The sequence below is a fragment of the Gymnoscopelus braueri genome (assembly GCF_963280865.1).
Source record: "Gymnoscopelus braueri genome assembly, chromosome: 6".
Lineage (NCBI taxonomy): Eukaryota > Metazoa > Chordata > Actinopteri > Myctophiformes > Myctophidae > Gymnoscopelus > Gymnoscopelus braueri.
In genome coordinates, this window is record NC_137607.1 from 47,549,966 (window position 1) to 47,622,054 (window position 72,089).

A 72,089-nucleotide genomic window follows, 5' to 3' on the forward strand; every position below is an offset into this window, starting at 1 on the left:
GATTGGCTGACTCTATTGGCTGACTCTATTCAGCACTGTGATTGGCTAGCGAAATAGGATTATGCACTTCAAAAAATCTATTTTTTTTAAGTGAGCTTCCATCACTATGATGACCACTGTGATGACCACACCGCCCACTTCACACTGGGTGTGATTTTTTTATTGTCTCCGCCAGGCCGAAAGGCATGGCGAGAGAGTATGTTTTACACCTTGTCCGTCCGTGTGTGTGTGCGTGTGTGTCCGTGTGTCCGTGTGTCCGTGTGTCCATCTGTCTGTGAACAGCTAATCTCCGGCACCGTTGGCCCGCTCGCTGCGAAACTGTGCACACACACTCCCTGGATGCCAATTCAGAACCTCTGTTTCTGAAAAGTTTGCAGGATTGGTTTGTTTTGAACAAAATGCCTCAAATCATCTACGCAGCATGCGATTTCCGTGAAATTGTGCACGCACACATTCCCACTCGGCTGAGGAAGAAATGCCACTTGAAAATGTTCAAATCAGCCACAGGCCGATTTGCGTTTTTACCTATAACTGCACCGATCTGTGTGAAACTTTGCACGCAATCTCCCTAGAGGCCAAGGAAAAACCTTTGCCATGCATTTTTCACATCTGCCTTTTAGAGCGCCACCAGGAGGCTGACTTTTGTAAAACAAATGTTTTGCTATTACTCCTTCAGAATCTGTCCAAAAATCACGCAAATCGGTACACAGTATCTCTATAGTTATGTGATCAAGATGGAAGTGTCCGATATTTCATATTCCATCCTAATTGGCTAACATTGGCTTCCAAAGTTTGCTGGATAGGTCCGTTTGAACAAAATGCCTCAAATCATGAACGCAACGTGCGATTTCTGTGAAATTTTGCACACATATTCCCACTAGGCCGAGGAAAAAATGCCACCCTTTTCACATTGGCCTGTTATAGCGCCACCAGCAGGTCTAATTTAGCAAAACACATTTTTGGAACAAAATGCCTCAAATCATGAATGCAGTGTCCTTATTATAGAGCCACCTGGAGGCCACAATAACCTACCTGACCTGGCGGAGACCTGTGCTCCGAGGAGCACTTTTTCTAGTTTATAAAGTAAAAAAAAATTTGCAGACCTACAAGCTCACAATTCGTCGCATCCACGACGCATTGTCAGCTTGTAGGTCTGCTATTTTAGGCGCGCGACACCGTCGTGTCTACCTCTTCTGATGTTCCCCTCAGAATATAGCGATATTAGGGTTCATGTGGTTAATGTAAATAAAAGAAAAAGTTCCTATCACACAAAGATTTGGAGACCCCCCTATAGTAACTCTGAGAACCCCCTAGGGGTCCCCGACCCCCTGTTGAAGACCCCTGCTCTACAGTGAATTACTTGATATACATTCAGTTGGATATTAAACACACACACACACACACACACACACACACACACACACACACACACGCACACACACACCACGCACGCGCACACACACACACACACACACACACACACACACACACACACACACACACACACACACGCACACGCACACGCACACACACACACACGACAGACAAGACACAGCTGACATTAATTAGTGCTGTTGATTGCTATGTGGTCAAACATCGTTAACCTGCTAGTGTTACACAGCTGACTGGCAATAATGTGCGCATTTGTGTTGAAAACGCACACATCTGATCACTCTGATCTAATCCAAGGAAGTTGGAGCAACTCTCTAAAGCAAAGGCTAGTAGTAGACCTATATTTGAGATGTATGATGATCAGTTATTATTCCAGTCCTCTAACCAAGATGTTTTACAACGTTGACGACCAGTGTGTGTGTGTGTGTGTGTGTGAGTGAGTGTAAAGGGGGAGAGGGTGAGAGGTGGATTTAGGCGCTGCAGCCTGTAGAAACAGCCAGCGCGTTACAGAGAGAGAGCATTACTTTTGGTAGTTTATAAGTAGGCTGTATTTAATTTACTTAAACACTAATAGTTATATAGCGCCACTAATACAACACATTGCATGTCTCTCTCTGTCTCTCTGCTGGGAGCGACGAGCACACAACCGACTGTCTGTCTGTCTCTGGCTCAAATGGGGCTGTGACGTTGAATTGTGGGCGTTCACTCCTTCTCATATAAATAGGGGGCGGGGCTAAAGCTGCATACCTTTGAAACGATCTGAAGCACATGAACGTGCATTCATTCTGGCTTTACCGTCCTGGCTCAACACAGTCTGGTTTGACAAAGTCTAGCTCGACAAAGTCGCTCCTTCTCAGCCTGGCTTGGCGTTCGTGGAACGTAATAAACCAGGCTGTACGGAGCACTTTGTCAAACCTTGATTTGGCTTAAATCCAGGCTTATTTAATTCTGCTTTGTTCAAAAAGGTCAATGCTAAGGAAGTAAAAATACCTAAAACTTTTACTTGAGTACAGTACTTAATTACTTTATACCACCGGATTTCACCCCCACCCCTTCGTGGTAGGGGTGACATCTGATGGCCTCATAAAAAAACAAATGAACGATTAAAAAAAGTTACTACTTTGTTTTCTACAAAAGGATTAAAAACAGACAGACAGACAGACAGACAGACAGACATTGATGCATTTCTCAAAGATGAAAATGGACTGAAAACTGTCTGTCTTCATGTTTCACTACTGGGTTGCTTTCAACTGTTTTACTTTTGTGTACACTTTAACCCTTGTTTCCTTATATTGGATATGGAAAAACTATTCAAAAACAACCAAAATAGCAGATCTACAAGCTCATAATGCGACCAGGGGCCTGTTTCACGAAAGCATTAAATAAGCCTGGATTTAAGCCAAATCAAGGTTTGACAAAGTGCTCCGTGCAGCCTGGTTTATTACGTTCCACGAACGCCAAGCCAGGCTGAGAAGGAGCGACTTTGTCGAGCTAGACTTTGTCAAACCAGACTGTGTTGAGCCAGGACGGTAAAGCCAGAATGAATGCACGTTCATGTATTCCTATAAAAGACCATGAACTCGATTGCAGATTCCTGCAATCGACTTGACCAATCTTGGAGCCCAAAACCAGAGCAGAGTTCTTCTCTGTGGCTGAACAGCAGCACCACTACTTACAAGTAAAATGTATAATAAGCAAGAAAGGAAACATGGCCGCAATAAATAGATCCAGGGAGAAAGGTGGCAAAGTATTGCTGACAAATAAAATGCACAAGTCGTCCACAAATATATAATTTACAATTTATATACAAGTCCATAAATATATAATTCCGTATAGGCTTAAACATGAGGAGTTTAAGTGAGTATTGGAATTATCGCCTACTAATGTACAATGCTATATTATATGCGCCATGCAATGTTGACATTACATGGAATCCATCTATCTATATATCTAAAGTGCCGTCCGTCCACGGGGGTCCCCGGACCACAGGGGTCAACGGGGGTCCACGGGGACCCGCATGGATCCCCGGCTGCCAAAAGGCAAGTTTTTTCGGGCTTGTAGATCTTCTATTAAATTGATTATATCTTATTGTATTTATTTCATTTTATTTGAAGGCAGGGTAATTAAAATGAGTCCATATACAAACATAGGTGTTGAATTAACTGTCGAAAAAGTCATTGGTTTACGATTGGAGTCATTAGACTAACAGCTCACAAAACTTGAAGAACAAGGCACTGGATTAATAAAGCTTGACTGTTAGCCTGGTCCGGACCAGGCTAACTTCACAGCTAAATTTCCATGGTAAACTAATGTAGGATTGCTTTCATGAAGCCGAGTCATGGATAAATTTATCCAGGGTTAACTGGCTAAATTAATCTGGCAAAATAATTCAGCTTTCATGAAACCGATTCATGGCTAATCCTGGATAGATTAAGCCAGGATAGCTGACTTAATCTCTATTTCTGCTTTCGTGTAACAGGGCCCTGTTGTATTGGGCCTAAGTGATTAATCTTGTTTGATATTTGATTGTGTTGTTGTTTTGTTTCACGCAAAACACTTAAAACATTTCGAACCATTTCAAAATAGTTCAACCTGTGAAACGTGTTGCTGATGTTGGTAGAAAGCCGCAGTGTGATGAGCAGCGAATGCAAATGGCTTTCTCTTGTGGTCCCAGTTGTCTGGGTTTATTTGCATTTCATGCAAAGTGTCATGGAGTGCTGCCACTGTGGTCTCACCGCTCTATCAAAACAAAATAAGACTTCATGTCACGAAACAAGGTGTGACAAGGAGGAGACATACCCATATCAATCATATTCATAAAAGTTGTAATTTATTTATTTAATTTGAATGGAGAATATAGGCCACAGTGCACAGTAAAAACAATATATATATAGTATAACTAGGCCTAACATTCATATGCATACAGTATGACAAATGAGAAGGCAAGCACAAGAGTGGATTCATAAAAGAGATGAATCTTGAAAATAGATTTGTATGTTCAAATCGAAAATTCTGAAAACATGGTGGTCAAGTCCTTGGTAACGTTACAGATGCCCTGCCTGCAGGCTTCACAGTAGGCAGGCTCGTGGGGTCCTCTAACTTCAGTGTTATGAAAGGTCCTGTTCCTTTCGCCCACATATTCACCGTAGCACTTTTCCCTGATCTTCTCCATCAGCTTCTCCAAAAAAACGAAATAGTTCAACCTGTGAAAAGTGTTGCTGATGTTTGTGTGGTAGAAAGCAAGTGTGATTTTCAGCGAATGCAAATGGCTTGCTCTTGTGGTTCCAGTTGTCTGGGCTTATTTGCATTTCATGCAAAGTATCATGGAGTGCTGTCTCTGTGGTCTCACGCTCTATCAAAACAAAAGACTTCATGTCACGAAGCAAGGTGTGACAAGAAGGAGACAGACCCATATTAATAATATTCATAAAAGTTGTAATTTATTTATTTAATTCGAATGGAGAATATAGGCCACATGCACAGTTTAAAAAATATATCTAAAGTATAACTAGGCCTAACATTCATATGCATACAGCATGACAAATGAGAAGGCTAGCACAAGAGCAGATTTATAAATAGGGTTAGATTTTTGAATGACTCGAAAGAGATGACTTCTTGAAAATAGATGTGTACGTTCAAATAGAAAATTCTGAAAACATGGTGGTCAAGTCCTGGGTAACGTTACAGATGGACAGGCTTGTGTGGTCCTCTAACTTCGGGGTTATGAAAGGTCCCGTTCCTTTCGCCCACATTTTCACCGTAGCACTTTTCCCTGATCTTCTCCATCAGCTTCTCCAGGACGACTTCAATGTTCTCTGAGGGGAACCTGGGGTCCTCCATATAGGGGCTTCAGTGCACCACTTGCATTTCTGACGAAAGCATCTGACCTTAGTGTACAAGGTATTTTAAATGTAACTGTGCTGTTTTACATTTCTGCCTACTAATTCAATCAATAGATCGCTGGGGATGGATGCTTTGTAGTTTGGAGATCATTTTGACTGGCATGCTACATTTTGACGACTTCAGTCATGTCATTGACACCGCGGCCATCACTACACATACCCCCCCTCCCACCTTATTATTTTTTGCAGATCTAAAGAGATCTCATAAATAGCCCCTATAGAATCCTCACAAAGGAAATCCGTCGCCACAAAGGAGTTACGGAGAACTTTAATCCATGGATCCTTCAGCACAGTTTTAGAAACGTTTTAAAATTCTGCCCTCGTTTCTCTCTGAAGAATTGATTAATATGAATAAATTGAATACATTAAAAAAACTATGATCCAGTAATTTACGTAAATTACTAAAGTAAGTTACTTTACTTTATTTGGACAGGACCAATGAACATTCAGTACATGAACGTGTATTCAATAAGATGAAAATTATCGCATGTAAATACCGGATTTAGCTGGAAGCTCATTTCCATTCGCAGTCCTCATCAAGATTGATTGTTTATGTAAACTACCTTTGCTTTGGTTATAAACTAATCTGTGATCTGCAGCCATTTGGAAGCTGAAGAAACCATTACACTCTGACAGCGTTGAAATCACAGTGTGATGGATGACAAGAATCCTAAACTGAAGGTAAATATTTTTTTCATGGTGCATACTGTAGGCCTACATGTGTCTCATTTGTAGGTTAAAAAAATGGATTAAGCTCTGATTGTGATAAACACTTCTAGTTCTGTGATATTTAACTGTTGATTATATTACTTAATCTTGCTAATGTCAATTTTAGCTGCTTCAGCCATCAGTCCAGCCCTTTGTGATTTTGTGCATCATTACCATCAGTGTCATGAAGGGTAAGGAGTGGTCTTTTAATATTGATGCTTAATTTTTGTTGTTATCTCGCTCCAAACACCACCCCAGCATCCCGCCTGTGGACTCTAATTATGTATGAAAATGTTCCGAAATAATAGAATATCTACAAGAATCAAGGTGGTTTTATTTGTCACTAACTTATAGTTAGTACTTATAGTAGAAGCAGTGGAATGTTGTTGGGACCGGTTCCGCACATTACAATCACAATGGGCTCGGCAACCTTTTTGACATGAAGTGCCATGTTTTTATTTCCTTGATAGTCAGTGTGCCATATCAACATTAAGAATGATGACACCACATCAACATAAAATATTTCTGATTTTGATTGTCCATATACATAGCAACCTTTATTTATTTTTCTTCTTTTGAAATATTTTCAGGATTAGACTCCAACCCCAGGCATCTCTCTCCCAGACTCCCTCCCCAGTCAGAGTTCAGAGTTTGAATGAATGTAAAATTATGTGCAGGATGTAATTTGCATACAGATGTGAGGGGACTTGGTTTAATTGACTACATTTCCTTTAATATTTAACTTTAAAAGAAAATCCTCTCACACTTGTGGCAGTGTGCCAGTCTCCAGTGACTATACTGCCCTGGGCCAATGTTGGTGTCGTATATTATGAGGCATTAAACTGCAACAATAGCCGCTGGTTCGCCAAATGTCGTATATTATGAGGCATTAAACTGCAGGTTAGCAGGCTTGTGGTTGTATTAAGAAGTGGAGGAGAAGAGAGAGTCGGGACCAGGTTTCCAACTCATTCATTTATTCCATAAAGACCACAATAAGCAGCATAGAACCAGGGGCAGAGCCCTGAGCTCCACACAGCCTAACGGCCTGGCAGTACTAGTCTAATCATTTTAGAGACACTGTTTTATACACATTAGAATGCATGTGGGGTGGGGGTCAATGAGAGCCCCCAACAGCGAAGATCAAGGAACGGCTGTTGATTTCATTTGCAAGTGCCTGGAGGAAGGGAGTGAAGTCTCTCAGTTTAACAATAGAAGATGTAAATCACCCTTCACACCTAGCCAGGCTAGGCTCCCTCCTAAACAACAGGTCACTTGAATAGGCCAAAATGCAGACAGTCTGTCTACAACACATTATTATTACTAGGTTACTTTAGTATCATTTCTTTATATGTTTTGACTTGCACACTGTTCAGATACCACATTGGCACCCATGCCTAAGGTTGCCCACCCCTGAAATAATAACATGACATATAAAAGCGAGCAAGTCTGTAAGAGAACAAAAAACCATAACATGACCAGAGTCGTCCCACAGCTCCATGTGATGGTGCCATTGTATTGAACTGTACGCGTCCGGATCCCCCTGCTCTCCTGGAGGCTCTGGGACCTGTCTTCAAGCTGAGCGCCATACGGCCCGTCATGAACATGTCGACACCCACCTATGTCAACACATCCTTCCTCCTGTACGGTATTCTCGGCGTGGTACGTCCTCTTGTAGAATCAGTGAACGTTCTGTTCTCCACAACATAGTTATTACAGTGTGGACCAGAGGTCAGCAACCTTTTTGACATGAAGTGCCATGTTTTTATTTTCTTGATAGTCAGTGTGCCATATCAACATTAGCACCACATCAAATTAAAATATTTCCAGCAGACTTTGATTATCCATAATACCTATTTTTTTGTATTTATTATTTTCTTTCACATCAGGACATTTTGTCATTAGACCCCAACCTATCTCCCAGACTCACTCCCCAGTCAGAGTTCAGAGTTTGAATGAATGTAGAATTATGTGCAGGATGTAATCTGCATACAAATGTGAGGGGACTTAATTTAATTGACTAAATGTTTTTAAATATTTTATTTTAAACCAGAAATCCTCTGTCTCACACTTATGCCAGCATGTAACAGTGATCACCTCTCCCTGTGCCAACAGCACCCGTGCCTATAAGGTTGCCTACCTCTGATTCACCATTCATTCCAGTATTTCATTTAGCTCAAGTATTGTTATGCAGTCTGGACTTTCAATTGTCTATGGTAGTTTGTCTTTAATTGTATTGTGATACATAAGCCTTCTAAAAGCAAAATAATAGGTCGTTATGTAAAGAATTATATATTTCTTAATTATTATTATTTTCTCTTTTATAAAAAAAAAAACAGGATGAAAAAGCTCAGCTTCTGACTACATACATCTGGCTCGGTTTTGTGAGTATTTTATCTTAAACAATGTAAAACAATTATTTAATTTCTTTCACTATTCTACATTCTGACAACAATGCAACAGTCCAAAACTCAGTAATGACAATACAAATATTCTGCATTGTCTATGACTTCATTATTAAAGGAGTTCACCCCCAAAAAAAGTGCTTATTTTAGATCAATTACACACCCCATGAAGCCTTAAATTCATGGAGATTTTAAAGTTGTTGTCGCATTCCTGAGCCAAAAATTTCATGGGGTGTGAAATTGATAGAAAATAAGTATTTTGTTGGGTGAACAACTCCTTTAACCCAGCATCCATATAACCTACTGCAGGCCTGCTTTGTGTACAGCACAGTAACACTGGTTTGTTGTTTTAGTCCTGGATGAATGAGTTCTTCAGCTGGGACCCGGTCCAGTGTGGCACCCACAGCATTACTCTACCCAGAACAAAGTTTTGGGTTCCAGATTTAGTGATCAACGAATTGTGAGTTCTGTTACATGTACTACATGATTGTCTCTTAACAAGTAGAGTCGTTCCAATACCCATACCAGTATCGGAAAAGCTGCCGATACTGCCCAAAAATGCTGGTATCAATATCAGCGAGTATGCCAGTCTATGCCAATCCGATACTACGTAATTAATAATATGGCATTTTCATTTGCACTGAACAATTGTGGGATCGCTAAGCAATCACACTATGTCTTTATTATTATTTTGGAATCGCTAAGGCGATATTTTGGGAGATATTTCACTTTTAATTGCTTAAAATTTCAATGGGGAAATACCATTTAGCTACAGTGGAGCCTTGCAACTGCTTATTAGACCCTAGCAACACCATATTGGAGCCTAGAAACCACCTATTATACCCTAGCAACCGCCTATTATACCCCAGCAACCACCGTTTTACCCTAGCAATCACCAGTTATACCCTAGCAACCGCATATTAGACCATATAAACTGCATATTAGACCTTAGCAACCCTCTTTTAGACCCTGGCAACCGCTTATTAGACCCTACCAACCACCTGTTTTACCCTGGCAACCACCTGTTTTACCAGGTGGTACTCTGTCGGATCAGTACTCGGCATGATAGCCTGGCATTGGCCAGTGAACCCACGTGATAAGTCTAGCTAATGTCAGGCTAATGTCCTGAGAATGGGTTAAACATGAGGAATTACTTTAAAATACTTTACAAAAAGGTCATTCTAGAGCAGTCTGCTGTTCTGCTTTGTTCCCGTCTTGCAGCATGGAGAAGAACGACGCTCCGTCTGTCCCCTACGTGATCACCTTTCACAACGGCTTGATATTAGACTTTCTGCCCATGAGGGTAGTCAGCTCTTGCAACCTTGACATCTATACCTTCCCCTTTGACGTCCAGAACTGCACTTCTCACCTTCAATTCCTACATGTACCTCGGTGAGGTGCACCGCTTTGCTCAAGAAGGGCTCCTCCTCAGCACCCAAATGTCACATTTAGTTTTGTTTCAGATACAAATAGTTTTTGGTTGTTCCCTCACATGTGCTTTGAATACTACTAATAATGGATAATAATGAATAATAATAATAATAATAATAATAAACTTTATTTGTATAGCACCTTTCATGACATGAAATGCAGCTCAAAGTGCTTTACATAGCAAGAATACAATTACAGTTAGAACCAATTTAACAATAAAGCAAACAAAAATAAAATAAAATAAAAGCAAAGGCAAAAGCAAAGGCATAGAACAACATTAAAATAGGGAATACAGTGAGGAATTAAAAATCAACCAAAGAATCAGCTAAAAGCAAGAGTGAAGTAATAGGTCTTGAGCTGTGCTTTAAAGCTATCGACAGAGGCTGCCTGTCTTAAGTGTAATGGGAGTTTATTCCACACTGTCGGTCCGTAAAAGCAGAATGCTGCTTCACCGTATTTTTTATATGTCATTGTAGGCACCTCGAGCAGGTCAGCACTTGAAGACCTGAGGGCCCGGTTTGGAACATATCTCTCTAGGCAGTCAGAGAGGTAGGAGGGTGCCAGACCATTTAGAGCTTTATAAACTAATAAAAGAATTTTAAAATCAATCCTAAAAACAACCGGGAGCCAGTGTAGTGAAGCTAGAACTGGAGTGATATGTTCTCTCATCCTGGTTTTAGTTAAAATTCTGGCTGCCGCATTTTGAACAAGTTGTAATCTGTCAGTTGTTTTCTTTGGCAGGCCAGAGTAGAGTGCGTTGCAGTAATCAAGCCAAGAGAAAACAAAAGCGTGGATCAGCGTTTTTGCATCGTCTAACGACAGATAGTCTCTAATTCGCGCAATATTTCTAAGATGAAAGAAAGCAATCTTGGTGACATGATTAATGTGTGTATTGAAATTCAATTCAGAATCGATAATCACCCCCAGGTTCTTTACTGTGGTGTTACTTTCTACAGCCAGGTTACCAAGTCTACTTGTTATTGATTCTCTCTGCTCACTGGAACCAATTATGAGAACTTCTGTTTTATCCTCATTTAGCTTAAGAAAGTTCTCACTCATCCAGCATTTTATACTGGACAGACAGGTCAACAATGGGTCTAGAGCGCAGGGGTCGTCTGGAGCTACTGAAAGATACAGCTGGGTATCATCAGCATAGAAATGGAAGTTCACTCCGTGATCGGCGATGAGTTCTCCCAGCGGTAGTATATACAGGGAGAACAATAAGGGACCCAGAATTGAGCCCTGTGGAATACCAGAACAGATGTTGTGTTTGTCTGAGTCAAAGTTAGCTAGACTGACAAAATAGCTTCTGCCTGTTAGGTAAGAGTGAAACCAAGACAAGGCTGTGCCTGACAAACCAATCCAGTACTCCAAACGCTGTAGTAGAATTGTGTGATCAATCGTATCAAAAGCAGCGGTTAAGTCAAGGAGTAGGAGAACAGATACATTTTTGTCGTCAGCGGACACCCTAAGATCATTAATTACTTTTACAAGTGCTGTTTCTGTACTATGACCTTTCCTGAAGCCAGATTGGAATTTGTTATGAACCTTATTGTTCTGTAGGAACACATCCAGTTGATGAAAGATAGTTTTTTCTAAGACCTTGCCCAAAAATGGCAGATTTGAGATTGGTCTATAATGACCCAGCACCAATGGATCAAGGTTGTGTTTCTTGAGTAGCGGCCTGACTACAGCCGTTTTCAGTGAGTCTGGAAAGACGCCTGAAAGTAGAGAGCTGTTTACAATTCTTAGGATATCTCCAATAACACTGTCTAAAACCTCTTTGAGAAACGGGGTGGGTACTACATCCAGTGAGCAAGATGATGATGTCATCTGTGATATAGTTTTACGGAGTTCCTCTTCATTAATTGCGCAGAATGATATTAGGCTTCCTCTGGAGGGATCTACATTTTTGCACCATGCACCATTTGCCGCATTTGCAGTGCTAGCAGCAGCATTCATAATACCAGCTCGAATGCTAGAAATTTTGTTTTCAAAAAAGGATGCGAACTCATCACACTTAGCTTTAGAAGCAGGGAGCGACTCCTTGTAAGCCTGGGGGGGGTTTAAGAGATGTTCAATGGTAGAGAATAAGACTCTGGCATTTTGCTTGTTGTCATTGATAATGCGTGAAAAATATGCCTGCCTTGCCAAGCGCAGTGCTTTGTTATAGGCCACTGTTGACTTCTTAAAGATCTCTAGGTGGACAGTGAGTTTGTTTTTTCTCCAAATTCGCTCAGCTTTACGACATTCTTTCTTGAATGGACATTAGGTATGTTTAGGTAAACTTTGACTTTTCAGAATTCAAATTCAAAAGCATCAAAAGTAGCAGATCTACAAGCTCAAAACACTTTGTGCCGTGCTTTGAGCTTGTGGATCTGCTACTTTTGATTATTTTGTGTGACGCTGTAGTATGATCAAGTAGGGCGTTAATTTGCAAAAAAAGACAAACAGTTAAAACATGGAGATGAGAGGATTCTGCCCGACAGGAACAAATCATAATTTATCTTTTTTCTTCTTATTTCCTTGTATAATCTCTCCTTTGGTCCCTCTGCTCCTCTCAGAGAATGAGGTGAGATTGACACTTGGGAAATCACTAGAGGCTATTCTGAAGCGTTCCAAGGAGGTGATGTCAGCCAACGGAGAGTGGGAGCTGATGGACATCACATACACTAAAAACATTGCGATGTATACTGACGGAGCCATCGATAAGCTTGCATTCCATGTACGTTTGAATCTTAAATCTTTTTCTTTGTTGCTTTTTTCCCCTCCAATTTAGTCGTTATGCCAATTAATTCCTCCCCACGGACAATTGTGTGCTGTCACTGCTGTTGTATTACTGACTCACCTGCCAGCGGGGAGCCCCAACCGGGAGGACGTAGGGCCTTCATTCTACTCCTCCCGCCAAGCACTCCCTCCCGACAGGTGCTGCCCCCAGCCCGTAGGAATACGTGCAGTGACAAATATCATCTTCCCCGCCCCGGCTTCCCTCCCCGAACACGGGCCAATTGTGTTCGTGTAGACGCTCGACAAAGCCGGATGTACCACGGTGAATTTGAACTCAAAACCTTCGCGGCAGTGGTACTTTACCACTGCGCCACCCGAGCACTTTAAATCTAAAATCTTAAACATATTCTATGGAATATACTGATAGCAGATATTTTATGATTTGTAGTAATAATACCCTTAACCCATAAGCAGTGAACCTAGGAATGGTTTGTTCTTGTCCCTTGTAGATCAGAATAAGACGCAGGCCTACTCTCTATGTGGTGAACCTCATCCTTCCCAGCTGTTTCCTCATCATAGTGGACCTCTTCAGCTTCCTGCTTCCTCCCCAGAGCGTCGACCGCTCCTCCTTCAAGATGACCCTCATCCTGGGCTACACCGTCTTCCTCCTCATGATGAACGACCTGCTGCCGGTCACTGGAAGCAGCATACCTCTCATAAGTCAGTAGTACAAGCTGTCCAGGCGTAATGGCCAGAGGACTAGCTAGCCTTCTGTACGGCTTAACTAGAATGTCATGTTTCTGAAGGACCATGGATTGTCATTGTGTGCGTGCGTGCGTGCGTGTGTGCGTGCGTGTGTGCGTGCGTGCGTGCGTGCGTTAGGGTTGCCAACCTCCCCTTGAGATACAGAATCGTCCCTTATTTGTACACTAAAAGACGTGTCCCCTTATTGAACTGATAAGGAACCCACTTTGTTCCTTATTTGTGGGAATCAATCAATGACACACATGTTACAAGTTCAAACAGCTCATATACATACGTACAGTATACTATAATCCAGGTTGTTAACCACTAAACCCTATAGACTTAGTAAACTGGACCTGAGTTGTCTCTGTACTTGGACAGTTTTTTTTCCAGTCTACACCAAATCACTTTGCCAAAAATAATCAATCTACAAGATCGGCTTCTGTTCCCCCCAGAATTATGGATGCTGGGTTTCAAGTGGATAATACACAAAAACTATATATACAGTGAGATTATATTTTTTTCCTGGGCGTCCCTTATTCTTTCTTAAAAATACCCTTGGCAACCCTAGTGTGCGTGCGTGTGATTATTACGACTATAGACGGCACAAGGACTTCATGTAATGTCCTCCTGGAGAATGACTCCCACAAATCACACAGGTGATTAGGGAAAGTTCTTAAATCACTTTGTTAACAATGCTCTCTAGTCTGTTATCACAGTGTGTGTGAAATATAACCTTTCAGATGTGCTGCATGAGAACAATAACATGTTGACTTCCATCACTCCTTCTGCTCTCCTTCTCTCCCTTTTATCTCTCTCTTCCCAGATGTGTTCTTCTGTCTCTGCCTGGCTCTGATGGTGGCCAGCCTACTAGAGACCATCCTCATCACCAATATCCTGTGTGACTCCAGTTGGAACATCACTCCGGTCCCCCGATGGGTCCAAGTGTTGGTCCTACATATTCTGGGCCCTCTTGTAGGCCTTCCTCCAAAGCCCAAAGAAAAAACTAACTCAGGTATGGGAATAATATAGTACGAGTTATATAATTTAAAAAAATAGTTTTATTCCACTATAGCACCCTGACCAAGACCACATTTCTATATACATCTGATTATGTTACATCCTCAATGGGGCAACGTTAACAAACTCTTCTCATAAAAACAACACAATGCATAGCACCCAATGAAAGGAAATAGCCAAGTACATTTCGCTGGGCACACATGCACTGAATTAGGAGGTCTAATGCACCTGCATGTGCCAGAAGGGCCAGATGATATCAGTTCAGAACTTTGCCGTTTTTATACACCCCGTTCACTCAAAGCCATTGATATTTACCTCCCATGCCCAGCTATTTTACACTAATGTCATGTGCATACCTGTTTCCTAGAAGTGAATGCCTGCCCTCTGGTGGCAGTGGAGGACAAGGCTGATGAGAAAGCTCCAGAGGAGAGGGGGCCAGAGGTGGAGGATAAGGCCCTGGAGGAGATGAGGAGGCTGGGTAAAGACCTCCAGGCCATCCGCCTCCAGGTGGACCAGCAGCTGACAGGGAACCAGAGCTCTGAGGAGTGGGTCCAGGTGGGTTTCATCGTTGACCGCCTGCTCTTCATCTTCTACATCATCTTCTTATCAGTCAGCTTCATTACCATCATCGGTATCTGGGCCAGCACATATGCAGCTGATAATATGTAGATGACTGTTTGTTACAAGGCCCATTATTGTAGACCAGGTTTTTTCAGGCCAAAGGACCCCATAGCTAAGAGAGAGATGAAACAGGGATCCCCACTACATATTGGATTCATGTTAAATTTGAGTTTTTAGCGAGAATTTAACGACTTAAACCCTCAATACTTTTTAAACTTGACCTTTGGCTCTATACTTGGTCTGCTTTTTTCCCCCTGTACAACAAACCTCTTTGCAGTATCTCTGAGGACCCCTTAGGGGTCCTGGACCCCTTGTTGAAGACCCATGTTGTGACATAAATAAATTGTTGAAATTGCTCAAGATTTAGTTGACCTTGTATTTTGAACTGTACTTCCATGTGTTTTTTTCTTTGCAAACTTCTAAATAAAGTATTCAAGTATTCAATCATAGTTTTGCGTTTCTTTATGTGAAGGCTTTGTTGGTTGGAATTTGAGTTAACACTAATGGACACACAAAGTCCCATACAATTTGCTTGAGTCATTATATGTGGTTGATGTGGATATGCTTTTGAAGAATCTAGGAAAACAAGTGAACACTAAAAAAGTCCTTGAAAACAATTGACTAGTTCTTCATGTGAGAAGAACATCCCTAGCCTGGTAAAGCCCCTCCCTCCGGAAAATCTCATTGTCTCCGCCAGGCCGAAAGGCATGGCGAGAGAGTATGTTTTACCCTCCGTCCGTCCGTCCTTCCGTGTGTCCTGTCTGTGTGTTAGCAGCTAATCTCTGTTACCGTTGGCCCGGTCGCTGCGAAACTGTGCACACACACTCCCTGGATACCAATTCAGAACCTCTGCCTCAAATATTTCACTTGGGCCTGTTATAGCGCCACCTGAAGGCCGATTTGTGCAAAACCAATTTTTTTACATTACTCCTACAGATTTTATCCAAACGTCATGCAAATCGGTACACAGTATCTCTATAGTCATGTGATCAACATGGATCTGTCCGATTTCCCATATTCCATCCTCATTGGCTAAGGTTCGCTTCCAAAATGTGCAGGATTGATCCGTTCTGAACAAAATGCCTCAAATCATGAACACATTCCCACTAGGCCAAGGAAGAAATGCCACCCTTTTTCACATTGTCCTATTATAGTGCCACCAGCAGGTCTAATTTAGCTAAACAAATTTTTGGAACAAAATGCCTCAAATCATGAATGCAGTGTCCGATTGCCGTGAACAACCTAAGAATAAATGGCACCTTTTTCACATTGGCCTGTTATAGCGCCACCAGGAGGCCCAATAACCTACCTGACCTGGTGGAGACCTGTGCTCCGAGGAGCACTTTTTCTAGTTTCCATTTGATTTCGGGAAGGAGTCTGGCATGAGGGCTTATTTGGCTTTTTGTCGCCGTCCACCAAGTGGACGAGCCTATCAGCGTCCTTAGCCTGGTAAATCCCATCGTTCTGTGATTGACAGCGAAAGTTGGCCAATCAGGTGGCGAGTTCGACTGAACCCGAATGGATCCGAGTCAGATCCGAGTGCAGCCGACGGCAGCCATTGTTTTCTATCCGCTGTTTTTGGTTTTCGTTTGAAAACTTGAAAACGCTCTCAAACTTCTTTTTTGATGCACGGTATTTACTTTTAAGATATTATTCGGATAGAATTTAGTTGTTTAACTTCATATATGTGGTCAATTAATCATGACAGAGCCTATTTAAAAATTCAGAGAACCGACAGGGGCGGGCAGTGACACGCATGTATCCGAATAAGGCAACCTATTTTGGGAATGGCCCTTTCAAAAGTCCCGTTGCGTCACATTGGTCTGGAGGTGGTAAAAACGGACTGCTTCACTATCTTAAATTCCAACCCCAGTGATATTTGCTTAAAGGTTTCATGACGTTCAGTTTTACCACACATTAAAAGTCTTTGTCATGGTCCTTCAAACGTGTATAGAAAGTTTTAACAAAAAAATCCACTCCATTGATCCATGGCAGGTGTTTTTCTCTCACATTTCTAAAGCCTTTTCAACTGCAATGAAAAAATAAATCTTTGCCTGCGGGTGTCGCTGGTGAGGGATTTTGCCTGTCAATCATCGCCTCTGCTCCGCCCCCCCCCCCAAAGGAAAGGATAGGGGAGGGGAGGGGCGAGGAGGAGAGTGGGCGGGATTAATCGACTGTGACCTCACTGCCGAAGGGCCAAACTCAGATTACTTTTCAGGCTAATTATTCAGAAAACCCCAGACCACAGAAAATCCACTGAATGTTCAAAGTTCAGATTTTTGGGGTGTAATTGAGGTCATAAAACCCCCCAAAAAACATAAAAAAATTAAAAAGTGAAAATGAATGTCATAGAACCTTTAACCCTGTCTTCAAGGTGAGGTCTTTACGCCAAAACTGCAAACAGTTTAGCGAAGCCCTGATGGAGGAGGCCCGCTTCTCCTCCACCGAGATCAACATCCTCCTGGATCATCTGATGGAGAAGATCTGGGTCAAGTCTTACAATGAAATGCCGGCCAAAAAGAGTACAAAAAGTATTTTAAAAAAGAGCTTGATGGCCCCCATGACGCGTCCCACTGTGAGGCTTGTAAGCAGGGTGTGTGTACGTGGTGGAAGAGGCTTCTTCGGAAGAGATTCTGAATGTCATAAGATAAGCAGCCGTAGCTTTAAAGCTGGGTCCCAAAATTGTTCCACTGTGTGGGACCCATGTGTGGCCCCTCATCTGCTAAATGCCTAAATTGTGGGCTAAATTGAACTAGGACTTTTGAACTAGGACCTGATGCCTGATATCTTAAAGCTGCACTATGTAACCTTTCTGTTCTACCCCAGATTTGAACAGAAAATTTGATGAAAACAGATAATTTGAACAGGAAAGTGCTGTTTTGTTTTACCATTGAGCTAATAGAGCCTGCCTGCTTGATCAGGGGACAAATTGAATCTCGACAGGTCAGAATTGGTGTCAAACCAGAAACAGGATCAGGTCAAAGGTCATGTCTAACCTAGACACAGGATCTAAATGTCTCAATAGAAGAGCAGGGAGACCAAATACAACCACCCCAATTGTATAAGTTATATTATACTAGACCATACCCGGTGAAGTGCGCAGGCAAAAGTAGTTGCAAACGTGGGATTATTGCGTGTCCTGTCGTGATTAAGTGATCTCTCGTTGTTTTTTTAAACGCTAATAAACAGCTGAGATTTGATGAAATTGAGATCAATTGCTCCAGCCAGTGAGGAGAAGTGAGGGGCACACAGTTTTGCTGACACGACGGTTACAAAGGTTTGTCAAATTATAGGAGGATTAACATACTCTACCATACAGATTGGACAAAAAAAATCTCCATGACAAATAACTGAATCGAAAACCACAAAAAAACTGTTCGCTGATGAAGGCCCAAGATCACAATATTTGCTCCCCTTAATGATTTTCACCAACATTGTGAGTACTTGTTACGCTACCTTTGCATTTGTGAATATCTGTTACATGACAGTATCTTTTCAATGTGTCATTACCTACTTATGTTCTACACCAGGGGTGGGCAGCATTTATTTCCTGACTTCGATAAACTGAGTGAAGGGCCACACATTGTACAATTGAATTGACACTTGAAACACTGAATTATGATAAAACTGCATGGATTTGGTAGAGAGGCCAGGCTACTTTACAACAAGGTCCTTGCTTTCACAACAAGAATTTTTGTGAAAGCTTTTTTTTTTTTTTTTTTTTTTTTACAGCTGTAGTGTACTGTATCACTCTGATGTACTCTGTACAAGGTTACAATGAAAAGATTACTTACATAAAACAATCCACGTCATTGCCGTATCAACTTTTAAATGAGCATATAAATGTATACAGCATCTTATCTTATCTGATATGCACCACTCCATAGTTCACTGATAAAACACATTGCATTATATGTTATAAATATGGACTCAAGGCAGACTGTTTCACTGTTACATTATAGACAAAATATTTTAGTACGGATGGAGGAATGCAGGTATGCACTTAAATGGTAAATATTAATTACTATTAATTGGAGTTGAGTTAAATTAATTTGTCTCAAAACCATTGACATATTGCAGCCTTTTAGAATGTAGATTTCTTTGTGGTGGTAATTTTTTATATATTTCTTTGGACTTGGCAGCCCAGATTGAGATGGACAAAGGGCCATGTTCGGCCCCCGGGCCGTATGTTGCCCAAGTGTGTTCTACACTGTACCGAATTACCTTGCACTTTATAAGCCTGCTTACTATTTCTATTGTTCCTTATTATTTATTTATTTTATAAGAAAGCTTAAGTATTTGTTTGAATTATTGTGGCTATCTAGTTTAATGCTGTACAATATAATAAGAAGTTAAAAGATATTATGTGCATGAGCTGACTTGCTGTTATTCATTTTCATATTCACTGTCTTATGTGCATAGTAATGTGATATAAATACATCCACATTCAACAGATAAACAGATGTGTCTAATTCATTTTCTTCTGCCTTTAAACAAAGTAATTTAAAAAATAAATATGAATATGAAATGAACACCAAATAAAACAAATAGACAACACTTAAGTAGGTGTGCATCATTGAGCCACCATACTGTAGATAGTTATGAAGTTGTGTGTTGTGTTAATCAATAATTGACTGTCTCAACCTTTTACCACCAAATTGCATCATCCCTGTATGTCAGTTATAGAGTTAAAGATCTCAATCAAATATGATCTTTTAAGGCCTTCTGATGTGATTTGCTGACAGTGCATTGAGTCATTGCTGGCAGAATGCAGTGGCATACATACATACAGTACAGACTGCCTCATCATCATTTCACAAGCTCTCAAATAATGGAGTCATGTTGCTTGTTTTGTCAGCTGTTCATCTGGCAACAAAACAACTCAACCCATCCCATACACACAGAAACTGAAACTTACGTTAGAGGGGCTTCTAGGCAGAGGGGCACGGTGGCACAGTCGGTAGTGCTGTCGCCTCACAGCTAGAAGGTCCTGGGTTCGATTCCCGCAGGGGACGCTGTGGGCGCTGGGGGCGTGTTCTCTCCTCCGCGTCATCAGTGCCCATACCCTAGGTGGGGTTGGCGAAAGGGCCTTTCTGTGTGGAGTTTGTATGTTCTCCCCGTGTCTCCTAGGGTAGGTACCCTCACAAAAACATGCAGTAATCCTGGTCACTATACTGCCTCCCCCTGGCCAGCCGGGGCGCCTGATGGAGGGGAAGGGAACTGGTTGGAATAACGTGTTCCTTCCACGCGCTACGTCCAACCAGGGAAACTCTCCCCTGTCAGGTGACAAGAAGGTCAGTTGGCTCTCATGCATTGAAGGAGGCATGAGCTTGGCCCTGGCCTCCCTAGGTTGGCAGAGGGAAGGTAGTGCCCAGGATTACATAGACAATTAGCACTGGGTGTAAAAAATAGGGTTACAAAATCGTGGGATAAAAATTTAAGTAAAAAAAAAAAAAGAGGGGCTTCTAGGCAGTGTTGCCAAGTCTGCTTGTTCTAAGCGACTTTGGGCTTGTTTTCCTGTAAATTTGCTTGTGGATATTGGTATTTGTGGGTTGTTTTTTGGGGGGGCTTGTTTCTGAGTTGCTTATTTGGGCTTCCTTTCTAATGTTGTTTCAGATGGTTTTCAAACATTTTCATGTCAAGGACGCCCTAAATGAATATGTATTTTTCTGCGGACCCTCATCTGAAAATATGTTGTGCCATGGATACAAGATCTGTGTAGTTAAAATCCAATTTATTTTCCAATACTTTTTCTTTTTAATAGCAGGTGATTTTTAAGCTACATTAAGTAATTTCTTGCTGGGGATCCCCCTGTGTGTGTGTGTGTGTGTGTGTGTGTGTGTGTGTGTGTGTGATCATGCAGCCTTCTTTTGGGCTAGTTTTCGTAGACCTGCTTTTTAAATATTTTTACAGTTTTATTATTATTGTTATTACTACCTATGCTGCTGTATTGTCTGAAGGAGGCTTAACACAAATATGTTTTACTCTTGTGTACCTGTACACAATATGTAACAATAAAGCACAACCTTGAACCTTGTTTCTCTTGCAAAATCTGGCAACACTGCTTCTAGAGAAGGTTCTATCTTAAGTTTCATTTCCTCCAAAACAGAAGCAGGTTGATATAAAAGGCTTCTGTGTGAACAATTAAGTCACTTGTACTCTGCATTCATCAGTTGAAGGGATTCTTCTGTATCTCTGTCAGACATCACCGATGGCACTGGAGGAGTGGACGAGTATTTTTAATTTAAAAATCGAGGAATTGAATCGACCCGATGATTCTTGGCATTTGGCGTTTAGTAATTCTATTGTGCAAGCTACTCAGAGGGATGGCTGGAAACAGTACATCAAAAGTGCAATGGCAAGGTTAGTCTGCTTTGTTGTTGAAGGGATGTTTGTGTGTGTGTGTGTGTGTGTGTGTGTGTGTGTGTGTGTGTGTGTGTGTGTGTGTGTGTGTGTGTGTGTGTGTGTGTGTGTGTGTGAGTGAGTGAGTGAGTGAGTGAGAGAGTGCACAGTTTGTTCTAGCTTTGTACTAATTAGCTTTGATCCTTGTGAAAAGCAAGTGTCTTCACAAACAACCACCGATGTCCGTCCTTGATTTTCAGTTATAGTTCAAAGGGACATCTCACCCCCAAAATAACGTTTTTTCTATCGATTATTCACCCCATGGAGACTTGATATTTTTTAGTTTTTGTCGCATTCCTAAACCAATAATTTGATGACCGGCAGCGGTTCCGGTAGGAGACACAGAGAGTCTCCTTTGTGTCTCCTACCGGAACCGCTGCCTACCGTACATAAAATTATTGGCTGAATTTGGGTGAACTATCCTATGGAGTTACATTTGTGTCTTTATGTAACTCCATACTATCCCTTTAAGGAAAATAGTATTAAGCATTAAGGCTAGTTTTAGAATTACAGTGAGGTTAGACTAATGTTAAATTACGGCTTAAAGGGAATGCATGCAGGATTTAGTCATCCAAATCAGTAGAGTGTCTGTGTATGGCATGTAAATATGTTGAGACCGGATTATGTATTGTATAAAGACCTTTATACAATGCACTTAGACCTTTTGTCTTTTATGCTATTTTTTTTTCCATTGACTTTAAGGGTGAATTTAAAGGACAACTTCACCCATTTTCATAAAACTGGTCCTCACTAAAGCTAATGATAATATGATAGAATCTTTGTCTACTGGGTCTGTGTCTCAGGGGAGGGCTGTGGACACTTCAGAAACCCGCCCACCAGTGACATCATCGATGGGGAATCTAAGCTAATTAATAGAAATGGTAGGCTTTCTCTTCCTGGAAAGTTAGTATGCTATAATGGAGGCCATTCAAAAGGCGATAACAAAAATAAAACATTTGGGTAAAGAATCCTGCCTACGATGAATGTCACTGATCAGCGGCTTTCTGAAGTGTCCACAGCTCTCCTATAAGACACTGACAGAGTAGGAAAAAATAGCACAATTTTATCATGAGCATTATATGCTCATGATATGAACATAGGTTGAAAATGGGTGAAGTCGTCTTTTAACACTCCAGGTTTTACTGTGTATATAAAATTGTAATAATAATAATAATAATAATAATAACTGTCTTCATTATTCAGTTTCACGTGTTCCAAGTGTAGGAGAGGCTGGTCTTCTAACAGGGTGATGGTGCTCTTCCACATGCGCCTAGAGGCGGGGAAAGGAACCGTTAAGGTCAGACGCTTTTGTCAGGAATGCAAGCGGTGCACTGAAGCTCCTATGGAGGCCCCCAGGTTCCCCTCAGAGAACATTGAAGTCCTCCTGGAGAAGCTGATGGAGAAGATCAGGGAAAAGTGCTACGGTGAATATGTGGGCGAAAGGAACAGGACCTTTCGTAATGCCGAAGTTAGAGGACCCCACGAGCCTGCCCACTGTGAAGCCTGCAAGCACGGCCTCTGTAACCAGGACTTGACCACCAGGTTATCAGTCTTGAACTTAGGAAGATGAATCTATTTTCAAGAAGTCATCCCTTGAGTCATTCAGAAATCTAATCCTATTTATAAATCTGCTCTTGTGATTGCCTTCTCATTCGTCATACTGTATGCATATGAATGTTAGGCCTAGTTATACTATATATATATATATTGTTTTTACTGTGCACTGTGGCCTATATTCTCCATTCAAATTAAATAAATAAATTACAACTTTTATGAATATGATTAATATGGGTATGTCTCCTCCTTGTCACACCTTGCTTCGTGACGTGAAGTCTTATTTTGTTTTGATAGAGCGGTGAGACCACAGTGGCAGCACTCCATGATTTGCATGAAATGCAAATAAACCCAGACAACTGGGACCACAAGAGCAAGCCATTTGCATTCGCTGCTCATCACACTGCGGCTTTCTACCACACCAACATCAGCAACACGTTTCACAGGTTTCACAGGTTGAACTATTTTGGTCCGATATGTTTTAAGTGTTTTGCATGAAACAAAACAACAACACAATCAAATATCAAACAAGATTAACCACTTAAGCCCAATACAACAGGGGCCTGTTTCACGAAAGCAGAATTAGAGATTAAGCCTGGCTTAATCTATCCAGGATTAGCCATGAGTCGGTTTCATGAAAGCTGAATTATCTTGCCAGATTAATTAATTAATTTAGCCAGATAACCCTGAATACGTTTATCCATGACTCGGTTTCATGAAAGCAATCCTACATTAGTTTACCATAGAAATGTAGCTGTGAAGTTAGCCTGGTCCGGACCAGGCTAACAGTCAAGCTTTATTAATCCAGTGCCTTGTTCTTCAAGTTTTGTGAAATAGCTGTTAGTCCAATGACTCCAATCGTAAACCAACACTGCCTTCAAATAAAATTAAATAAATACAATGAGATATAATCAATTTAATTATATTACTGAAATAGTGTGTGACCATGAATCATAACTGTTTCACAATGACTTATTTGATATGCCATTGTCACTCTGTTAATATGCATATTAAGTGTATATATATATATATATATATATATATATATATATATATATATGTATATATATATATATATATATATATATATATATATATATATATATATATATATATATATATATATATATATGTATATATACATATATCAATTCAATCTTTATTTCAGACTCAGGGTCCATACAACAGATGACAATCACACAGTATTAAAAATATAGCTGCAAGCAGCGATAAGCGGGGCCAGGGAAAAGAGAGAGAGAGAGAGAGAGAGAGAGAGAGAGAGAGAGAGAGAGAGAGAGAGAGAGAGAGAGAGAGAGAGAGAGACGGAATAGATTGAAGAGAGAGAGAGAGACGGAATAGATTGAAGAGAGAGACGGAATAGATTGAAGAGAGAGACGGAATAGATTGAAGAGAGAGACGGAATAGATTGAACAGAGAGAGAAAGAGAGAGAAACGGAATAGATTGAAGAGAAAGAGAGAGAAACGGAATAGATTGAAGAGAAAGAGAGAGAGAGAGAGAGAGAGAGAAACGGAATAGATTGAAGAGAAAGAGAGAGAGAGAGAGAAACGGAATAGATTGAAGAGAAAGAGAGAGAGAGAGAGAAACGGAATAGATTGAAGAGAAAGAGAGAGAGAGAGAGAAACGGAATAGATTGAAGAGAAAGAGAGAGAGAGAGAGAAACGGAATAGATTGAAGAGAAAGAGAGAGAGAGAGAGAGAAACAGAATAGATTGAAGAGAAAGAGAGAGAGAGAGAGAGAGAATCGGAATAGATTGAAGAGAAAGAGAGAGAGAGAGAGAATCGGAATAGATTGAAGAGAGAGAGAGAGAGAGAGACTTGGAAACGGAATAGATTGAAGAGAGAGAGAGAGCGAGAGAGACATGGAAACGGAATAGATTGAAGAGAGAGAGAGAGCGAGAGAGACATGGAAACGGAATAGATTGAAGAGAGAGAGAGACATGGGAACGGAATAGATTGAAGAGAGAGAGAGAGAGAGACAGACATGGAAACATAATAGACTGAAGAGAGAGAGAGATGGAAGCAGAACGGATTGAATGGACATCTCAGCCTATTGCCATTAACAGGAATAGAACCCTCAATTTTCGGATTGACAGGCTGCAACACTACCTATAGTGCTATAGCTTTGTCTAGGCTGAGGTTGTCTGTTGAAGATAAAATTGAACCAGTGAAAGCAGCCGATCTACAAGCTCAGAAACACGTTGCTATCTGAAAAGTTTTGAGATTGTAGATCGGCTATTTTCAGAATGAAGTATGTCATACATTGAAAAGACATACTCTCAAATAAGCATTTCAGGTTATCTTTAACAATTGCACTTGCATTAATTGACACAAGTAAGACGCGCGAACGCTGGAAGCGAACGCAGATTGACTGAGGCTGCTATATTTCAACCACACTGTAGTAGTGCACTCTGCCGCACTCTGCCGGCTGTATACAGGCAGTGCAGCTGCTGGCATTTCAGCACGGAGTTTCGAGTCACATGGGGGCGCGAGCCAATGAGAGCGTGAACACACGCTGTATACAGGCAGTGCAGCTGCTGGCATTTCAGCACGGAGTTTCGAGTCACATGGGGGCGCGAGCCAATGAGAGCGTGAACACACACGGAAAGACCATAAATAAGGGACAGACACACACACACACAACCCAAGCACGTGATATAGTAAGCTCCACTTGGTCGGAGGCCTCCTTCCGCTTTCGCAACAATCATGTTGTGTGCAATGCAACTTAAATGAAGTCTGCATCAAGTGAGGCTTGAACTGGCAACCTTGAGGTTTTAAGGCACACACTTAAGCAAGAAGCCATTGGAACAACAGACCTGACCTGGTGAATAAGAGACAGAGAGAGAGAGAGAGAGAGAGAGAGAGAGAGAGAGAGAGAGAGAGAGAGAGAGAGAGAGAGAGAGAGAGAGAGAGAGAGAGAGAGAGAGAGACGGAATAGATTGAAGAGAGAGAGAGAGACACGGAAACGGAATAGATTGAAGAGAGAGAGAGAGACACGGAAACGGAATAGATTGAAGAGAGAGAGAGAGACACGGAAACGGAATAGATTGAAGAGAGAGAGAGAGACAGACACGGAAACGGAATAGATTGAAGAGAGAGAGAGAGACACGGAAACGGAATAGATTGAAGAGAGAGAGAGAGACACGGAAACGGAATAGATTGAAGAGAGAGAGAGATGGAAGCAGAATGGATTGATTGGACATCTCAACCTATTGCCATTAACAAGAATCGAACCATCAACCTTCGAATTGACAGGCTGCAACACTACCTATAGTGCTATAGCTTTGTCCAGGATGAGGTTGTCTGTTGAAGATAAAAGTGAACCAGTGAAAGCAGCCGATCTACAAGCTCAGAAAGAACGTTGCTATCTGAAAGGTTTTGAGATTGTAGATCGGCTATTTTCAGAATGAAGTATGTCATACATACTTCATACCCTCTCAAATAAGCATTTCAGGTTATCTTTATCAATTGCATATGTATTAATTGACACAATTACTGGTAGTGTCTGTTGATATTTATAAGTATTTCTGTCCATTATGAACCAAGCCTCTGTGTCCCGAACTACTCTAGATCACTGGTTCACAAACCATTTACCAATAAAGGCATTTTTGTGTCTCCTCGGAACGAAAACTAGTGAAAGTAGCCGATCTACAAGCTCACAAAACGTTGCTATCTGAAAAGTTGTGAGATTGTAGATCGGCTATTTTCACAATGAAGTTTGTCATACATTGCAAAAACATACTCTCTCCAAGAGGCATTTCATGTTACCTTTAACAGTTGCACATGCATTAATTGAGAGAGAGAGAGACATGGAAACATAATAGATTGAAGAGAGAGAGAGATGGAAGCAGAATGGATTGATTGGACATCTCAACCTATTGCCATTAACAGGACTCAAACCCTCAACCTTCGGATTGACATGCTGCAACACTACCTATAGTGCTCTAGCTTTGACCAGGCTGAGGTTGTCTGTTGAAGATAAAACTGAACCAGTGAAAGCAGCCGATCTACAAGCTCAGAAACACGTTGCTATCTGAAAGGTTTTGAGATTGTAGATCGGCTATTTTCAGAATGAAGTATGTCATACATTGCAAAAACATACCTTCTCAGATAAGCATTTCATGTTATCTTTATCAATTGCATATGTATTCATTAATACAGTCTTGTTGTTTGCAATGCACTTTAAATGAAGTCTCTACCAAGTGAGGCTTGAACCGGCAACCTTGATGTTATGAAACATTCACTTAAGCGGGAAGCCATTAGACCAACAGACCTGATCCAGTGAAAACGGAGGTCAGACAGATGATACCATTTCACGCAAATAACTGAAAAATCCTGGGTTTAAGTGTTTTTCAAACTGCTCAAAATTGCGGACAATCTAAGGGCGGAGAGAGAGACATGGAAACGGAATAGATTGAAGAGAGAGAGACATGGAAACAATAGATTGAAGAGAGAGAAAGATGGAAGCAGAATGGATTGATTGGACGTGTCAACCTATTGCCATTAACAGGAATCGAACCCTCAACCTTTGGATTGACAGGCTGCAACACTACCTATAGTGCTATAGCTTTGACCAGGCTGAGGTTGTCTGTTGAAGATAAAACTGAACCAGTGAAAGCAGCCGATCTACAAGCTCAGAAACACGTTGCTATCTGAAAAGTTTTGAGATTGTAGATCGGCTATTTTCAGAATGAAGCATTTCATACATTGCAAAAACAGACCTTCTCAGATAAGCATTTCATGTTATCTTTATCAATTGCATATGTATTCATTAATACAGTCTTGTTGTTTGCAATGCACTTTAAATGAAGTCTCCACCAAGTGAGGCTTGAACCGGCAACCTTGATGTTGTGAAACATTCACTTAAGCGGGAAGCCATTGGACCAACAGACCTGATCCAGTGAAAACGGAGGTCAGACAGATGATACCATTTCACGCAAATAACAGAAAAATCCTGGGTTTAAGTGTTTTTCAAACTGCTCAAAATTGCGGACAATCTAAGGGCGGAGAGAGAGACATGGAAACGGAATAGATTGAAGAGAGAGAGACATGGAAACAATAGATTGAAGAGAGAGAAAGATGGAAGCAGAATGGATTGATTGGACGTGTCAACCTATTGCCATTAACAGGAATCGAACCCTCGACCTTCGGATTGACGGGCTGCAACACTACCTATAGTGCTATAGCTTTGTCCAGGCTGAGGTTGTCTGTTGAAGATAAAAGTGAACCAGTGAAAGCAGCCGATCTACAAGCTCAGAAACACGTTGCTATCTGAAAAGTTTTGAGATTGTAGATCGGCTATTTTCAGAATGAAGTATGTCATACATTGCAAAAACATACCCTCTCAAATAAGTATTTCAGGTTACGTTTAACAATTGCACATGTATTAATTGACACAATCATGTTGTGTGCAATGCAACTTTAATGAAGTCCACATCAAGTGGGGCTTGAACTGGTAACCTTCAGGTTGTGAGGCACACGTTTAAGGGAGAAGCCATTGGACCAACAGACAAGAACCTGTGAAAAAGGAGATCACACAGATGATACAGTTTCACGCAAATAGCTGAAAAATCCTGGGTTTAAGTGTTTTTCAAACTGCTCAAAATTGCGGACAATCTAAGGGCGGAGCTTACTGGTCAACGTGATACATGTGTTCCTCATGAGTCAAGGCACATGTGTAAGCAGGTTTAATGGCTGTCGGCCAAACGAGGCATGACTTTTGCCTGTTTAAAGTTTGCACTTTCAAAAAATCGCTATAGCGCCCCCCTTTGACCAATTGGAGTAAGATTGGTTTCAGTAATATTTGGAATGACCCTCAACATTAACGCAAAGTTTCAAAGAAATGTGAGTCTGCATGTATGTGTTAGGGGCAGATGAATAATTGTCATAAAACTGCAATATTCATTGGCTCATTAAAGCTTCATTTTTTCACTTATGGAAAATCTTTTGTATAATTTTTTCGGCATAGGTCCAAAGTTCATGTGTAAAACGTTTCGTGCAGATTACTCAAAAATCCCAGGAGGAGATAGGTTTTAACTGTTTTTCATATAATTCAAAATGGTGGGAGATCTAAAGGTCAGAGGTCAAAAGTCAGAGGGTTAACGTTGTTCATCATGAGTAGACGCATATGTGTATTGAAGTTTCATGGCTGTAGGTCAAACAGGGCATGAGTTGTACCTGTTCAAAGTTGGCATTTTGCTATAGCGCCACCTTTTGACGAAAGATTGTGAGATTTATTTCTTGATAGTTTTTCATGACCATCTACCATATGGCCGAGTTTCGTAAAAAGCGACAGCACGGTTCAGCCAGAACTGCGAAAAGTGGCGGAAACAGAATACCTACAATAATAAGACAGGTCCAGAGCTGAGCTCTGGCCCCGTAAATATATAATTCTTTACAATAGGACCTATTATTTTGCGGAAACTTTTAGACGGCTTATGTATAACAATACAATTAAAGACAAACTAGCATAGACAATTGAAAGTCCAGACTGCATAACAATACTTGAACTAAATGAAATACTATAAACCCCTTGTCTGGGTGTCTGAAGTGAATGGTCCACATCAGAGGTAGGCAAGCTTATAGGCACGGGTGCCAACATTGGCACAGGGAGAGGTGATCACCGGCACTGGCATAAGTGTGAGACAAAGGACTTCTGGTTTCAAATGAAATATTTAAAAACATTTAGTCAATTAAATTATCACATTTGTATGTAGATTGCATCCTGCACATAATTCTACATTCATTCAAACCCTGAACTCTGACTGGGGAGGGAGTCTGGGAGCACACTGACTATCAAGAAAATAAAAACATGGCACTTCACGTCAAAAAGGTTGCTGATTACAACACTGTAATAACTATGTTGTGGAGAACAGAATGTTCACTGATTCTACAAGAGGACGTACCACGCCGAGAATACTGTACAGGGTGAAGTATGTGTTGACATAGGTGGGTGTCGACATGTTCATGATGGGCCGTATGGCGCTCAGCTTGAAGACAGGTCCCAGAGCCTCCAGGAGAGCAGGGGGATCCGGACGCGTACAGTTCAATACAATGGCACCATCACATGGAGCTGTGGGACGACTCTGGTCATGTTTCGGTTATATGTTCTCTTACAGACTTTAAGTTAACTCATTAACCACTTAAACCCTGTATACCTAGTTGTACAATGAATGCTGAATATAACCAATATACAAGCTCACAACATGGTGAATTGGGACACATTGTGAGCTTGCTTTAATATATCATGTTATTATTTCATTTTCATTTTAGGCACGGGTGCCAACATTGGCACAGGGCAGGGTGGTCACACCGGGATACTGCCACACGTGTGAGAGAGAACTTTCTTTGAAGTTAAATATATTTTTTAAATTAGTCAATTAAACCAAGTCCCCTCACATCTGTGCGCAAATTACATCCTGCATGTAATTTTACATTCATTCACACTCTGAACTCTGACTGGGGAAGGAGTCGGGGAGAGGTGGATGGGGTTGTAGTCTAATCCTGAAAATATTTCAAAAGAAGAAAAATAAATAAAGGTTGCTATGTATATGGACAATCAAAATCTGTAATATTTTATGTTGATGTGGTGTCATCATTCTTAATATTGATATGGCACACTGACTATCAAGAAAATAAAAACATGTTACTTCATGTCATAAAGGTTGCCAACCAAATAAAACCACCTTGATTCTTGTAGATATGCTATTATTTCTGAACATTTTCATACAGAATTAGAGCCCACAGGCGGATGCTGGTTGGAGCAAGATAACAACAAAAATTAAGCATCAATATTAAAAGACCACTCCTTACCTTTCATGACACTGATGGTAATGATGCACAAAATCACAAAGGGCTGGACTGACGGCTGGAGCAGCTAAAATTGACATTAGCAAGATTATAATATAATATAATAATCAACAGTCAGAGCTTAATCCAGTTTTTTTGTCTTACAATTAACCTACACATGAGACATGTACAGTATGTACTGACAGCTATGCACCATTAGAATTCTTGTCATCCATCACACTGTGATTTCAACGCTGTCAGAGTGTAATGGTTTCTTCAGCTTCCAAATGGCTGCAGATCACAGATTAATTTATAACCAAGGCAAAGGTATTTTACATAAACAGGACTAAATGGAAATGAGCCTCCAGCTAAATCCGGCATGTTTACATGAGATCATTTTCATCTTATTGAATTCACATTCATGTACTGAATGTAAATTAACCTACATTGTCCTGTCCAAATAAACAATAAAGCAAAGTTACAGTAAACTTTCCCCAGAAAATTACTGGGTCATAGTTTTTTTTAAACTATTCAATGTCTTCATATTAACCAATTCTCCAGAGAGAAACGATTGCAGAATTTTAAAACGTTTCTAAAACTGCAGAAATGGTCTAATCCAATACCTGCAAACTCTTGCTAATCCCAAATTAACCTTAAATCACCAGGCTTAATCCCAATTAAGACATGCAGTGGCACAGACAGCATAAGATAAACCAAGAGTGCCTTGGTAAAAACTTTCACCAAATCTATAACCACATTGGTGTGTGACTCTCACACCAGGGGGGATTTCACCTGTGATGGGAGAAGTACTCACATGTTTTACTTAAGTAAAAGTATCAATACTGCAATGTAGATAATACAAGTAGAAGTTCCGTATTCAAAATGTACTTGAGTAAAAGTACAAAAGTATCGGTATTAAGATCAAAATGTATGAAAAATCTTTTGAAAATAGCCGATCTACAAGCATTGTGTTCACATTGCCATTTTCAAATGGCCGAAATATATATTCGGCTGAAGTGGTTAGTGTGTTTTGTAATAATAATCAAAATCTTCGAAGTAACTGGTATCTAAAGTTTTCATATAATTGTACTGGAGTAAAAGTAGGCCTACAATACTTTCCTCTGAGATGAAGTTGGGTAGAAGTAAAAGTATTGAAATGTGTAAATAGGCTACTAAGAAAGTAAAAATACCTAAAACGTTTACTTGAGTACATGTACTTAATTACTTTACACCACTGGATTTCACCCCCACCCCTTCATGGTAGGGGTGACATCTGATGGCCTCATAAAAAACAAATGAACAATTACAAATAAAGGTACTACTTTGTTTTCTACATAAGCATTAAAAATAGACAGACAGACAGACAGACAGACAGACAGACAGACAGACAGATATTGATGCATTTCTCAAAGTTGAAAATGGACTGAAAACTGTCTGTCTTCATGTTTCACTACTGGGTTGCTTTCAACTGTTTTACTTTTGTGTACACTTTAACCCTTATTGTTTCCTTATTTTGGACATGAAAAACATTTCATAAACAACAAAAATAGCAGATTTACAAGCTCGACCAGGGGCCTTTTTCACGAAAGCAGAATTAAACTAGAGAAAGTGCTCCTCGGAGCACAGGTCTCCGCCAGGTCAGGTAAGTTATTGTGGCCTCCTGGTGGCGCTATAATAGGCCAATGTGAAAAGGGTGGCATTTCTTCCTCGGCCTAGTGGGAATGTGCGTGCAAATTTTCACGGAAATCGCACGCTGCGTTCATGATTTCAGACATTTTGTTCAAAACGGACCAATCCTGCAAACTTTGGAAGTCAACCTTAGCCAATCAGGATGGAATATGAAATATCGGACAGATGTGTCTTGATCACATGACTATAGAGATACTGTGTACCGATTTGTGTGATGTTTGGATAAAATCTGAAGGATTAATATCCAAAAATGTATTTGACATAAGTCGGCCTCCTGGTGGCGCTGTAAAAAGCAGATGTGAAAAATGCAGTGCAGATGTGTTTCCTTGGCCTCTAGGGAGTAGGCGTGCAAAGTTTCACGCAGATCGGTGCAGTTATAGTTAAAAATGTAAATCGGCCTGTTATAGCGCCACCATGAGGCTGATGTGAAAAGTTTTAAGTGCCATTTCTTCCTCGGCCTAGTGGGAATGTGCGTGTGCAATTTTATGCAAATGGCAAGCTGCGTTCATGATTTGAGGCAGTTTGTTCAAAACGGACCAATCCTGCAAACTTTGGATGGTAACCTTAGCCAATGAGGATGGAATATGGGAAATCGGACAGATCAGGGTTGATCACATGACTATAGAGTTACTGTGTACCGATTTGCATGAGGTTTGGTTGAAAACTGTAGGAGTAATGGGAAAAAATGGGTTTTGCACAAATCGGCCTCCTGGTGGCACTATAACAGGCCCATGTGAAAAATTGGCAGAGGCAGAGGTTCTGAATTGGCATCCAGGGAGTGTGTGTGCACAGTTTCGCAGCGACCGGGCCAACGGTGCCGGAGATTTGGTGGTAACACACAGACAGGACACACGGACGGACGGACGGACACACGGACGGACGGACGGACAGGGGCGAAAACATACTCTCTCGCCATATCATTCGGCCTGGCGGAGACAATAAGCCTGGATTTAAGCCAAATCCAGGTTTGACAAAGTCTGCTACAGCCTGGTTTATTACGTTCCACGAACGCCAAGCCAGGCTGAGAAGGAGCGACTTTGTCGAGCTAGACTTTGTCAACATCTTCGATATGTGTCATAGGTGATGCTGTAGTCAACCACCTTATGTATGCGGATGATTTAATTATCTTTTCCCCGTACAGTGCAGGCTTACAACAGCTTCTCAGGGTTTGCTCCCAGTATGGCATTGACTTTAACATTAAGTATAATGCCAAGAAGAGTAGCATCATGATTGTACGAAGTAAAGATGATAAAAAGGCAGTATTTCCTAATTTTATCCTCAGTAGCAACATACTACTTGTGTGCAGTGAGATTAAGTACCTTGGACACTGTATATCCGATGATCTCTCTGATGACAAAGACATCCATAGGCAAAGATGCAAATTGTATGCCCAGGCAAACATACTAATGCGGAAATTTCACAAATGCTCTGTACATGTCAAGGTATCACTCTTTAAAGCCTTCTGTACACCATTGTATACGGCTCACTTATGGAGTAACTACAAAGCTAGCAGCATGCGAAAACTAAAAGTTGCATATAATGATGCTCTACGGTTGCTAGTGAGGGTACCAAGATGGCACAGTGCCAGCCAGTTGTTTGTAAACCTGGGGGTACCTACCTGTCAAGCCCTGTTAAGAAATGTAATGTACAAATTCATATGTCGTCTTGAAAAGTCTGAAAATCATGTTATTAAGATTTTAATTAACCCTGTCAAGAGTTCTACTCGGTTCTCTTCCATGATATGGAGACATTGGCGTAACAGCCTCTACTGACTTTGAACAGCTGTAGTTGGACTGTTTTTTTTATGTGTTTTTTTCTTCTTTTTATTATTACGGGGCCAGAGCTCAGCTCTGGACCTGTCTTATTATTGTAGGTATTCTGTTTCCGCCACTTTTCGCAGTTCTGGCTGAACCGTGCTGTCGCTTTTTACGAAACTCGGCCATATGGTAGATGGTCATGAAAAACTATCAAGAAATAAATCTCACAATCTTTCGTCAAAAGGTGGCGCTATAGCAAAATGCCAACTTTGAACAGGTACAACTCATGCCCTGTTTGACCTACAGCCATGAAACTTCAATACACATATGCGTCTACTCATGATGAACAACTTTAACCCTCTGACTTTTGACCTCTGACCTTTAGATCTCCCACCATCTCCTCCTGGGATTTTTGAGTAATCTGCACGAAACGTTTTACACATGAACTTTGGACCTATGCCGAAAAAATTATACAAAAGATTTTCCATAAGTGAAAAAATGAAGCTTTAATGAGCCAATGAATATTGCAGTTTTATGACAATTATTCATCTGCCCCTAACACATACATGCAGACTCACATTTCTTTGAAACTTTGCGTTAATGTTGAGGGTCATTCCAAATATTACTGAAACCAATCTTACTCCAATTGGTCAAAGGGGGGCGCTATAGCGATTTTTTGAAAGTGCAAACTTTAAACAGGCAAAAGTCATGCCTCGTTTGGCCGACAGCCATTAAACCTGCTTACACATGTGCCTTGACTCATGAGGAACACATGTATCACGTTGACCAGTAAGCTCCGCCCTTAGATTGTCCGCAATTTTGAGCAGTTTGAAAAACACTTAAACCCAGGATTTTTCAGCTATTTGCGTGAAACTGTATCATCTGTGTGATCTCCTTTTTCACAGTTTCTTGGCTGTTGGTCCAATGGCTTCTCCCTTAAACGTGTGCCTCACAACCTGAAGATTACCAGTTCAAGCCCCACTTGATGTGGACTTCATTAAAGTTGCATTGCACACAACATGATTGTGTCAATTAATACATGTGCAATTGTTAAACGTAACCTGAAATACTTATTTGAGAGGGTATGTTTTTTGCAATGTATGACATACTTCATTCTGAAAATAGCCGATCTACAATCTCAAAACTTTTCAGATAGCAACGTGTTTCTGAGCTTGTAGATCGGCTGCTTTCACTGGTTCAGTTTTATCTTCAACAGACAACCTCAGCCTGGTCAAAGCTATAGCACTATAGGTAGTGTTGCAGCCTGTCAATCCAAAGGTTGAGGGTTCGATTCCTGTTAATGGCAATAGGTTGACACGTCCAATCAATCCATTCTGCTTCCATCTTTCTCTCTCTTCAATCTATTGTTTCCATGTCTCTCTCTCTTCAATCTATTCCGTTTCCATGTCTCTCTCTCCGCCCTTAGATTGTCCGCAATTTTGAGCAGTTTGAAAAACACTTAAACCCAGGATTTTTCAGTTATTTGCGTGAAATGGTATCATCTGTCTGACCTCCGTTTTCACTGGATTAGGTCTGTTGGTCACTGGATCAGGTCTGTTGGTCTAATGGCTTCCCGCTTAAGTGAATGTTTCATAACATCAAGGTTGCCGGTTCAAGCCTCACTTGGTAGAGACTTCATTTAAAGTGCATTGCAAACAACAAGACTGTATTAATGAATACATATGCAATTGATAAAGATAACATGAAATGCTTATCTGAGAAGGTATGTTTTTGCAATGTATGACATACTTCATTCTGAAAATAGCCGATCTACAATCTCAAAACCTTTCAGATAGCAACGTGTTTCTGAGCTTGTAGATCGGCTGCTTTCACTGGTTCAGTTTTATCTTCAACAGACAACCTCAGCCTGGTCAAAGCTAGAGCACTATAGGTAGTGTTGCAGCATGTCAATCCGAAGGTTGAGGGTTTGAGTCCTGTTAATGGCAATAGGTTTGAGATGTCCAATCAATCCATTCTGCTTCCATCTCTCTCTCTCTTCAATCTATTATGTTTCCATGTCTCTCTCTCTCAATTAATGCATGTGCAACTGTTAAAGGTAACATGAAATGCTTCTTGGAGAGAGTATGTTTTTGCAATGTATGACAAACTTCATTGTGAAAATAGCCGATCTACAATCTCACAACTTTTCAGATAGCAACGTTTTGTGAGCTTGTAGATCGGCTACTTTCACTAGTTTTCGTTCCGAGGAGACACAAAAATGCCTTTATTGGTAAATGGTTTGTGAACCAGTGATCTAGAGTAGTTCGGGACACAGAGGCTTGGTTCATAATGGACGGAAATACTTATAAATATCAACAGACACTACCAGTAATTGTGTCAATTAATACATATGCAATTGATAAAGATAACCTGAAATGCTTATTTGAGAGGGTATGAAGTATGTATGACATACTTCATTCTGAAAATAGCCGATCTACAATCTCAAAACCTTTCAGATAGCAACGTTCTTTCTGAGCTTGTAGATCGGCTGCTTTCACTGGTTCACTTTTATCTTCAACAGACAACCTCATCCTGGACAAAGCTATAGCACTATAGGTAGTGTTGCAGCCTGTCAATTCGAAGGTTGATGGTTCGATTCTTGTTAATGGCAATAGGTTGAGATGTCCAATCAATCCATTCTGCTTCCATCTTTCTCTCTCTTCAATCTATTCCGTTTCCGTGTCTCTCTCTCTCTCTTCAATCTATTCCGTTTCCGTGTCTCTCTCTCTCTCTTCAATCTATTCCGTTTCCGTGTCTCTCTCTTCAATCTATTCCGTCTCTCTCTCTCTCTCTCTCTCTCTCTCTCTCTCATCTCTCTCTCTCTCTCTCTCTCTCTCTCTCTCTCTCTCTCTCTCTCTCTCTCTCTCTCTCTCTCTCTCTCTCTCTCTCTCTCTCTCTCTCTCTGTCTCTTATTCACCAGGTCAGGTCTGTTGTTCCAATGGCTTCTTGCTTAAGTGTGTGCCTTAAAACCTCAAGGTTGCCAGTTCAAGCCTCACTTGATGCAGACTTCATTTAAGTTGCATTGCACACAACATGATTGTTGCGAAAGCGGAAGGAGGCCTCCGACCAAGTGGAGCTTACTATATCACGTGCTTGGGTTGTGTGTGTGTGTGTCTGTCCCTTATTTATGGTCTTTCCGTGTGTGTTCACGCTCTCATTGGCTCGCGCCCCCATGTGACTCGAAACTCCGTGCTGAAATGCCAGCAGCTGCACTGCCTGTATACAGCGTGTGTTCACGCTCTCATTGGCTCGCGCCCCCATGTGACTCGAAACTCCGTGCTGAAATGCCAGCAGCTGCACTGCCTGTATACAGCCGGCAGAGTGCGGCAGAGTGCACTACTACAGTGTGGTTGAAATATAGCAGCCTCAGTCAATCTGCGTTCGCTTCCAGCGTTCGCGCGTCTTACTTGTGTCAATTAATGCAAGTTCAATTGTTAAAGTTGTACAATGCAGAATCACAAATAACGATTTTTAGCAACCTCTGCTGGTCACTACCGTCACTGCATACAATTTCCCTAGTCCTCGATTACCCAGAATTCCATTCGTTTTCACCGGAAGCCGGAAGCGTTTCAAAAAGCGATCTTTTAATTGTTTTATACTATCTACGGATCGTTTCTCTTAGCCAGTGGAGCATTAGTTACCATGAGCTGTGCTTTCTTTTTCTGTTCTTTTTCGATCTTCCAATCCTACATTATCTTAAAATCAGCGTGAGGTTCCTTTTTGTTAATAGCGCGGTAGTTCCTGGCCAAACAGGAAACCGTTGCGGTAGTTCCTGAGGACGTCGGCCACGACGTCATGACGTTGGCCAGGAACGTCATTTTCCCGGGAAAGTCCCCCCGTACACGTTCAATAGAAAATATATAAATAAAAGGCTTCCGGGGGTGAAATTCACGGAGTGGGTGTTGTGAAACTTTTGCCACTCGCAAAAGATATACAATTTAACTTTAGTTTTGTTGAAAACGTTACCTAGTATTACTTTAAAGATAACCTGAAATGCTTATTTGAGAGTATGTCTTTTCAATGTATGACATACTTCATTCTGAAAATAGCCGATCTACAATCTCAAAACTTTTCAGATAGCAACGTGTTTCTGAGCTTGTAGATCGGCTGCTTTCACTGGTTCAATTTTATCTTCAACAGACAACCTCAGCCTAGACAAAGCTATAGCACTATAGGTAGTGTTGCAGCCTGTCAATCCGAAGGTTGAGGGTTCGATTCCTGTTAATGGCAATAGGCTGAGATGTCCATTCAATCCGTTCTGCTTCCATCTCTCTCTCTCTTCAGTCTATTATGTTTCCATGTCTGTCTCTCTCTCTCTCTCTCTTCAATCTATTCCGTTTCCATGTCTCTCTCTCTCTTCAATCTATTCCATTTCCATGTCTCTCTCGCTCTCTCTCTCTCTCTCTTCAATCTATTCCGTTTCCATGTCTCTCTCGCTCTCTCTCTCTCTCTTCAATCTATTCCGTTTCCAAGTCTCTCTCTCTCTCTCTCTCTTCAATCTATTCCGATTCTCTCTCTCTCTCTCTTTCTCTTCAATCTATTCCGATTCTCTCTCTCTCTCTCTCTCTTTCTCTTCAATCTATTCTGTTTCTCTCTCTCTCTCTCTTTCTCTTCAATCTATTCCGTTTCTCTCTCTCTCTCTTTCTCTTCAATCTATTCCGTTTCTCTCTCTCTCTCTCTTTCTCTTCAATCTATTCCGTTTCTCTCTCTCTCTCTCTTTCTCTTCAATCTATTCCGTTTCTCTCTCTCTCTCTTTCTCTTCAATCTATTCCGTTTCTCTCTCTCTCTCTCTCTCTCTTTCTCTTCAATTTATTCCGTCTCTCTCTCTCTCTCTCTCTCTCTCTCTCTCTCTCTCTCTCTCTCTCTCTCTCTCTCTCTCTCTCTCTCTCTCTCTCTCTCTCTCTCTCTCTCTCTCTCTCTCTGTCTCTTATTCACCAGGTCAGGTCTGTTGTTCCAATGGCTTCTTGCTTAAGTGTGTGCCTTAAAACCTCAAGGTTGCCAGTTCAAGCCTCACTTGATGCAGACTTCATTTAAGTTGCATTGCACACAACATGATTGTTGCGAAAGCGGAAGGAGGCCTCCGACCAAGTGGAGCTTACTATATCACGTGCTTGGGTTGTGTGTGTGTGTGTCTGTCCCTTATTTATGGTCTTTCCGTGTGTGTTCACGCTCTCATTGGCTCGCGCCCCCATGTGACTCGAAACTCCGTGCTGAAATGCCAGCTGCTGCACTGCCTGTATACAGCGTGTGTTCACGCTCTCATTGGCTCGCGCCCCCATGTGACTCGAAACTCCGTGCTGAAATGCCAGCAGCTGCACTGCCTGTATACAGCCGGCAGAGTGCGGCAGAGTGCACTACTACAGTGTGGTTGAAATATAGCAGCCTCAGTCAATCTGCGTTCGCTTCCAGCGTTCGCGCGTCTTACTTGTGTCAATTAATGCAAGTGCAATTGTTAAAGTTGTACAATGCAGAATCACAAATAACGATTTTTAGCAACCTCTGCTGGTCACTACCGTCACTGCATACAATTTCCCTAGTCCTCGATTACCCAGAATTCCATTCGTTTTCACCGGAAGCCGGAAGCGTTTCAAAAAGCGATCTTTTAATTGTTTTATACTATCTATGGATCGTTTCTCTTAGCCAGTGGAGCATTAGTTACCATGAGCTGTGCTTTCTTTTTCTGTTCTTTTTCGATCTTCCAATCCTACATTATCTTAAAATCAGCGTGAGGTTCCTTTTTGTTAATAGCGCGGTAGTTCCTGGCCAAACAGGAAACCGTTGCGGTAGTTCCTGAGGACGTCGGCCACGACGTCATGACGTTGGCCAGGAACGTCATTTTCCCGGGAAAGTCCCCCCCGTACACGTTCAATAGAAAATATATAAATAAAAGGCTTCCGGGGGTGAAATTCACGGAGTGGGTGTTGTGAAACTTTTGCCACTCGCAAAAGATATACAATTTAACTTTAGTTTTGTTGAAAACGTTACCTAGTATTACTTTAAAGATAACCTGAAATGCTTATTTGAGAGTATGTCTTTTCAATGTATGACATACTTCATTCTGAAAATAGCCGATCTACAATCTCAAAACTTTTCAGATAGCAACGTGTTTCTGAGCTTGTAGATCGGCTGCTTTCACTGGTTCAATTTTATCTTCAACAGACAACCTCAGCCTAGACAAAGCTATAGCACTATAGGTAGTGTTGCAGCCTGTCAATCCGAAGGTTGAGGGTTCGATTCCTGTTAATGGCAATAGGCTGAGATGTCCATTCAATCCGTTCTGCTTCCATCTCTCTCTCTCTTCAGTCTATTATGTTTCCATGTCTCTCTCTCTTCAATCTATTCCGTTTCCATGTCTCTCTCTCTCTTCAATCTATTCCGTTTCCATGTCTCTCTCGCTCTCTCTCTCTCTTCAATCTATTCCGTTTCCATGTCTCTCTCGCTCTCTCTCTCTCTTCAATCTATTCCGTTTCCAAGTCTCTCTCTCTCTCTCTCTCTTCAATCTATTCCGATTCTCTCTCTCTCTCTCTTTCTCTTCAATCTATTCCGATTCTCTCTCTCTCTCTCTCTCTTTCTCTTCAATCTATTCTGTTTCTCTCTCTCTCTCTCTTTCTCTTCAATCTATTCCGTTTCTCTCTCTCTCTCTCTTTCTCTTCAATCTATTCCGTTTCTCTCTCTCTCTCTCTCTTTCTCTTCAATCTATTCCGTTTCTCTCTCTCTCTCTTTCTCTTCAATCTATTCCGTTTCTCTCTCTCTCTCTCTTTCTCTTCAATCTATTCTGTTTCTCTCTCTCTCTCTCTCTTTCTCTTCAATCTATTCCGTTTCTCTCTCTTTCTCTTTCTCTTCAATCTATTCTGTTTCTCTCTCTTTCTCTCTCTGTTCAATCTATTCCGTCTCTCTCTGCAATCTATTCCGTCTCTCTCTTCAATCTATTCCATCTCTCTCTAAATTGTGTTTTTAACTGTAACTGCACCGATCTGCGTGAAACTTTGCACGCATACTCCCTAGAGGCCAAGGAAAAACATCTGCCCTGCATTTTTCACATTAGTCTTTTATAGCGCCACCAGGAGGCCGACTTGTGTAAAATACATATTTTGAGATTAAGCCTTCAGATTTTATCCAAATGTCACGCAAATCGGTACACATGATCTCTATAGTCATGTGATCAAGATGGATCTGTTTGATTTTTCATATTCCATCCTGATTGGCTAACATTGACATCTAAAGTTTGCAGGAGTGGCCCGTTTTGAACAAAATGCCGCAAATCATGAACGCAGCGTCCGATTGCGGTGGAACTTTGCACGTACATTTGCACTACGTTGAAGAACAAACGCCACCCTTTTAACATTGCCCTATTATAGCGCCACCAGGAGGCCGATTTTTCTTTTTTATATTACTCCTAAAAAATTTGTCCAAACATCATGCAAATCAGTACACATTATCTCTTTAGGCAAGTGATCAAGATGGTTCTGTACGATTTTTTATATTCCATCCTGACTGGCAAATTCTGAACATTGCTGGCCCACAATAACCTACCTGACCTGGCGGAGACCTGTGCTCCGAGGAGCACTTTTTCTAGTTATATTCTCTTTTATAAAAAAAAAAACAGGATGAAAAAGCTCAGCTTCTGACTACATACATCTTGCTCAGTTCTGTGAGTATTTTATCTTAAAGGCCTTTGCAGACAGGGTGAATTAGTCAATCAGTTTTTACCGCATGCGAAAAGACGCACAAATCGAAATGGGTTCGATTTAAAAAAAAACGCATCGCCGCATCGCATCGCCGCACGGTAAATTCGGAGCCGGTGTGCATGAGGTCATTGAGAACCATGTGTTCATTAAAAAAATAATATTGTCCGTTTTTTCCGTGCGTCCAAAACTCAATAATGACAATACAAATAATCTGCATTGTCTATGACTTCATTATTAAAGGAGTAGTTCACCCAAAAAAAGTACTTATATTAGATCAATTACACACCCCATGAAGCCTTAAATTCATGGAGATTTTAAGGTTGTTGTCGCATTCCTGAGCCAATAATTTGGTTCAAATTATTGGTTTAGGAATGTGACAAAAACAGAAAAATCTCAATGTTTCAAGGCTTCATGGGGTGTGAAATTGATAAAAAATAAGTAATTTTTTGGATTAACTATTCCTTTAACCCAGCATCCATATAACCTACTGCAGGCCTGCTTTGTGTACAGCACAGTAACACTGGTTTGTTGTTTTAGTCTTGGATGAATGAGTTCTTCAGCTGGGACCCGGTCCAGTGTGGCACCAACAGGATTACTCTACCAAGAACAAAGTTTTGGGTTCCAGATTTAGTGATCGACGAATTGTGAGTTCTGTTACATGTACTACATGATTGTCTCTTAACAAGAGTTGTTCCAATACCCGTACCAGTATCGGAAAAGCTGCTGATACTGCCCAAAAATACTGGTATCAGTATCAGCGAGTATGCCAGTCTATGCCAATCTGATATAGCCTTGGACCAGACGTATCTGCCAGTGCGTTAGGGCAATCATACTAATGTTATCTTCACTATTCCTTTATTATTATTGTGGGATCGCTAAGGCGATCTTTTTGGAGATATTTCACTTTTAATTGCTTAAAAAAAAACATTAATTTCAATGGGGAAATGCCATTTAGCTACAGTGGAGCCTTGCGACTGTGTATTAGACCCTAGCAACACCATATTGGAGCCTAGCAACCACCTATTATACCCTAGCAACCGTCTATTAGACCCCAGCAACCACTGTTTTACCCTAGCAACCACCAGTTTTACCCTAGCAACCGCAAATTCGACCATATAAACTACATATTAGACCTTAGCAAACCCATTTTAGACCCTGGCAACCGCTTATTAGAACCTAGCAACCACCTATTTTACCCTGGCAACCACCTGTTTTACCCTAGCAACCACCTGTTTTACCCTAGCAACCACCTGTTTTACCCTAGCAACCACCTATCAGACCCTAGCAACTGCCTATAAGACCCTAGCAACTGGCTATCAGACCGTAGCAACCACCTATTAGACCCTAGAAACTACCTATTAGACCCTATATCCTATTTTGCCAATCACTGTTTTACCAATACCATCAAAATTCTTAGCGATCCCACACTGTTTCTTCAGGAACAGTACTTTCTAGTTTTCAGTTGATGTCGCAATACTGTTTTATACTCTTACTCTGCTATTTACGTTATTATTTTACTAACTTGTGGATGCACTTTAACTATTATTAATGGAATTGTTATTTATTCCTAGATTGTTCTTTTATTACGCGTACTCGGCATGATAGCCTGGCATTGGCCAGTGAACCCACGTGTCTAGCTAATGCCAAGCTAATGTCCTGAGGATGGTTTAAACATGAGGAATGACTTTAAAGGATCTACACCATGAATTAAAAAAAAATATTTGATATTTAATATCATATGGTGTATGTCCCTCAAACCTTTTTCAAAAGGTTTGAGCCTAAATCATCACTCAGATATACTCATCCCAAGTCAATGGACCCTTCGCTAAGCCCCACCCACTCCACTCTGTGACTGGTGGTGCGAAGTTAGTCACACCCAGGCCTGGCAGCGCCTGGCAATCTCTGCTTCTCACCCATTGACTTGCATGTTAAATGACGGCTTTTCCCCTTAAAAATAATCGATCATTTCAGCAGCAATAGCTTCAAAATCTCTTCTAAATCTAGTCAACAAGGCCTGCAGTAGGCTATGCACTGGACAAATGTGCATGACATTATTTCAATAAACTAAAAACACGGGAAATGTTAGAGGGAGTAATAGCCATGGATTCACGACGGTCGTCTGTCTCGTCATGGATGAACTTCAACCTGGTGTTTGCACTTTCTCCATTAATAGCCCATACATCTACAGAAACGTTCATATTTCAAATATAAAGTGCTTATCCCATGGCCACGGATGTTACATTTATGTACGGGCTCTCAAAAGTACCCGTATCATCCCTATTGTTCAATAAAAAGCATTTTAATCTGATCGGTGGCCATTTTCTCCATATGCTTTCAACTAAGTGACCCTATCGGTTGGTAGGTGTATTGCACTCTGATACATTATAACTCTATGAGAAAATGGCCACCGATCGGATTAAAATGCTTTTTATTGAACAATACAGAATATATGGGTACTTTTGAGAGTCCCGTGCATCATTTTAACATCCGTGGCCATAGGGTAAGCAATTTATATTTGAAATCTGAACGTTTATATAGATGTACGGACCGTAAATGGAGAAAGTGCAAACACCAGGTTGAAGTTGATCCATGACTGTAACAGGAGTTTTCATGTACCGCAGGGTAAGACTACAGTAGCAGTTAATAAATAGACGAACAAATGAATGAATATACTTTAACGTGCGGAATCCGAAACAGGCAGTGCTGTGATTCTGAATTTTGTTACGATTACGGTGATTAGTGACACCATCTGGGCGAGTGAGTCGTGTAACTTTCCTGACGTTAAGCTGTGTATGTGTTCAACAACACAGCCATGCAGCCTTGCAGTTTAAACGCAGATTTCAGCTTGGGAAAATAACCCTCCAACGGTTTTGGGTACGTGGAATCTGTTGCTGGTTCATAGTCACCATTGCGTTATCGTGGTATTATTCCTGTTCTTGCTATTATGTTGCAAATTATTGTGTGTGTGTGTGTGTGTGTGTGTGTGTGTGTGTGTGTGTGTGTGTGTGTGTGTGTGTGTGCGGCCGAAATAACATTGACAGCTATGGCAGGTGACGAAAGCTTGCCAGACCTGTGCCAGGCTAACAACGGTCGCTAAGCTGGCATTGGACAATCGCTTTTGGGGTGGGGTTTAGCGAAGGGTCCATTGTCTCTGGCTTATACAGCACTTTCAGCTGCAATACCAAAACGTCCTTTTGGGCAGGGGGGGGCTACTGAGCAATTCTGTCTGGCCATCATCAATGCAATGGCAAGGCAAGTGATGTCACTTGCATTGCCATTCTGAAATGGCCTGTTCAGACACGCCCATTCTGAAAATCTCTGAAATGAGAATGAATGACTGAATGTTAAAAAAAAATATGTTTTGGGGTACAAGAGACACTGGGGAGCCCAAAAAATACCCCCCGCCCCCAAAAAAATGAAATTCATGGTGTGACCCCTTTAAAATACTTTACAAAAAGGTCATTCTAGCGCTGTAGGACATCAGTCTGCTCTTCTGCTTTGTTCCCGTCTTGCAGCATGGAGAAGAACGACGCTCCGTCTGTCCCCTACGTGATCACCTATCACAACGGCTTGATAGTAGACTTTTTGCCCATGAGGGTAGTCAGCTCTTGCAACCTTGACATCTACACCTTCCCCTTTGACGTCCAGAACTGCACTCTCACCTTCAATTCCTACATGTACCTCGGTGAGGTGCACCGCTTTGCTCAAGAAGGGCTCCTCCTCAGCACCCAAATGTCACATTTAGTTTTGTTTCAGATACAAATAGTTTTTGGTTGTTCCCTCACATGTGCTTTGAATACTACTAATAATGGATAATAATGAATAATGGACATTATGTATGTTTGGGTAAAATTTGACTTTTCAGAATTAAAATGCAAAAGCATCAAAAGTAGGCGTGCGTGCGTGCGTGCGTGCGTGCGTGCGTGCGTGCGTGCGTGCGTGCGTGCGTGCGTGCGTTAGGGTTGCCAACTGCCCCTTGAGATACAGAATCGTCCCTTATTTGGACACTAAAAGACGTGTCCCCTTATTGAACTGATAAGGAACCCACTTTGTTCCTTATTTGTGGGAATCAATCAATGACACACATGTTACAAGTTCAAACAGCTCATATACATACGTACAGTATACTATAATCCAGGTTGTTAACCACTAAACCCTATAGACTTGAGTTGTCTCTGTACTTGGACAGTTTTTTTTTCCAGTCTACACCAAATCACTTTGCCAAAAATAATCAATCTACAAGATCGGCTTATGTTCCCCCCAGAATTATGGATGCTGGGTTTCAAGTGGATAATACACAAAAACTATACAGTGAGATTATATTTTTTTCCTGGGCGTCCCTTATTCTTTCTTAAAAATACCCTTGGCAACCCTAGTGTGTGTGCGTGTGATTATTACCACTATAGACGGCACAAGGACTTCATGTAATGTCCTCCTGGAGAATGATTTCCAAAAATCACACAGGTGATTAGGGAAAGTTCTTAAATCACTTTGTTAACAATGCTATCTAGTCTGTTATCACAGTGTGTGTGAAATATAACCTTTCAGATGTGATGCATGAGAACAAGGCCATGTTGACTTCCATCACTTTCTCTCTCCTTCTCTCCCTTTTATCTCTCTCTTCCCAGATGTGTTCTTCTGTCTCTGCCTGGCTCTGATGGTGGCCAGCCTACTAGAGACCATCCTCATCACCAATCTCCTGTGTGACTCCAGTTGGAACATCACTCCGGTCCCCCGATGGGTCCAAGTGTTGGTCCTACATATCCTGGGCCCTCTTGTAGGCCTTCCTCCAAAGCCCAAAGAAAAAACTAACTCAGGTATGGGAATAATATGGTATGAGTTATATAATCAAAAAATATGAGTTTTATTCCACTATAGCACCCTGACCAAGTCCACATTTCTATATACATCTGATTATGTTACATCCTCAATGGAGCGGCGACGTTAACAAACTTTTCTCATAAAAACAAAACAATGCATAGCATCCAATGAAAGGAAATAGCCAAGTACATTTCGCTGTGCACACATTCACTGAATTAGGAGTAGGTCTAATGCACCTGCATGTGCCAGAAGGACCAGATGATGTCAGTTCAGAACTTTGCCATTTTTATACACCCCGTTCACTCAAAGCCAGTGATCTATTTACCTCCCATGCCCAGCTATTTTACACTAATGTTATGTGCATACCTGTTCCCTAGAAGTGAATGCCTGCCCTCTGGTGGCAGTGGAGGACAAGGCTGATGAGAAAGCTCCAGAGGAGAGGGGGCCAGAGGTGGAGGATAAGGCCCTGGAGGAGATGAGGAGGCTGGGTAAAGACCTCCAGGCCATCCGCCTCCAGGTGAACCAGCAGCTGACAGGGAACCAGAGCTCTGAGGAGTGGGTCCAGGTGGGTTTCATTGTTGACCGCCTGCTCTTCATCTTCTACATCATCTTCTTATCAGTCAGCTTCATTACCATCATCATCGGTATCTGGGCCAGCACATATGCAGCTGATAATATGTAGATGACCACTGTTTGTTACAAGGCCCATTATTGTAGACCAGGTTTTTCAGGCCAAAGGACCCCATAGCTGAGAAAGAGATGAAGCAGGGACCCCCACTACATATTGGATTCATGTTAAATGTGAGTTTTTAGCGAGAATTTAACGACTTAAACCCTCAATACTTTGTAAACTTGACCTTTGGCTCTGTACTTGGTCTGCTCTTTTTTCCCTGTACAACAAACCTCTTTGCAGTATCTCTGAGGACCCCCTGGGGTCCTGGACCCCTTGTTGAAGACCCATGTTGTGACATAAATAAATTGTTGAAATTGCTCAAGATTTGGGCTTTTCATCCTTTTTAGTTGACCTTGTATTTTGAACTGTACTTCCATGTGCTTTTTTCTTTGCAAACTTCTAAATAAAGTATTCAAGTATTCAATCATAGTTTTGCGTTTCTTTATGTAAAGGCTTTGTTGGTTGGAATTTGAGTTAACACTAATGGACACACAAAGTCCCATACAATTTGCTTGAGTCATTATATGTGGTTGATGAGGATATGCTTTTGCAGAATCTAGGAAAACAAGTGAACACTAAACAAGACCAGGAGACCTGGTTCTGCCAGACCCAGAATGAAGTCTGGGTCTAGGGGTCGAAATCTGAATGGCCGGGCTTCGCACGACGTGTGTCCCTTCTATGCCCATGTATGGACAGACTTTTTTGGGGGACAGAATTTTTTTTGGCTGGGGCCGGAGGACAAAGTGACATATTTTTTTTGGCTGGGGCCGGAGGACAAAGTGACCATGCCCATGTATGGACGAAACAGGTACAAAGCCTCATGTAAGCCCGACCCCTTGGGTCTGGCAAAAAGTCTGGTCCCTAGCCTGGTAAAGCCCCTCCCTCCGGAAAATCTAATTTCCATTTGATTTCAGGAAGGAGTCTGGCATGAGGGCTTATTTGGCTTTTTGTCACCGTCCACCAAGTGGACGAGCCTATCAGCGTCCTTAGCCTGGTAAAGCCCATCGTTCTGTGATTGACAGCGAAAGTTAGCCAATCAGTTCGAGTGAACCCGAATGGATCCGAGTCAGATCCAAGTGCATCCGACGGCAGCCATTGTTCTCTATCCGGTGTTTTTGGTTTCGGTTTTAAAATTTTAAAACGCTCTCAAACTTCTTTTTTGATGCACGGAATTTACTTTTAAGATATCGTTCGGATAGAATTTAGTTGTTTAACTTCATATTATGTGGTCAATTAATCATGACAGAGCCTATTTAAAAATACAAATTCAGAGAACCGGCAGGGGCAGGCAGTGACACGCATGTATCCGAATAAGGCAACCTATTTTGGGCATGGCCCTTTCAAAAGTCCCGTTGCGTCACATTGGTCTGGAGGTGGTAAAAACTGACTGCTGATTGGCTGAAGGGGAACAACTGCTGATTGGCTGAAGGGGTTGTGCTGTATATTTCATATAACATACATACAAATCTAAAGTCATATGTTCACTTCACAAGTAGGCTGCAGGAGGAGAGTGGATTCAGACAGAGAGGTGACCTGGGTGGGGGGTACACTTAGCATTCTCTTTGTTTTACCTGGGAGACAGATTCTAGGCATGTGTCTCCCATCCCCCCTTCCTGCCTCTTACAGTTGCAAATGTAGTGGGCCAGGGGGTGGGGTCTCACCTTTCAAGGCTGACACACCCACACATGTACCTCCTCTTGTTCTAAATGTGGGCTATAAAGATAGACTGAAAAGTAACTTGGTGTGTGTGTGCCACTCCAAGCCGTGAGGCTGTGGAGATGGCTGAGGGACCTCAGGGTCCATAGGAACTCTGTTGTACTATGAAATAAACTGGAAGCAAGTAACCTCACTGACTGGAGTGATGCCTCAATCCATTCTTCAACCATTCATACACATCTCTGGAACATCAAACTAACTACAATATGGCGTTGTTGGCACTAAAAGTGCAGTAGAACCTTTACCAAAACCTAGTGAAGTCATTGGTTCAGATACCACAGTTGTCAGTAAACGGTATTACTCCTGCCCAAATCCAGCCCACAGTCAAAAACACACACAGGCTCTCATGCCAAACTCCTTCCTGAAATCAAATGAAAATGAGATTTTCCGGAGGGAGGGGCTTTACCAGGCTAGAACTCCCTGCATGTCTTTGTTACTCTCCCTCTCCCCCTCCCTTCTTTGTCCCGACGTTGATTGAAAGATTGATTCCACCTGGGCAACCCAGCTGAAGATGCTTGAGTTTGTTTCTTCATGATGCTTGAATGTTATGGTATTTAAAGGACTGCCAATTTGTCATATTACGGGATTATTATCTTTCAGTTTCAGTGTGTTCTGTCGTGTTACATTTGATTACAAAACATACATTAACCACTTCAGCCCTGTACATTTCGGCCGTTTGAAAATAGACGATCTACAAGCTGTGTGAGCTGCTATTTATTTATATATGTTGGCTATTTGAAAATAGACGATCTACAAGCTCACAACCGTTCTACCATTATTTACAAGCAACTTCAGAAAAACAAGCCCAATGTGGCTTATAATAATCAGACCAGGCAACACTGCAGGCAGGGAGATAGGAGAGCGTAAGATTGGATTGGGGATTATGGCTAGCGCAGTCTTCTCTTTAAGGTAATGGCATCTGGCACGGTGATTGGTTTTATCAGTGTAACACCCAAACCACACCTATGCATAATGTAATAGGTAGTGCAGGTGTTTTGTGGGTAAAGCAGGTGTCCCAGAATAGCAAATTTTGCGGGGGAACGCCCCTTGCCTAGTCCTAAATACGATATTAGTGGCTTTAGCAACTTCTGTCCGGAATAGGGCCGTTGGTGTGGAGACAAGATGAAAGAGCTGCTGAAGGTACCAATGACAAGTACTATAAATAAATAAAACTACTATATATATATACTACTATATACTATACTTATATACTATAAGTAAATGTAAACACCAATGAAAAGAGTATTATTTAAGTTTGCAAAGATAATAACCTGCTCGTTGTGAACAACTTGCATTCCATGTCTTACTCCTTTCCTAGGTCCCTAACCTACCGCAAGAGAGAGAAATTGATTTCTGAAGTACACTACTGTTTAATCACTGCTCGTTATATAAAGTGTGTCAAAAGTTTTGAAGTGAACCACATGAAATTCCATCTGACCATGCCCCTGTGTCTATAGAACATGTGTTCCTTGAAGAAATAATTAATGCATAGATTTTCTTACAGCGTGCTCCAGATTTGTGTATGCAATTTATTAGGGCGGATTCAGACTATGGTCCCGGGTGCGCACACCGGACCACATGGCAGATGTTGTGGTAGTGTGAACGTAGCGAACCGTTCCCCGTAACGCATCACTGTATACTGTACCCGAAACCACCTGGGGAGGTAGTCTCGGGTCCGATTGCTGCGGACTCGGGAACGGAACGTTGCAGTGTGAATCCATCCGTACCAAGAGAAGGAAGTGGACTGCTAATCTTATCCTTTATATATCTTTTATAACTACACATTATTTTAGCTGGGTTATACCTTCTCATAGTTCTACTTGAATGTTGACAAGAAATAATAATCCTGCTAGTGTTTGAGTAGCGCGAGCCGTGGAAAAACATAAACAAAAAACACATGTGTAGTGAACGTGTAGGCCTATATAAGGATAAATATACCAAGGATTAGCCCGTGACGTCACTGCTAAAATACCAAGGATGCATCAGTGACGTCACGATCATATTGATAATAACAGAGACGCGAGAGACGACGTTACATTTTGAGGTTTCAAAGACCAATGCACACACTGCTTTGGTTGTGTATTGTTTTTCAGTTATTATTATAACTCAAGACAACGTCAGGCACACAGTCAAACTTTATTATTCACTCTAAACTCTGGCAAGTGACTCTTCTTCTGTGAATGACATTCTCTATCTCTCAAAGCCCCATAGTCAACAGCGCCCCCATGAGGCACATATTTACCATTACTGCTAAATGAAATGTACCGAGTACGGAAGAATTTTGGCCAGTGTGAATGCTGGCCAGCTGGGAGAAGCCAATCGTACTCGGGAACGGTTCGAATCAATCGGACCCAGTCTGAATCCGCCTCACCCTGACAAGCCCCATTGTATGAAACCAGAGCCCGTTCCAAATATTGTTGTAGAACAGTTTGCTCTTAACATATGTTCACTGTAAACACCTGTTATCACCTTTGGCCAGAATTTGGATGATATATAGCAAATCAACAGGAAGTTAACATTGTTATTGAAAAAAATAAACAGTAGGCTACTGGGTTCGGTGATGTTCTAATCCATATTGTCTGAATCAACTTTGTTTGCTTTGTTTACAGGCTATAAGAGGGACTTTGAGAGCTGTTTTACCGTACAATGTAAGTCAATGAGGAGTGTATTTTTATATAGCATATATTAATAATGAATAATTGGCAAGGTAACTACACAACCCAAACCTCTACCAAAGTGGTCTTGCCCCTTTAAATAGTTGTGCATAATTGAGCCACCATAGATAGTTATGAAGTTGCATGTTGTGTTAATCAATAACTGACTGTCTTGGCCTTGACCTTTTACCACCAAATTGAATCATACCTGTTTATCAGTTATAGTCAAAGATCTCAATCAAATATGAACTTTATATGGCCTTGTGACATGATCTGAAATTAACTTGAGTAAAAGTAAATAAGTATAGGCATCAAAATGTTCTTAAGTAAAAGTACTCATTATGCAGAAGGTCCCATTTCACAAGTTTTCAAATGTATAAAATGTTCTGTTTGATTGTGCTTAACATAGTAAGTTTAAACCCTCTTACCATGCAATGTTTTATTATTATTACCATGTCTTCGTGTATACAGAGATACATTTTAAAAAAGTGTTTTTGTAATAATAATCAAAATCTACAAAGTACAGTACTTGAGTAAATGTACTTTACACCACTGCTAATGAGTCATGTTGCTTGTTTCGTCTGCTGTCAATCTGGCAACAAAACAAATGGACCCATCCCCTACTCACTGGTCCTGTGAACTGAAACTGAAACTGAAAAGTTTGAGGTGCCTCTAGTCTACACAATATTGCCAAGTCTGCATATTATAAGCAACTATTTGGGCTTGTTTTGCTGTAAAGTCTCTTGTAAATATTGGTAGTTGTGTGTTTATTTGGGCTTGTTTCTAAAGTCTAGTTGCTTATTTGGACTTCCTTTGTAATGTTTTTTTCATGACAAGACCCCCTAAATTAATATGTATTATTTTTGTCTGCGGACCCTCATCTGAAAATATTTTGTGACAGGGACCCGACCCCCATGGATACAAGATCTGTTTAGTTCGAATCCAATTTCTTTTCCAATATAAAAAAAAGATGCAACGTGTTGTGAGCTTGTATATCAGCTATTTTAAATAGCTGATGTATATATGGTTAACGTAATTCAACTGATTTTGATGCTATATTGAGTCATTTTATGCTGGGGACCCCCCTGTGAGTGTGTGATCATGCAGCCTTCTTTTGGGCTTGTTTTTGTAGACCTGTCTGCTTTTTAAATCTTGTTACGGTTTTATTATTATTATTATTATTATTATAACTACCAATGCTTCTGCATTCTCTGAAGGAAGCCAAACAAAAATTATCTTGTGTACCTGTACACAAGATGTAACAATAAAGCACAACCTTGAACCTTGTTTCTCTTGCTAAATCTGGCAACACTGCTTCTAGAGTTCTTAAGTTTCATTTCCTCCATAACAGAAGCAGGTTGATATAAAAGGCTTCTGTATAAACAAGGCTCCAGTACTCTGCATTCATCAGTTGAAGGGATTCTTCAGTCTCTCAGACATCAACGATGGCACTGGAGGAGTGGACGAGAATTTTTAATACAAAAATCGAGGAATTGAATCGACCCGATGATTCTTGGACTTTAGAGTTTAGTAATTCTATTGTGAAAGATAGTCTGAGCAATGGCTGGAAACAGTACATCAAAAATACAATGGCAAGGTTAGTCTGCTTTGTTGTTGTTTATCAAAGGAATGTTACTTTGGAAATGTTCTTTGGGTACATCACAAATTTTGCATTCGTAAAAAAAAGATTTGAATTCGTATAAATAATTTGTACTCGTAAAAAAAAGATTTGTATTAGTAAAAAAAAGCTTTGTATTCGTAAAAATAATTTGTACTCGTAAAAAAAAAGATTTGTATTCGTAAATAAAAGATTTGTATTTGTAAAAAAAAGTTTGTATTCGTAAAAAAATGTTTGTATTTGTAAGCAAAAGATTTTAATTCGTTTTATTCTTTTTTGCTATATATACTTTTTGGTGTGTTTGTAACATGTGTTAAACATGTTGTAATTGTAGAATTATATTTAAAATGAACATTGTGACCAGAAAAAAATAACTGTATCTACAGATTGCAAAACTTTCTACAAGTTGCAAAACTTTATTTTTGGCACTCTGCACTTCCGGGTCTGAGCCAATCACGTGAGGCCTTTCCCACTACCCAATCATAAAGCTCCATAGGTCTCCATGGGTTGCCATGTTGCAACCCCAAGAGTTTTAGCTGCAACATAATTCCATTGACCATTGCTCAGGAAATAAACAACGGATTACAATAATATAACATTCCCTATAATCAGTAACATGTAGGTGATACCTATGTCGATCAAATATGGTTTTATTGAAAGGCAATCAAAGGCTAGATCGAGTTTAGAAAGCAAACATCGGGTAGAATGTCCGGGGGCCTCAGTGCGGCTGCAGAGTTTGATTGAGTGTGAGACTAGGACACTCATTATCCCACATGCCATATGTCAAAATGACCGGCTTCACCGGGAATCGTGCGCGTGTATTTTGCTAAGAGATTGGTTACATAGTTTAATTGATATTAATTTATTAGTGCATTAAATTTCCCCATCCACTTTAATGGGAAAATAAAAAAACTCGATTTCAAGTATTTTTTTCTCAGAAACTGTAAGGGCTAGAGTTACAAGACTTGGAGGGGAGGTTCATAATTTAGTCCGAAATTATATTTTAAAAAAGTACACCAGTTGGCCTCATGGTGGTGCTATAAAAGCCCCCTTTACGTTTTGGTCTATAACTCTTGAACCGTAGGTCGTAAAATAAAAATCTTTTCCCCCTAGATTCCATGGGTCATGACGCAACTCCCCATATAAGCCACGCCCATTTGCGTCAGGATAGATTTTCCGCCATTTTGAATTTTCTTCAAAACACACTTTTAGCTCCTCCTCCCACATATTCTGTCCAAATTTCACAAAAATACGCGCGCACGATTCCCGGTGAAGCCGGTCATTTTGACATATGGCATGTGGGATAATGAGTGTCCTAGTCTCACACTCAATCAAACTCTGCAGCCGCACTGAGGCCCCCGGACATTCTACCCGATGTTTGCTTTCTAAACTCAATCTAGCCTTTGATTGCCTTTCAATAAAACCATTTCAGTCAGACAACTCTTGGATTGGATTAGAATATATATTTATTGAGCAAGCTTGAGCATAGATATAGGAAGCATAAAGAAGCATAGTTTGGCGTCAGGATCTGAATCCATTCACTCCCTGTAAGAATAACATTTTAATAAATGTTACATGCCAAATAGCATTTACAGGGAATGAATAAAGACCCCCACGGGGATCTAGAAACAGAGCCTACAGGTGGATGCCGGGGAGGCGGTGGGATGAGACTATTCATGGTCAGCAGCATACGTAGGCAAGCAAGGGCAGCAGATCCGGCAGGATCTCAGCAGCAGAGCAGCATCAGCGTCGGCACGTCATCACAGCAGAAGAGCGCAACCAGACTGAACAGGTAGGCAGAGCATTACTTATAACCCACCGACCAGGAGAAGAGTGCATGTGACTTAGTCACCTGATCGGTTAGCACAATCCCTTGAGTTGCCTGGCCTGAACTAGCTCCGTAAACTGCGCCTCATTTTTTGATAGACATAGGTGTCAAGTTCTTTCACAGTTCAGCTCCAAACCCAAGACAAGGACACAACTCAGTCTTAAACTCAATCAACTCCTTTTATTTTTTCCAACTCTTATATTTCATTTGTTGGTTTCTTTTTGTTGATTGGTCATCATAGTCAGGTTGTAAACCTTAAAGACAGAAAAAACAAGGTTTAACAACATTGCCGTTTTACAACAAATCAGGGTATTTTTTAAACAACTCATATCTCCCAAACTTCTGGTTTCAAACAATAAATGTTTCAAACATTAAATTATTTAAAACAATAAATGTCCTAAAACAATTAAAGCCCTTAGGCCAAACAAAAGTGTCTTTAACCAATTAATGCCTTAAACAAGTTATTAAAGTCAATATTTTTAATTAAACATTTTAAATGAATTAACCAGTCTAAATGAATCAACCAATTAAGTCCTTTAAATGGAATAAAGACATCTTAGGAAAAATAGCTGATCCACAAGCTTGTAGATCAGCTCTTTTTCACTTAGCATTTTAAGCCTTTTAACATGTCAAATTCATGAACTCCACATTTTAGTAGTCTTAACTCAAATAAACCATAACATGGTAATTTCATGAATTTTCACCTTTTGTTTTACCTTTTTAACTTTGTATTATTTTGCATTTCACACTTCTCTTTCCAAACACAAAAAGAGGACAATGCTACTTAATGTGTGTGCAATGCTGCAATGTGTTCCTTGATTTAACCTTAACCAGTTAAACATGAACACATTGTAAGCCACATTTTAAACACATAAGCAGTATTGCAAAACAAAGTAAATAAAACCAGTTCTTCGGGCTGAACTTCTTTGGTAGAACTTGAGTTTTCCTTCTCTCCTCTCTGAAGTGTGTTTGTCTAATGACTGAGCACCTCCATTCCTTTTCAGGTGTTTCTGATCAGGTAATGAGCGGCCATTTTGCTGCTGCATTCTGGGAAATGTAGTGTAGAGCAGGGCAGTAGTGTAGAGCAGGGGTGTAGTTTTGACTATACATGGGCCAGGAGGAAGAGGATTGGCACTAGGCTCTCAGCACTAAGTCAAAGCTCCCTTTCTGAGTCTTGACTTGACACCTCCCACTTGAGCTCCTGGTTACTGAACCCAAGGAGGTCACCTCATCCTTCCCCTGAGACTGTCACCTTTCCTCCATGTTGCTCGTCCACTGAAATCAGGACAACGAGACGCCTGACATCTCTGTGGAGAATTGTGGCAGGAATCTTGGTGGTCGTCTTCTCAGCTTTGGTCCTCTTGCTCATGACTTCCTGCTTCTTAATCATAACCGGGTAGCTGGGAAATGTCCTGACATTGACGTCTCGAACAATGCCTTCCTTGTCAGGATTCACACCGATTACTCTGGCCAACTTGAACTGACTTCTCAAGGCATTTTGATCAGCTAGCCAAACAATGTCCCCAACAGCAACATTCCTCTCTCTTGTGTGCCACTTGCTTCTGACAATATCAGCATGGATGGCTCTGGACGCCATGCAGCTGAATACAATTCCCCAGACTTTGAGCTTCACTCTTTTCTTCACCTCGTCTTTGACTTCGCAGGGCCCAAACAGGTCCATGGCGGTGAACTCAAATGGAGCTGGTTCTGCCCGCTCTGGTGGGAGGTCACTCATTATCTGTTGACATTGCTTCGCTCTTGCTTTTCGACATGTCACACAGCCATCTATTACTTTCTTGGCCAGTCTTCGACCATTAATCACCCAGGCTTTCCTTTTCATCCTCAAGAGAGTTCCTGCCACTCCTTCATGATTCACATTGTGGGCCTCTTGAGCTAGCAGTGTAGATATCCATGCTTCACACGGAAGAACAGGCACTGCAGTTTTATCTTCACTGAAGGACTGGATCCTGCCTCCACAGACGAGAAGTCCAGACTCTTTGTCTTTGAATACGACTAGTCGGTTGAGGGTTGTGTCAGGGAATGTGACATCTTGCGCTCTAGGCTCTTCACTTGAAGGTTTTGCCTCCCACTTTGCCTGCTTTGTGGCCTGGATCTTCAGGTCCAACCATTTGTAAGCAGCTCGCTGGACCCAGGCTATGACTCCAACCAGTCTGGACAAACTGCTGAACTTCTTCACATCCAGAAGGCTTTTGGCAACGGAGCCAGTACGCACTCTTCCCTGTAAGGTCTCATCAGATTCTTCAGATGTGTCTGAGCGGAGAACAGAGTGACTCAGGTCAGCAATATTTCTTGCCTCAGGCTCTTCAACTTTGGGATGATCCTGAGGGGCGACTCCACGGCCTTTTTTTCCCTGGGCTCTTGTCACCACTGCTGAAAATGCTTTTCTCTGCAGCTTGTCGATGCTGTCCCACTTCCACCACTCTAGGAAGTCTCTGTGACTGGCAGCTGTGTACTTGGCCTCAACCATGGCGTCATCTAGGTGAACTGTCTCTATTTTGAAGGGGCCTTTAGCAGGGATCTCCTCATACTCGACAGCAGCTGTTCTCATAGAACGAGCGAAATGAGTCTCTGACTTATTTGCAGCCACATTTCTTTCTTTAAAAAGATCAGGGTGTGCTCCGCCCACAGGTTTTCCTAGAGGGCTTTCCCACAAGACAAGGTCCCCCACAGCTCTCACCCTCTGTGGGGCAAGTCTTCCTTCTCTGTGACTGATGAGCAACTCAATTTCCTCAGGTCTCTTCAGCTCCTCAAGTGCGACTTCTGGGAAGAATCTTTTAAGCTGCTCAGGTCTGACTACCCGGTGAACTTTTGCAATCTCATTTAGGCCATAGCACACAAGTTCATGAGCCCTCTCTGTTCCCTTGGAGGTTTTGACTCGAATCCTGAGAAGATATCTCTTTGTGGCTACTTTAGTCGTCATGCCACCGACTCCATGCACAACTAGTGTGATCTCTTCACTCCTCAGCTTCAACCTGTCGGCTGCTTGATGGGTTATGTAGTTGGTGTCTGACGCCAGGTCCACCAGGGTTCCAATCTTCTGGCCTGCATTAGCAGTCACTTCCATCAACATCATTAAAACAGGAAGCTCTTGCAGTCCACTTTCCTTTAGAAGACCCATCTGGTCCTTTGTAGAAGTTCCCTTGGAGGTCTTGTTGGTGAACGCCTTCCTGCACCTCTCTGCTACCTCCGGGGAGAGTTCGCTCAAGAACCTTTCCTGTTCCTCTGTTAGGTCATTCTTGTTCCTGTTGTCTTTCTGTGGCTTCTCATTGTCGCCTCTCTTTGCTTCTCCTCTTGGGTTTGGGCAGAGAAAGAAGTGGTGATCTGAGGAGCCATCCCTTCTGCAGTCTTTGTTTTTGCAAAGGTAATAATCTTTACAGCCATCATCATTCCTCTTGTGGCACCCCAAGCATTTCCTGCATGCACCAATCTTCTTAAGAGCCGTCTCCTTTTCTGACAGCCTCAGTCCTTTGAATCTCTTGCAGAAGAAAATCCTGTCTCTGTGCTTCTCTTCTCCACAGATAATACACCCATCTTCAGTGTCATCTTTCTTTGTGGTTTTGGTGGAGGCATATTTCCTGTTACCTTTCCATTCTGCTTTATCATATCTTTCGGACTTGTCCACTATCCTCAGGTGATCCAGTCTCTCAAAGATATCCTCCTGCTTCTTGAGGAATGTGAGCAACATGTCGAAATGGTTATCTTGAGTGACATTATTGTTGGCATCAACCATGAAGACAAGCCAGTCTCTCTTCACGAATTCAGGAAGCTTGCTCTCAATGGACTTTACCACAAGTGGGTTCTTGAGGGCACCAGTATTTCCAAGATCAGTAAGGTCTGAGAGGGCTTTCTCTACTGTCTGGATTAGGTCTACCACTTTCCTCGGCTGGTTTCCTTTCACAGGTGGGATTTTCTCCAGCTCTTCAATGATTTCCACAGCAATGGTGGACTTATTTCCATACCTGTTTTCCAGCACTCTGAATATGTCTTCAGCTGTGTTGTAGGTCGACAGTCTGAGGTCTTTGGCCATCTTCTCATCCATGCTGTCAAGGAGCTGGACCTTTTTGACCTCCTGTGAACCAGTCGGCTCTCCCTGCCTTTGCAGGCTCTCCCAGTCTTTCTTCCAGCGGTGGAAATCTCTTTTGCAGCCACTAAAGGTAGGCAGTTTAGTTGGCTTCATTTTCACAAGCGGCATAAAATGCCCGGTTGGTTCTGTCTTCACCGTGGGGGCTGCTGGAGCCTGCCTTTCAACCGTCCGTGCTCTGGCAAACTCAGCTTTTCTAGCTTCGAGATCATTGCTGGCCTTTTTCAGGTCCTTGATATTCTTCCTGAAGTCACTGCCTCCTACTGTGGGGATCCATGGCTCCCAGTCTGACAAAGTTTTAGATGCCCCTTTGATTAGTCTCTCGATTAAAAGTAGATAGACTTCAAAGTTTTCACAATTAATGCTTTCCACTGGTATTGTGAATGCATATGCACACGCCTTGTCAGCTTCTCTGAATGCAGCGTCCATCTCATCTAGTCCGTACTTGGTCCAGATGTTGGTTTGGACAAGCCTTTTTACTTCATCCAACCTTCTCTCACAGTCGCTGGTGACCTTCTCAAGGTATTCTTCCTTATCTTCGTCAAGTTGTGCCACTTCACCCTCCTTTGCCTTGGCTTCAACCTCTGCTAGTAGCCCAGACCTGAAATCATCATTAGCTTCAATGACCCTCTGTGCATCAGCAGATAGCTTTGCATATTCTTCTCTGAGCTCTAACTCATTTAAACTGTCTGCTTTCCTGCTGAGGTAGTTGGCCTGCCTGGTGAAGCAGCTTTTTGCGACAGTCCTCTCCTTCTTTAACTGATCCATTGTTTTGCCAAGCGCGTCCTCCGCCATTTTTGATCAGTGAGAGGTTTCCTTCCTTTTCAGGTTGTTTGTCTCTTTATCCTGGAAGTTGAGTATTGACTTTCACAGGTTTCTTAGTTGTTTCCGCAACACTTTTCATCAGCTCCCTTTGCTAGACTTTCTGAAGCCTTTTATCTTCTTGTCCTGTTGCTGGGCTGCTGGTTTACAACTGTCAAGTTCTTTCACAGTTCAGCTCCAAACCCAAGACAAGGACACAACTCAGTCTTAAACTCAATCAACTCCTTTTATTTTTTCCAACTCTTATATTTCATTTGTTGGTTTCTTTTTGTTGATTGGTCATCATAGTCAGGTTGTAAACCTTAAAGACAGAAAAAACAAGGTTTAACAACATTGCCGTTTTACAACAAATCAGGGTATTTTTTAAACAACTCATATCTCCCAAACTTCTGGTTTCAAACAATAAATGTTTCAAACATTAAATTATTTAAAACAATAAATGTCCTAAAACAATTAAAGCCCTTAGGCCAAACAAAAGTGTCTTTAACCAATTAATGCCTTAAACAAGTTATTAAAGTCAATATTTTTAATTAAACATTTTAAATGAATTAACCAGTCTAAATGAATCAACCATTTAAGTCCTTTAAATGGAATAAAGACATCTTAGGAAAAATAGCTGATCCACAAGCTTGTAGATCAGCTCTTTTTCACTTAGCATTTTAAGCCTTTTAACATGTCAAATTCATGAACTCCACATTTTAGTAGTCTTAACTCAAATAAACCATAACATGGTAATTTCATGAATTTTCTACATTTTAAGAGTTTTAAATCATTAACAGAATTTTTAACCTTTTTAACTTTGTATTATTTTGCATTTCACACTTCTCTTTCCAAACACAAAAAGAGGACAATGTTACTTCATGTGTGTGCAATGCTGCAATGTGTTCCTTGATTTAACCTTAACCAGTTAAACATGAACACATTGTAAGCCACATTTTAAACACATAAGCAGTATTGCAAAACAAAGTAAATAAAACCAGTTCTTCGGGCTGAACTTCTTTGGTAGAACTTGAGTTTTCCTTCTCTCCTCTCTGAAGTGTGTTTGTCTAATGACTGAGCACCTCCATTCCTTTTCAGGTGTTTCTGATCAGGTAATGAGCGGCCATTTTGCTGCTGCATTCTGGGAAATGTAGTGTAGAGCAGGGCAGTAGTGTAGAGCAGGGGTGTAGTTTTGACTATACATGGGCCAGGAGGAAGAGGATTGGCACTAGGCTCTCAGCACTAAGTCAAAGCTCCCTTTCTGAGTCTTGACTTGACAATAGGTATCACCTACATGTTACTGATTATAGGGAATTATATATTATTGTAATCCGTTGTTTATTTCCTGAGCAATGGAATTATGTTGTAGCTAAAACTCTTGGGGTTGCAACATGGCAACCCCGTTTGCCATGTTGCCATGGAGACCTATGGAGCTTTATGATTGGGTAGTGGGAAAGGCCTCACGTGATTGGCTCAGACCCGGAAGTGCAGAGTGCAAAAAATTAAGTTTTGCAACTTGTAGAAAGTTTTGCAATCTGTAGAAAGTAATTTTTTTCTGGTCACAATGTTCATTGTAAATATAATTCTACAATTACAACATGTTTAACACATGTTACAAACACACCAAAAAATATATATAGCAAAAAAGTTTAAAATCTTTTTTTTATGGACACATAAAAATAGTTTGCTTACAAATGCAAAACTTTTTTTTACAAATACAAATCTTTTATTTACGAATACAAATCTTTTTTTAACGAGTACAATTTATTTTTACGAATACAAAGCTTTTTTTTACGAATACAAATCTTTTTTTTACGAGTACAAATTATTTTTACGAATACAAATCTTTTTTTTTACGAATGCAAAATGTGTTTACAAATACAAAATCTTTTTACAAGTACAAAATAATATTGGCACTAAATTGAGCAAATGTCTTCACAAACAGCCACAGATTTCCATTCTTGATTTTCAGATATAGTTTAAGGACTACAGCATTAAAGGTAGGGTTAGTGATTTTCTTTGGTTAAAATAAGTGTTAAATAACTAGATTCTGATAGTACTCATTGCTATAGAGTGTTTGTTCAGTAAGGGCGGTTTCAGACTGGGTTCGTTTGAATCAAACCGTTCCCGAGTACGCTTGGCTGGCCAGCATTCACACTGGCCAAGATTCTAACGCACTCGAGACCATTTTCATTGAACAGTAATGGTAAATATGTGCCTCATGGGGACGCTGTTGACTATGGGGCTTTGGGAGAGCGAATGTCATTCACAGAAGAAAAGTCACTCTAGAGTGAATAATAAAGTTTGACTGTGTTCCTGACGTTGTCTTGGGTTATAATAACAACAGATCAACAATACACATCCAAAGCAGTGCATCCGATCGTCAGTGCAGGAAGGATCAGGCAGAGAGTGACAGCTGTCAAAACCCGCCACTGGCTACTGCTTGCAATCCGACTAGTGACATAAATACACTAATATCAGCGTATCCAATCAATAAAATCCAATGGCCATGTGAACATGAATGAATAAAGGTCCAAAGTAAAAAGGTGGATAAAAGTTACGGTGTTAAAATGATAAAAGGAGCCTGTTTGTAGAGGAGCAGCTGGCGTCAGCGTCTATCTCTGTCAGCTTGGTTACACATAGGACAAATCACGCAACCACACATGTGTTTTTTGTTTATTATTTTTCACGGCTCGCGCTACTCAAACACTAGCGGGATTATTATTTCTTGTCAACATTCAAGTAGAACTATGAGAAGGTATAACCCAGCTAAAATAATGTGTCATTATAAAAAATATATAAATGATATATGATTAGCAGTCCACTTCCTTCTCTTGGAACGGATGGATTCACACTGCCGCGTTCCGTTCCCGACTCCGCAGCAATCGGACCCGAGACTACCTCCCAAGGTGGTTTCGGGTACGGTACGGTGATGCGTTACGGGGAACGGTTCGCTACGTTCACACTACCACAACATCTGCCATGTGGTCCGGGGTGCGCACCCGGGACCATAGTGTGAAAGCGCCGTAACATGAGTCTCTGTGTCTCTCCAGCTCTTTAATAAACAGAAAATGCATTTTCAGGTCAGGATACAAATTTTATCCAATCAGGATAGAGAACTCAGACAAGATAAACAAGTGACTGAAATTCATATTATTACCAGCTGCTAGCTCCATTAAGAACCTCTCACTCCGCTATACAGCTCCGAGATGAGGTTCTATGTGGATGTCACCCAGAATCGGTGGAACGGCCGCAAAGGCTCCGCCGTTTACCCTTTTGTCAACATCGTATCCCAAAACTAATGGTAGATTCCACGCCGCACAGATGTTTAAGGTTTCGTCCGGGGCATAATATTTTGGGTCCGGAGCGAAACTACCCGTTTAAATCGCTTATTTAGTCAGCCTGTGGCCATGTTTCCCATTCAACCCGGAAAACCCCCCTACGTCCGCTGCCAGTACTGCTCTCGGTTTGGCTACAATGCTGTATTCTTTCTCTCTGTGTGTGTGTGTGTGTGTGTTATAGTCCGTGAGCCAGGGGGGTTGGTCATTACCATCTGAGGTGATTAATGCTCATAGTGATTTTTGTCAAGGTATGCATGTCTAGAGTTAGAAAATATGTGATAGCCTTGCACCAATGGTAGCTTTATGAGTGCTATCATGCATTTTATGTTATAACACTAGGCGAAAATTACATGGGTCAATATATGAAAACATACTATTAACCCCCCCCAAAAAAATATACAAAAGGTTTTTCAATTGATTCTGGTACGTCTAGGCATGCTTAAGAACATACAAAAAAATCTAGGAAATTATATTTCTCGTAAAGCCATCATTTTCAAGATGGCGTCCAATATGACTGCCAGGAGCTTAAATGGCTTTATGATACTGTTCAACCTAGAAAGGTGGTTTTGGTGTCTAAAACTAGGTCTTAGGGTTCAAGAAATATGGCTGAATCAGTGAAACTACCATCAGTTAATTTTGTATTGCCAAATCAAAGATGGTGTCCATCCCATGGTGATGTTCCATTGTACTAAATTATGTTAAAAACAACAAAATATTGCAGTTGTGTGAGGGAATCTGTGAACTTCGTGAACGTGATTCATATGGGGACCTGGGGGGGGGGGGGGCATTCATAGGTGTAGAATCTATTTCTAATGTTATATTTTGACTTGCTGGTCAGTCTTTGGCCTATGTGCTAAAGGTCAGGTCAAGGTCTCTCTCACACCTTATCGTCCAACCAGGTGTCCAAGCAGGCAGCAGATATGGTCACTGGTTGACATGTACAGCAGGCCCTATTCACCTCACAATTGACATGGAGCCGTTTGTTGACACCTTGCAGGTATATAAGCATCTTATATTCTTCAGCTGCATTGCAAAACTGATGCAAGGTTCAGCACTGGAAGTGGAAATGCATGTGGTTGCAGAACATGACAGGCAAGTTCAGTGGTCAGTCCTGAGTGTATCAGCAGCACTCTGAAGTGGTTTCTATCAACTTGGCCAAAGACATTTGAACAGATACAGCAGTAGCCTACCTGGACACTGCACATCTCCATCCTACTGGCTGACAGTGGGTAGACAACTTCTTCCTACACTTCACATCCACCAGTTTGAATGCGCAGGGAGACACATTGACATTAACTTCACCTTTTCTCTCATGAAGCACATGACTGAAGCACTTCTTCCATGCTGGCCATGTGCAGTGTGCTTGATATCTAACCCAGTGCCTGCTGAAGATGCATGTGCTCCATGCCATAGCACAGAGGCTAAGCTAGACCTTGTCTGTCGGCACCATGATGGATTCTGGATCACTGTCTCTGCTGACCAGTCTGGGGAGCAGACTGCCATAACGATCAGGAAAGATGCTGTCATGATGCATGTGAGTGGAGTGGACTGAAGCCTTCCCCAAAATGTGCAGAAACAGAGGGAGAGTTGAAGCACTGGTGTGTCTTGGTCATAAAATATTGGGGTGTAGGATTCCTCACACACAGAAAGATCATCTCTTCAATCCCATCCTTGGCTAATTTGCCCCCATGCTGTTGTGAATAGTAATGTCCTTTACCCACATGAGATGTCATCATGAAGAGTAAGAACATTAAGCAGAAGCCGTTGAGCATGTTGTACACCTTCAGTGCTGACGATAGATACTGCATTTAGTCATGATGAGGCAGACATCACCATGAGTTCCTATATCCCTGATGCAGCCATCTCTGGAAAGGGTGTGATACACATGCTCAGTGATTACACTGATGTTCTTGTCCTGTTGTATGCTGTGTATTGGGGTGTATCAGGTGGACCTACAGTGTAAAGTATAGATGGAGCATTGGGATGGGACAGTCTTATATGTATGACAAAGGCAAGATCAGAGCACACTACACTTTGCTGGCAGGGAACTTCCCAGGCTACCCTGATGTGCTGGGTGAGGTGGGTGCCACAAGTCAATGGCCCTTCCTCCAACACCGACCAACCTGTTGCACCACATGTGGGCTCATTTATTTACAAGTGATGTTGTGGAAAGTGGCAGACCACCAAGCCCCACCTGACAAGTCGTTTGATGTCACAAAATTTGGATAGGAGATCTAGGATATTCTTGTTCCTGTCATTGCTAAGGGTGACCCCACCGTCAGAGCTATGTGACATGGTGCAATATCAATTTAGGGCACAGAGAGTGAGAAGTACATCACTGATGTACTGTAACTGCTCTGGTGAAGATGGTTACTGATGATATGTTCAAGCTACAGATGAGGAGTGATGTTAATAAGGAGGATACTTGTAAGGATGAGGTAGAACAGGATGTGGGTTGGAGAATACAGATGTAGTTGCAAAAGATACATATTTGACATTAGATTATATCATTTTACATTCATGTTATTATGAATACCAATTCTTGTGACATGTTAATGACACTTTTCACAAAACAAAATCATGAATAGTGAACCATGAATGTTCATCAAGTTGTTTCCATTTGTTGTTCTCCCAGAGGTCAATTTTAACCTTGACCTGACCTTTGACATGATTGACCTGATATTAAAAAAATAACATCAGGAATGGATTCTACATATGAAACCCTAAAAAAGAGGTATTAAACAGAGGTATTCTAAGACAAGCGGATTAAAAGTAAAAAATTGCCAGGCGTGTGTTTAGTGGCCATTTTGGATATTTTCTTACCCATTGCACTATATTCTGTTTATTGAATTTCATAATACATTTCCTTAGAATCTATGTATGTAAACATGGTTTTAAATCTATAGGTAATTTACAAAGGAACCCTTTGTGTTCCATCTTTCATTAAAACCAAAGTACATCTTATGTCACATATAGTCACTATGTTGTCACTGCCTGTAACAGAAAAATATTCTAGATATGCAAATTTTAACAACCTTTCTGGACAATATATAGTCTGAGCTTTATCCCAACCATTTTTCAGAGAGAGAGGGTCAATAATAAGAGAGAACCATCAGTTTGAAGTAGAATGCTTCATTCGGATTTTGAAAACTGTGTTTTGGCTTGTGGTTATAAAAGGAGTGATAACACACAGATAGCTACCACCGATGCAAGGCTATCACATTTTTCCTAGCTCTAGGGGTGTATACCTACCCAAAAATCACTATGAGAATTAATCACCCCAGATGGTAATGATGACCCCATTTTTGGGGTCCTGGATCACGGACTATTAGGGCATTCACAGAATAGTCGAATATTCGAATATCAAAGCCACTATTCGCCGTTGTACACCAACGGCGATTATTCTGATAGTATTTTTAATATTATTACGTTTTTTTTAATGATTATTGCCTCCGCCAGGCTGAAAGGCATGGCGAGAGAGTGTTTTTCCCCCTGTCCGTCCGTCCGTCCGTCCGTGTGTGTGTGTGTCCGTCCGTCTGTCACTAGCTTATCTCCGGCACCGTTGGCTTAATCATAGCGAAACTGTGCACACACACTCCCTGGATGCCAATTCAGAACCTCTGCCCCAAATTTTTCTCATGGGCCTTTTATAGCGCCACCAGGAGGCCGAATTGTGCAAAACATATTTTTTTACAGTACTCCTACAGATTTTGTCCAAAAATCCCACAAATCGGTACACAATATCTCTATAGTCATTAAACGAAACAGGTCTTTCAGATTTTTCATATTCCATCCTGATTGGCTAAAAATGTCTTCCAAAGTTTGCAGGAGTGCTCCGTTTTGAACAAAATGCCTCAAATCATGAACACAGGATGCAATTTCCGTGAAATTTTGCACGCACATTCCCACTAGGCCGAGAAAGAAATGCCATTTGAACATTTTCAAATCAGCCTCATGGTGGCGCTATAACATGCCGATTCATGTTTTTACCTATAACTGCACCGATCTGTGTAAAACTTTGTATGCACACTTTGTATGCACACTCCCTAGAGGTCCCTAGAGGTGATCACTCAGCCCACAAGGCTGTGTGTTTCCACTCAAACTACCATAGATCTCATTCTAACAACGGACAAGGACAAAATCCTCAATAGTGGTGTTTCTACCTGTGGCATATCTGATCATAACATGATCTTCTGCACCAGAAAGAAACGTAAACCTAAGACCGGTTACCACAAATCAGTCACGATCAGAGACCTCAAAAACTATAAGAGTGAGGACTTAGATCACAGGCTAGAGGAACTGGACTGGTCCGACATACTAAACAGCACACAGGTAGACGAATCTTGGCTTGGTTTCAAAACCAAATTCATTCAAATTTTGGACAGTATGGCTCCCATGAAAACCATCAGGGTCAAAACCCACTCGGTACCATGGATGAATTCGGACATCCTTACTGCCATGAAAGTCAGAAACAAAAAATGTTTTGAGCTTCATAAAGGTAGGATCAAACTCGCCAAGTGTTTTAACAAAGGTCTCGAATCCCACGTAGCTAAACTTGAAAAAGAAAGAAACAAGCTAAGAAACAAGGTTAATGGCATGCTCCTATTAGCAGAAAAAAGCTTCCTCGATGACAAAATTGAGGAAAATCAAAGCAAACCACGAGAGCTTTGGAAGCTATTCAACAACCTACTAGGCTGCAGCAAGAAATTGAAAACCAGGTTTACAAACATAAGCCTCAAGGTGAATGACACTCTCATCACATCCAAACATGAAGTGAGTAAAATCCTCAACATATTCTTCACGACCATAACCTCAGATTTGGTTGAAAAACTACCCCCTCACTCTGGGTGCTATGGTGAAGAGTATGTTGACTCATTTTACGAAAAACAGGGTGTACGCAAAGACGATTTTAAACTCTCCCCTGTGAAAACAGAAGAGGTGTTTAAAAAATTGAGTGCTCTTCATCAACACAAAGCCACAGGCCTCGACAATATCCCCGCCAAATTTCTAAAAGACTCAGCCGCCTCCATTGCTCCAATCATTACCCACATAATAAACCTCTCCATCATACAGGGACGGGTCCCTAACGATTTCAAAAAAGCAAGGGGGACCCCTCTGTACAAAAAAGGAAACAAATTAGACCCTGGCAACTACCGCCCTATTTCTATTCTTAGCTCTATCTCGAAAGTCATGGAAAAAATAGTCTATGACGAGAAAAATCTAATCTACAAATTCCAATCTGGTTTCAGAACAAACCACTCCACTGACACATGCCTTCTCTATTTGAACGACTCTATCAAACAAGATGTCGACAAGGGCAAATATTGCGGCATGGTCATGCTGGACCTCCAGAAGGCCTTTGACACCGTTAATCACCCAATTATGATCAATAAGCTCAAAGCAATAGGATTTGATGATACGTCAGTGAACTGGATGAGATCCTACCTGGAAGGGAGGGAGCAGGTGGTGGAAGTAAACGGCACCCAGTCCCCCCCCTCCCTGTGACTTGTGGTGTCCCACAAGGAAGTATACTAGGACCTTTACTGTTCCTGATATATGTGAATGATATGTCATCAGCCTGCGACTGCAAACTGTTCCTGTTCGCAGATGACTCGGCCCTGCTAGTCTCGGACAGGGACAGGCTGCAGGTTGAGAAAACTCTCAGCTCCGAACTCGACAAGATCTGCATCTGGCTCTCTGACAACAAGCTTTCATTACACCTGGGTAAAACTGAATCCATCCTCTTTGGGTCCAGTCCTAACCTTAGCAAGGCAGAGAGTTTCACGATCAAAGTGGGTGATGATGTCATCCAAAGAAAGGATGAAATTACCTACCTGGGCTCCATCTTGGAGGCAAACCTCTCTGGAAACAAAAACGCCGAAAAAGTGATCAAAAATGTCAACCAAACAACACGCTATTTGTGGAGGATTGATCGTCTAGTCAGTAAGAATACTCTGAAGATTCTTGCAGGGGCCCTCATTCAAGGTCATTATGATTATGCATGCACTTCATGGTATCACAACACCTCCAAGGCCTTAAAAACAAGGCTCCAAACATCCCAAAACAAACTTGTAAGGCTACTTCTTGGCCTCAATCACAAAACCCATCTAACCCCTGCTCATTTTGCTAGGATTGGATGGCTTAGGGTTGAGGACAGAGTACAGCAACTTGCTATGGGCCTGGTCTTCAAGATACACCACAACATTGGGATCCCCCTGTATTTGTCAAAATACTTCCAAAATGTTAATGAAGTCCATGATCATAACATCAGAGGCAGCTCCACAAATCATGTTCAACCCAGATTTGGCTCAATTAAGGGAATGAACTCGTTCTCATGCTATTCATCAAAAATGTGGAATGCCCTACCAAAAGGAGTAAAGGAGTGTAAAACCCTACTCACTTTCAAAACTGCCCTAAAGATACACCTTCAGGAGGCTGCAATTCGAAAATGGCCCCTGTCCAAGTCTTAACCTACCCCCCCCCCCCCCTCCTTCATTTTCCTCTTTTGTATATATATATTTTTTTTTCTCTCTTCATACCAGTAACCTGAAAGCTGATTGTATGACATTCTGTATAGTAGTGTGTATATCTATCTGCCTCTTATATATCATCATGATTTGTGTGCATGGGGTTCTCATCTTAAACAAGCTTAGTGCTTAATGAGAGTTCCAGTTTAGTAGACCTTGTATTGTGAATTTGTACTTCCATGTACTGTTATGTACTGTCATGTACTATTCTCATGTCTTACTAAATAAACTACATCAATCATCAATCAATCAAGGAAAAACATTTGCCCTGCATTTTTCACATCTGCCTTGTGGTCAAACTTTGCACACACATTCACACTTTGTTGAGGAACAAATGCCACCATTTTAACATTGGCCTGTTATAGCGCCACCAGCAGGTCTAATTTAGCAAAACAAATGTTTTTAACAAAATGCCTCAAATCATGAATGCAGTCATTGTCCGATTGTCGTGCAAGGCCTAAGAAGAAATGGCACCCTTTTCACATTGGCCTATTATAGCGCCACCAGGAGGCCACAATAGCCTACCTGACCTGGCGGAGGAGCACTTTATCTAGTTTAGATTTGTTTTAGCAGGGGCTTCTCTACGGCAGACAAGCAGCTGTGAGCTCTGGTGTTGAATCTCCTAATCCATTCATGGTTGATTGTCAAATCATTTCATACAGTATGTGAGGTTGTGCCGTCACTCAATGTAGGTGGGGCGCTGAAACAGCAGCACGCATGGCAGAAATGTAGTGTGTGTAAATAGTTTACTTACTATTGGTGAGTTCATTTATGTAGTTTGTTTAGAGTTGGACTGTTAGATTGGACTGGACTCACTGGAGACATGTCGTGACTCGTGACGTCCAGGGTACAGTAGCAGTCCAGTCCCTCCAGTTGCCAAGTGTATCCACAGTTTGGTAGACACTAGTAGCTCTTGCAGTGATGTCATGTTTCTTTATTCAACTTTATCTTATGCTTATCCAACAAAGGTGCAAAACGTGTGGCATTAAAAACAAAACGAGCCGCGACGCACTACTGGCGATGGAGTGAAGTTGATCTTGTATGCATAGCCTGCTGTTAGAGCACGGAAATAGCAGATCTACAAGCTCACAATGCGTCATGAGACGTTTTGGCCGCAATGGTCTGAAGTGGTTAATGTATGTTTTGTAATAATAATCAAGATCTACAAAAGTCACTAGTAACTTAAGTTTTAAAAAATTGTAGTGGAGTAAAAAAGTACAATATTTGAGATGTAGTGGAGTAGAAGTAAAGTTATTTATAATCGGAAATGCTCCAGTAAAGTAAGAAATACCTCAGAATTGTTCGTAAGTAGGCTACAGTACTTGAGTAAATTTACTTAATTACTTTCACTGATACGGCATTAGCCTTGTAACGTCCGGACTGAAGGATGGACATACAAGTTTTATAGTTAAACGTTATGATGAAAGTCCCCAGTTCCTCTCACAAAGTGACAGCTGTTGCGCTCGCCATGTTTATGAATGTTTAAAAAATCTTTTGAAAATAGCATATCTATTACCATCTTGTGAGGCGTTGCGAGCTTGTGCTCACAACGCCTCACAAGCTGGTAGATCTGCTATTTTCAAAATATTTTATTACATATTACATTTGGGAAATGGGACATTCTGCATACCCTTACTTTTGGTATTTTAAGTATATTTAATTTACTTGCATAATGGGGACACTTTTGTGTTTTATTTAACTTGCAGATGTCACCTCAACGCTGTAATTTAATTCATAAATATATTATTCAAAAGTTGTATTTGGAGTGGACTGCTTCAGGACATCTGACAGTTGGCTCTGGTATTTTTATGATCCATTTCACTGTATATATTCGCAAAGGGTGTTTAAACTGCTGTGTAGTGTAGGACAGCACTACGTAGTTTACATAGGCGTTACGTAGGCTTCGTCCAGGAGGTCTTTACGTGCATGCTGTCTCCCGAATGTAGTTTTAGCACACACGCACGCCGTGCACTTGAGAACCTACGACGATGGTGTCTCCCAAAGCCAGTTTAGATGGCACGTAGGGCAAACACAGCTGCTACTAATGAAGATGAAGTGTGTGTGTGTGTGTGTGTGTGTGTGTGTGTGTGTGTGTGTGTGTGTGTGTGTGTGCGTGTGTGTGTGTGTGTGTGTGTGTGTGTGTGTGTGTGTGTGAGAGAGACACA

The 72,089-nt window shown here is 41.3% G+C and overlaps 1 protein-coding gene and 1 pseudogene across 2 annotated transcripts; both read left to right on the plus strand.

The window, feature by feature from the left end:
- The first annotated feature begins 5,903 nt into the window (after positions 1 to 5,903).
- LOC308086978 (5-hydroxytryptamine receptor 3C-like) lies at positions 5,904 to 14,995 on the plus strand (annotated as a pseudogene). Its single transcript, XR_013935085.1, has 10 exons — positions 5,904 to 5,975; positions 6,130 to 6,193; positions 7,495 to 7,661; positions 8,339 to 8,383; positions 8,758 to 8,864; positions 9,626 to 9,796; positions 12,400 to 12,560; positions 13,072 to 13,282; positions 14,133 to 14,321; positions 14,694 to 14,995. The product of XR_013935085.1 is annotated as a 5-hydroxytryptamine receptor 3C-like (transcript).
- A 2,371-nt stretch (positions 14,996 to 17,366) lies between these two features.
- On the plus strand, positions 17,367 to 47,346 carry LOC308086979 (uncharacterized protein; the record flags this gene model as incomplete). Its single annotated transcript, XM_080430619.1, has 5 exons — positions 17,367 to 17,469; positions 22,624 to 22,891; positions 45,359 to 45,528; positions 46,472 to 46,660; positions 47,042 to 47,346. The coding sequence occupies 5 exons, from the start codon at positions 17,367 to 17,369 to the stop codon at positions 47,344 to 47,346; spliced, it is 1,035 nt and encodes a 344-aa protein (XP_080286745.1).
- Positions 47,347 to 72,089: the final 24,743 nt, after the last annotated feature.